General features: G+C 42.5%; 1 protein-coding gene across 1 annotated transcript; it reads right to left on the reverse strand.

The window, feature by feature from the left end:
- Nucleotides 1-7857: 7857 nt before the first annotated feature.
- Ctr9 (CTR9 homolog, Paf1/RNA polymerase II complex component) lies at nt 7858-35817 on the reverse strand. The gene is made up of 25 exons (XM_057778825.1): nt 35613-35817; nt 34505-34603; nt 30257-30496; nt 29705-29822; nt 28314-28403; nt 25185-25333; nt 22843-22950; nt 20622-20729; nt 20276-20512; nt 20066-20155; nt 19850-19978; nt 19565-19748; nt 18137-18225; nt 17149-17334; nt 16983-17070; nt 16695-16843; nt 14221-14337; nt 13963-14108; nt 13191-13262; nt 12594-12729; nt 12346-12492; nt 11486-11643; nt 10453-10549; nt 10097-10209; nt 7858-8838 (listed from the first exon to the last, which is right to left on the reverse strand). The coding sequence occupies exons 1-25, from the start codon at nt 35655-35657 to the stop codon at nt 8418-8420; spliced, it is 3516 nt and encodes a 1171-aa protein (XP_057634808.1). The 5' UTR covers nt 35658-35817; the 3' UTR covers nt 7858-8417.
- Nucleotides 35818-72089: the final 36272 nt, after the last annotated feature.

A 72089-nucleotide genomic window follows, 5' to 3' on the forward strand; every position in this document is an offset into this window, starting at 1 on the left:
TGGAGCCTATCCTGGAAACTAGCTCTTGTAGACCAGGCTGGCCTCAAACTCACAGACTCACGGAGATCCACCTGCCTCTGCCTTCCGAGTGCTGGGATTAAAGGCATGGGCCACCACCACCTGGCAGAAGTTACATATTTTAAGATTGCAGTTCAGCACTAGTTTCAATGTAAAAGCTGATTACAGGGGAAATCCAAGGCAAGGAAGGTCGTTCCAGTGTTCTCTTGAAAGCAGGCTAAACAAGCTCGCTGAAATTCACAGTTGAATGGCGTTCTTATATACCTTCAGGTGCATTAGTAACTCTGGATGTGAGGTCTTCAAAAGTTTCAGTCTCTCTTTTTTTTTTTTTGGTTTTTTGGGGACAGGGTTTCTCTGTGGCTTTGGAGCCTGTCCTGGAACTAGCTCTTGTAGACCAGGCTGGTCTCGAACTCACAGAGATCCGCCTGCCTCTGCCTCCCAAGTGCTGGGATTAAAGGCGTGCGCCACCACCGCCCGGCTAAAAGTTTCAGTCTCTTAAAACGTAGAGATATTTTCAGAATCACCCAAGGCATGAGGTATGAGCGCACAGCCATCCAGGATAAGGGGCTGCCATGGGTACTTTTTGCACATACTGTCTTCACCTGCAGGTCATCCCTTGGTCAACACTTGGACCAGGGGAATGTCTTGGCATTCCCATGGCTCTGAAGCACTGTGCTCTTGACACGGCAGGTCATGAATGTTCATACACACAGGGGTACACCCACTCCCCACAGGTCTTGAATTCTCTGTCTGGTGGGGATTTTCCAGAAGACCATTTCAATTAGCAGAGTGAGAATCTCTAGGGTCACACCAGAGAGGTCCACACACCACAGTTTCTTCAGCAGCACGTGACAATGACCAGTGTCCAAGCTATAACCCATGCTGGCCAAAGAGGGTCCGTTTAGGTTTATATCCTGCACACGGAAGTCTGCTGGGGAGGTGAGTGAGATGTCTCAGCAGGTAAAGATGCTTGCCATCAAGATGCCTAAGCCTCATCTCGGACTCAGGGAAGAAGGAGAGGACCAATTCCTGCAGGATGTCCTCTGACGCACCACACATATATCCTCTATCTCCAATTCTGTGAGAAATGAGAGTGGTGCATTTAAGAGATCATCTCTGTGTGTGCACACACGTGTGAGATAGTTGTTCAAAAAATGCCTACTAGCTGGGCGGTGGTGGCGCACGCCTTTAATCCCAGCACTCAGGAGGCAGAGGCAGGCGGATCTCTGTGAGTTCGAGACCAGCCTGGTCTACAGAGCTAGTTCCAGGACAGGCTCCAAAACCACAGAGAAACCCTGTCTCGAAAAACCAAAAAAAAAAAAAAAAAAAAAAAAAAAAATGCCTACTGTCAAGTCTGATGACAGGAATTCGATTTCCAGGCCCCATATGGTAGATGAAAAGAACCAACTCGCCGGGCGGTGGTGGCGCACGCCTTTAATCCCAGCACTCGGGAGGCAGAGGCAGGCGGATCTCTGTGAGTTCAAGGCCAGCCTGGTCTACAAAGGGAGTTCCAGGATAGGCTCCAAAGCTACAGAGAAACCCTGCCTCGAAAAACCAAAAAAAAAAAAAAGAAAGAAAAAAGAAAAGAACCAACTCCCACAAGTTTTCCCCTGACCACGTAAAAAAGTGTTTTAAGATGTGGTTCACACTCGGGAGGCAGAGGCAGGTGGATCTCTGGGAGTTCGAGGCCAGCCTGGTCTACAAGAGCTAGTTCCGGGACTGGCACCAAAGCTACAGACAAACCCTGTCTCGAAAAACCAAAAAAAAAAAAAAAAAAAAAGATGTGGTTCAGTGGCCGGGCGGTGGTGGCACACACCTTTAATCCCAGCACTCAGGAGCCACAGGCTGGCGGATCTCTGTGAGTTGGAGACCAGTCTGGTCCACAGAGGAGTACCAGGACAGTTAGGGCTGTTACACAGAGAAACCCTGTCTCAAAAAACAAAACAAAACAAAAACAAGACCTGGTTCAGTGATCAAGAGCAATTGCTGCTTTCCCAGAGGACCTGAGCTTGGTTCCAGCACGCGCCTGAAGCTCAGCTCCAGGGAAGCGATGTCTCTGGCCTCTGCAGGGGCTTGCACTCACGTGCATCACAGCCCTCAGAGACCCAGACACAAGATCAGAATCAAATGAGTCTGAAGAACAATGAGGGCCTGGGAGCGGGGCAGGGGCAGCTTTGCTGTGTGGCACCCATCTGACCTGGGATAGAAAGCTGAAGCTGGGTCTCATGACACTGGGTCTCCTTGCCTAAGGGGAGGTTGCTTTTGTTTTATCTTTTCTTTTCTTTTTCTTTTTTTTTTTTGAGTCAGGCCTCACTATGTGTCCCAGGCTCATCTGGACCTCACTATGTAGCCCAAGCTGGTATCAAACTGACAGAGATCCTTCCCCCTCGGCCTCTGGAGCATGGGGGATACCGGCCTATGCCACGAAACCTGGCTATGCTGAGTCTTGTGAGTCACACTTTCCTGTCACCAATCAATCTCCCACAAGTGCAGCTCTGCTCCAGGTTCAATGGGTCCAAGCTCCTGCTAAACTAGTTTAAAGCAGAGTGTCTGTGATTGACACCGAGAGCTTTGGGAGTTGTCACAGGGCTGTAGAGTACGGTGTTTTCAACAGGTCCGAAAACAGGGTTTCCTTGCATAGCCCTGGTTGTCCTAGAACTTACTCTGTAGACCAGAGGCCAGGCTGGGCTCAAATTTTGAGAGATCCGCCTGCCTCTGCCTCCTGAGTGCTGGGATTAAAGGTGTGTGTCACCACTTCTTGGCATAGTCCGTGGACTTCTTAAAGGAGACTTTATGTGTACTGGAAGACTCTTTGGCATAAAGATCTATTTGAAAGACAAGGTGGATGAAAACGTGAGCTCAAATCCAGCATTAAAACATCTGAAAATCTGGTCTCTGGAAGCGTCACACCTACTCAGTTCAGTAGTAATTAGTTTATTACTAATTAGTCACTAGTTCACTGTAGCTTTCATGACCAAATACCGGTTAGACCCTGGCGAAATGACAGTGGCGAAGCTGGATCGGCTACACATGCACACAAAATAAATACGTAATTAACAAAATATTTCTGATTAACTCAAAGTTGTAGTCTTTTCCAAGAATTAATATTAAGAAATGGAAAATATTACCAGAATCATTTCTTCTACAAAGCAGAGGAAAAGTGAGAAATTAGAGCCAAATACACAGATTTATAGGCAAAACCATAGTTTATATCTATGAAATTTTAGGTCTGAAATAGTAAATATCATTTTTAATTATTTAGAAGCTCCTCAGGCACTTAAACTGCATTAGATGAAAAATATTTTTCTGGCCAGGCAGTGGTGGCACACACCTTTAATCCCAGCACTCAGGAGGCAGAGGCAGATGGATCTCAGTGAGTTCGAGGCCAGCCTGGTCTACAAAGGAGTTCCAGGATAGTCAGGACTGTTACAAAGAGAAACTCTGCTTCAAAATAAAAAAATAAATAAATAAAGTCGTCTCCCCCCACCCCCGCAAAAAAAACCAACCTGGCTTTCTGAGAATTTCTTCCCTGAAGAGTAGTCAACCTTCTCCTGGGGTTCTAAGAACAAAGACCAACCCGGGAAACCAATGAGTTCACTGGAGCATGCGGGGAGGAAAGACTTCACCCAGCATGGATTGATGGCTTCCTCATAGCATGGTGTCCCCTCCGGCTTTCCACAACCTGTTTACTCCAGCAGTGCCCCAGCCCCTGAGGCCAGATGCAATTAGGGCAGAACTGCCTCCAGAGGGCTGAGAGGGGTGGCGGGAATCTCAGATGAGGGTCCAGTGACCCTCTTTTCTGCATCTGTCTATGGGGGAAGTAAAAGGACTGCTGCAAGCAGGTGCAGCTGATCTGAAAGCGGCTGTTTTGCTCCGAGGACTGTGTGGTACCAAGAGTAGGAGGAAGAAAAATGTAAAAGGATATACCTATGAAGGAATATCCGACCTCGCCCCATTGGTCCAGACAAGTTGGGCATGAAGACCAGGACCATGCGTCCACAGGGTGATTTTCCTGGGGGTTTACCTCCTCACCATTTCCTCTGTTTAAATCTCCCTAAGCATCCCGAGAGCTCAGTGCACTCTTCCGTTACAGACGAGCTGTCAGTACTGCATCTGACAACAGTAACTCGGGCTTTGGGTTTAGGATAAAATGGGTTTTCTTGCATAAATGGCAACAAAACTGACTTTTTAGCCCAGCAGTTCTGGGTTTATGGTTGTGCCTGGTCTACTTCTGACTGATCAATAAGGAATGAAAATCATTTTCTCCAACAAGGTTTTCAGCCCTGACTGTCAGGAGAAATGGTCTGAATCAGAGGGGCCAAGAAGCCAGCTGGGGAGACCAACATGCCCAAGGCCACACAGCTTCTCAGCACTGGGGGGTGAGATCCTGACCCAAGATTGCTGGATTCCAGGGTCTCATGTAGCCTAGGCAAACATCAAACTTGACCTTCATGCATGACAGACATACAACCAACCAACCAAGTTACATCCTCAGTCCCAGGGTCTGGGCTCTTCACCAACGGGTTCTCCACAGCCTGCTGTTGGCAACAGCCCCATCAGGAGAACAGAGCTGATGCCACCGAGACACAGAATCCCAGGCACAGGACAATGGAGGCCAGTTTCTGTGCGTCTCAGGGGGCAGCAGCCAAGCAGGGCCTGTTAAGTCACTCATGGGTCAGAGGGCTTTCCCACTCTGGACCATTCCTGTAGTGACTGTCCAGAATCCAAGATGGAGGCTCAGAAGGAAGCTGTGCCTGAGGGAACCTCACATTGCTTTTCTGGTAATCTGGGGACACAGAAACAGGCTGATTCAACAGAAGCAAATGGGGTGTTACTCAGAGGCACCTCTGAGGCCAAATCACCACATAAATGTGAATGCACTATGCTAGACACAGGAGCAAATGTCAGGACTTATTAGTGACAATAAATTCACAAGGGTTCATGCTTTCAGTGATAGCAACTTGTCATATAATTGTCTGCCTTGACAGACTGGCTGAGGCAAATGCAGGGTTTTTTGTTTTGTTTTTAATTTTCCTCTCATATATTACATCCTGACCGGTTTCCCCTCCTTCCCTTCCTCCTTCTCTCCTCTCTTCCTTTCCCTCCCTTACCACATTCTCTCTCCTCCAATCTAATTATTATTAATGCTCATATCACACATAACACATATGTATCTACATATTTGTATATTGTCTTGGTTACTTTTCTATTGCTGTGATAAGACATCATAACCTAGGCAACTTATAGAAGAAAGCACTTAATTTGGGGGCTCATAGTCCTAGAAGATGAGTCCATGACCACCATGGTGGGGAGCATGGCAGCAGGCAGGCAAGAATGGTGATGGAGTAACTGCTGAGAGGAGAGAGAGAGAGAGAGAGAGAGAGAGAGAGAGAGAGAGAGAGAGAGAACTGGGCTTTCAAATCTCAAAGCCCATGTCCAATGACACACCTCCCCCAACAATGCCATACCTTCTAATTCTTCCTAAACAGTGCTACAAATTATGAACCAAGCATTCAAACACAGCCTATGGAGGCCATTCGCATTCAAACCCGCATATGTATATAAGCGTTACAGAATGAACACAAGTTAAAGAGCCTGTAGCAGTTTCAGAGGAAGGACTGAGTCTGTAGTGACAAAGACACCAGACACCAGAGTGCGGAGGGGGGGACATGGACAGACGGACGGGACACCAGAATGCCTGGTGGGGTGGGGGGTGGAGACCAGAGAGTGCCTGGGAGGAGGGGGGGAGCCCAGAGAGTGCCTGGTGGGGGTGGAGACCAGAAGGGGGGAGGAGACCAAAGACACCAGAGAGTGCCTGGGGGAACGGAGCTGCTGGATCTGAGAGCAAAGCAGCAGAGTCCAGCTGCTAGGTGAAAGACAAAGCTGTCTGAAGCAGGAGATGGGTCATGGCAGGAGACAGGTGACGGGACCAGGTCAAGGCGGGCAGCAGTCAGGTAGGCCTTGCAGAAAGCTAGGGCCTGAACCTAGGCGAAGCTCTAGGGAAGCAGAGGTCCTCTGTCCCTGACGCACACAGACACTAGGTTGGTGGATTTGAGGCTGCTAGCTCAGTGTCATGGGGGCCAGGGGAGAGTTACACCCTTTCTTTGGTTGCTGTGTCAATGAAGTGTGTTCCTGGTTCCCCTGGTTTCCTTCCTTTTGAGGGGGACTTTACTAGGGAGCTCTGCTGGAGCTGCTATCTAAGGACTTGTACACCATGCTGGCCTTGAACTTACAGAGATTCACCTGCCTCTGCCTCCTGATGTGATTTTAACACTTCCATGTGCCCCCCCCCAGTCTTAATTCACCTCAGTCAGCTTATAGAGTGGCACTCTTTCTATTCCTAGGAATAAGGAGGTCACTAATTAAGCTCAGCTGCATGGGTCATATGTCTGGCAGATGTTATTTCTAGGTCCACCCAGAGACCATGGCCATCTTTCTGCCTCAAAAAACTATTGATTTCAGGAGATCTGATCTTCTGGCCTTCAAGAACATCTGGTACATATATACATATACACTTAAAAAAATCGCTTATAAAATGAAGTCTCCTGGAATACCAGTGTTCTACCTTATGGCATGACCTCAACAGTAACCACACTCTACACACTATCTTTGGCTTTCCTAAGGCCTGCCTTGCTATTTACCACCTGTAGTAATGGGAACTTCCAAGTAGGAAATGGTCTTTTGGATGGATTCTTGTCCCTTTGGGGACAGATTTGAGGGGTACTGGTGTTCTGGGAAGTGCGAAAGAAGCGACAGAAGGCACACATCTCCCATCTGTACATTATAGGATGAGCTGTGTGACCTGCACCCATCCAGCAAACCCCAACCTTCAGCTTCCTAGGAGCTATTTGCCACTCTCTGTCACCACACTTGCAGACACCCACAGGTCCTCCATGAAGTGGGGCTGCCCAGTGTCTTCCGGTCTCCTGTCTTTCAGGAAATCAGGCCTGGTCTGCTTTCTCCTTGGTTCCTCCACTCTGTGCAGACACTTGTACTCTACTTCACACCATAGGGCACACTTGTAGTCACGGGGCTTTTTGCCTCTGCATTCTCAGTTCATTGACCTTAGACACATTCCATGTACTCATTAAAGCTTCCTTACAATGTTTACAAACTGTGTTACTACTTATTAAAAATAGAACTTCAGCCTGGGCCGGGCGGTGGTGGCGCACGCCTTTAATCCCAGCACTCGGGAGGCAGAGGCAGGCGGATCTCTGTGAGTTCGAGACCAGCCTGGTCTACAGAGCTAGTTCCAGGACAGGCTCCAAAGCCACAGAGAAACCCTGTAAAAAAAAAAGAACTTCAGCCTGGTGTGATAGACGGTACACATCTTTAATCCCGGATTCAGCCTCGTGTGGCATGCACACCTTTAATCCCCAATTCAGCCTGGTGTGGTGTGTACATCCTTAATCCCCAATTCAGCCTGGTGTGGTGTGCACACCTTTAATCCTGGATTCAGTCTGGTGTGGTGTTACAAATCTTTAATCCCGGGTTCAGCCTGGTGTGATGTGCACAACTTTAATCCCAGATTCGACCTGGTGTGATGTGCACACCTTTATTCCAAGCACGGGCGAGGCAGAGGGGTGGATCTCTGTGAGTTGGAGGCCAGCCTGGTCTACATACTGGATTCTAGGACAGAAAGAGCTATGTAGAGACCTTACCTCAAAATTAAATAAAAATTCAGTTTTCTTGTGCATTTAAAAAAGCTTCCAGGAATCTGCCATGAATTACAAAAGTCTTGAGAAAACTGGCTTTGATTCGGACAGTTTTCCAAATTTTTGCTTAATATATTTGTATTAAATATGTTACTGAGCAAAAAAAGGACACACGGCTACCCACTACGGTTGGTAAAGGATTTATTATGTGGCTGGGGGAGGTCTTCCCATTCTAAAAACAGAAAAGCACTTTTAACACCTTACTCACGCCAGTGTTTGCAACCCTGACCCATGGCTGAGCCTCACACTGTGAACACCTTCCTTTCAGAGTTCCACAAGGGATGTCTCTTCCTCCATCCTCCAGAAATAAAACTTTTATTTCAACTCACCAGGTAACAAAGGCATATATCCCGGTTTCTGCAACATTTGGTAAGCTTGCAACAAAAACCATACATAGCAGCATGCTGCCTGCCAGAGACCAGGCTAGCCTGGGCCAGCCTTGCAGGGACGCAGTTTTCACATATGACAGGTGGAGCTGCACCACAATGAAGGAATCTCACTGCTCCAGTTTCAGACACTGGATCTAGCACAGGAAATGTCTCTTGGAGTTTAGTAAATATACAAATAGAAAAAAAATTGCCTTAAGAAAACTTCACAAATGACTAAGCATCTGAAATGTTTTTATCACAGCTTTTATATATTATAAAGCTCCCCCACCCCCAGGAGTCTTGGATGAAACAAAACCTAGTCACTGTCGTCTGATCCGTGCTCTGAGCCTCGGTCTGAGGCCTCATTGTTTGAGCCCTCTGGTTCTGATTCATTTCCAGAGCCTTGGCCAGAGCCCTCGTTGTCAGACCCCTGCTCCGACTCACGGTCCGACTCTGCACTTGGAGAAGCTGGGCGAGAATCATTTTCTGAACCTCCAGAAGGGCTCCTCCCAGACTGCACAGACTCATTGTCCGATTGCTCGGAGCCCGAGCGCCTTCTCTTTCTGGACGGCTGGTCACTGTCGGAATCCTCATCCGACTCCTGTCTTCCCGACCTCGGAGGGCTGCCTGCTTCGCTGCCAGACTTGTTCTGGTTGTCATCCGACTCGCTCTCGGAGGAGGCCCGTCTATTGGGCCGCTCGTCATCGTCGGAATCGCTGTTGCTGTTCCTGGGATGTCTGGAGGGGAGAGGCGTGGGTGAGACACTAGAACACTCAGCAGCACTTTCTGCTCTGGGTCATGCCTGGTGCCGGACACGGGGGCTCCTGTGATACTTGTTTTTTGTGCTGTTCTGTAAATGTGAGCTTTTCAAAAGGGCAAAGGGTAGGAAGTCTTCAGCTGACCCTATCAACAAATCCTAGGCACAAAGGTGAAACACCGGCCCTCTGATGGTGGCTGAGGCTCAGGGGTCCTAAGACTGGGACAACAGGCCACTTCCTGTCCTAGAACATCCATGTCAACAGACACCCGGAGAGTGACCTCGCTGCTGTTCTAGGGTTTGTGAAGGCACCAGGTCTTCACGAGACTGGGGTTAAGGTTCATCAGCTTACTAGCTTCTGTCCCCATGTTCCACTGGGGGAACGTGAGGCACCAGGAGCCGGTGGACGGCCTCCCGGAGCTCCAATAGGTTAGAACCACATGGCCACTGAGAAGCTGCCTTAGACATCTTCCACAGCTCTGGCTTCCATGACACATTTCAACACGACTCAGACCAGGAAGGGTGAGGGAGATGAAATGCGCCACTCCCTTCAGAAGGGAGAACGTCCCTACAGGCTGCAGAGAGGAAAGAAGGACCATATGTGCACTGTCTAGGCCAGGCCACTCTGAGAATACGGAGACGTGACCAAGAGGACAGCACTGACATCCACTCTGAGATCCAGTCTGTATCAGTGTCCCAATACTCAGACCCTTTTCATGATGATTGGGACAAGTTTAATTGATGCAAACGGCACAGCAAACTTATTTATTTCTAGTCAGATGCCTTGACTGTGGGCACAAGCCTGGAGGCAGTTCAGCCTCACAGCCCCCTTCCTAGACAATTCTGCACCTCTTCCACTGGCCTTAGACCCTTCACCAACAGCCTTGGGGACACAGTGAGGACAAGGGCCAACAACAGAGACAAAGAAAAGGATGCAGAGGGCTGGTTATTAGTAGCCACTGTGGCTTCCTACTGTTAGAATTTACCCTGGGGAAATTCTTTTTTTTTTTTTTTTTTTTTGGTTTTTCGAGACAGGGTTTCTCTGTGGCTTTGGAGCCTGTCCTGGAACTAGCTCTGTAGACCAGGCTGGTCTCGAACTCACAGAGATCCGCCTGCCTCTGCCTCCCGAGTGCTGGGATTAAAGGCGTGCGCCACCATCGCCCAGCGGGAAATTCTTGCCCTTCATCAGATTGTGATTTACCCACCATTAGAATTTACGGGGGGGGGGGTGTTCTTACCCTTCATCAGCAATTTTCAGTTTATCCTCATCTGAAGAATCATCACTCGATGATATAATGGCTTTGGATTTTATTTTTCCCTTCATTGAAGGAGGCAGGCGTTCTGGCTTGGGCTAGAGAATGTTAAGCATGGCCCATTAGTTGAAATTCTCACGTTATTGGGACATCTTATTAGACCAGGTTTATTATAGCAACAGAATCAACAGTCACCAATGAAAACAAGCATTTATGTTGGGAGAAGTTGCAGAATAAGTATATGGTGGCACCCCATCAGTCTAACACACACACACAGACACACACACACACAGACACACACACGGGGGGGGGGGGTGCAGGAAGACAGCTCTAGAACTTACAGCTTTCTTCTTCTCTGCTCTTGGTGGACGGCGCTTCTTTGGCTTGGGGCCATTTTCTGTTTCATCATCGTCAGATCCCTCTTCTCCCTTCTGAGGTCTTAAACAGTGAACATCAAGACCTTGTTAGGAGGTTTGGACCTGCCAGGACTGAGGTTACCTTGCTACCACAGTAGAACCTTTCTATATGGATGCTGACCTCAGCTCTACTACAGCTCAAGGCACAGGGCACACAGTCTGCCGACCACTGGTTTGCATGGCATCTGCTACTAACTCGTCCCTGTGCAGCCCCCTCCTTCACCTCCTCTGCAACCTGTGCTCGGTGCAGTGAGTGAGTGAGAAATGCCCTGGGTTTGGGATCCACATCTTCCCTACTCTTCCTTCCCAGCTGCCAGCAAGATCCTCACCACAGCTATACCTGTGACCGTCTAATGGAGTCACAATTCTCTCTCAAGAATAACCGGCCAAGAGATATGGGCAGGCCTGGGTAAAAGAGCTGAAAGGAGATTCCTGGGCAGGAAAGCTTGGGGTACCTACCCTAGACCTCAAGAGAGATGGCAGCAGGCGGTGAAAAGACACTTTCCCAACCATTCACTCACAGCCCAGAGAGGAACGGGCTCAGTGGTGCCAGGACTGCACTGGCATAGCCGGTACAGCTGCCACCCAGGCTGATCACTTCACATCCGTGTCCAAAATACAAGAAAGGAAAACTGAGAATGGTGCTGCACACCCATAATCCCAGTACAGAGGCAGAGACAAGTAGATCTCTGCAAGTTCAAGGCCAACCTAGGCTACAGAGCAAATTCAAAGCCAGTTTGGGTACATGAGACCCTGCTTCAAGAAACAAAATGACAAGAAAGACAATGGTGACTGTCAGCTGTTTTCAGGGTACAAGTAGATATTCATGTAACTGAAGTCTGTGGGATATTGAAACAGGTTAAAGCAGGGAGTCGGTTTAGGAAGATGGAGATTTATATTACAGAAAAGAAAGGTCTCCTGACTTTCTAGACGCTTAGAACATTAATGAAGACATTACCTCCTTCTCCTCTTCTTCTTCCTCTCTCCACCTTCCTCCTCGTCGCCTTCCTGTTCACTGCCACTGCCCTTCCTTCTCTTCTTCTTTTTGGATACAGGGAGGTCCTCATCGGTGTCATCATTGACAAACTCATCAAACTCGCCTCCTTTCTTAGAACGCTATGATCCAAGGAGACCACAGTCAGCTACTTCTAGGTAGTGACAGCACTGCTAGGGTGCAGAGAACCGTACAGCGCCCTTGCAGGTCTCTGACAAGTGCAGGCCTTTACTAAGTCACACGGAAAACGGGCGTGGCCAGGCCCGGATTTCACGAGGAGTCCCACTATCTCAGATTTGGGAAATGTCATCAACTTCCTGAGGACTCAGCACAAGGCAAACACATCTTCAATCAGAAATGCATTCAACCCATTTAGCCCACAGAATGCAGAAAAGTATTGGTTGTTTACCCTCAAGATCACATGGCTGACTGGGAGCTGTGGGTCTTTGCAGCCACCCAACATCACAACAGAACTTCTTGCCAAATACCTCAACTTGGCAAAAGACCAAGATTCAAAGTACAGTTCTACCGAATGCTCGTTTTTACACGATGTGAAGTCAAAGAAGTGTAAGGCAACCCATCATGAAAGCAGGACCACCTGGCTTGGTGAGGTCAGCAGCAGAACTGCAAAGCACGTGTGTGTCAAGACCTGCGTTCACCCACAGCCCCACACGCACCAAGAAGGCAGGGCCACTGCCCACACTGGACACTGCAATCCTGTGCTGGTAGAGGAAGTCAAGACTAAGGAACTAAAAACAGCCAACTAACTATGCTCTTCATTTCAGAAAGCCCAAAGGCAGATTGGACGTCCAGTCTGGTCTTACCCGCCCTCCACCTCCGCCTCTTTTCTTCTCCTTTGTTGCTTCAGTCTCGCCAGTAAACATGAGGATATTTTTGGTCTTCTCCACATACTGGGCCCGCTGCTCCAAAAGTTTCTTTTGCTCTTCCTTTTCTCTGAGACGTTTCTCTTCCTAGAAAGGAGTATGGGGACTTATCAAAATGCTCTGAAAGTGACCAAACCACCAGAGAGAGTAGACAGAGGACTAGCTCTTAACATAGCGTGTGCACGCACCTGCTCTTTGAGAAGCTTCTGTCTTAAGAGCTCCTTCTCCTGCTCCTGTTTGGCCCGCAGCTCCCGTTCTTCCTCATCCTGCTTGCGTGCTCGGGCCACATGATACTGGGCCTGGCTCAGTAAGTCGGAGCACTGCCTAACATTTCAAATGCAGAGAAATAGCATGGCAGTTAGGACACCTGCTTACTTAAACCCATGCCCATGCTATCAACTGTGCTAAGTTCCCCAACTCAGGATTCCTGTCTTGACTCAATGACACAAGGTGTGTAAAGCAAACAAGTATTTCTCAGCTGGGGGTGGTGGCTTAGGCCTGTACTTCAGTCCTCGGAGGATCCTGAGTTCTAGCCTGGCTGCAGAGCAAGACTCTGCCTCAAAAGGACAACCGAAAGAAGAAAGAAAAAGGATTTTCCCACAACCTAAGTACTTACACTCCGTCAGTTTCCTCAAAGTCTGAAAAGTGCTGTGGGGAGGGGCTCCCCAAGCAGAGGGGACAAGTGACCCCAGAAGGTCAGGAACCACCATGTTATGGCAACACTCTCCTGATCCACACCAAAACAACCAATTCCCCCAAAGCCACTTGTGTAAAACAGGCATTACCTGGCTTCAGAGGCTGCAAGAGCCAAATCGAATCTCATTTTATCTCCTACTTTACTCAAGTAACTGAAGTATCTAAAAGGAAAAGAGAATATATTTCACTAATGCTATCATTAATACCCTCAAGGTTTAATAAACAGAAGTCCATCAAAAAAGACAAAACTATATTGAATACTATCAGTAAACAAACAGGTAGTAAACAGTAAATTTACTAAGTATCAGCACCGTGGGTGGGGCTTAGGTCAGGACAGCGCTCATACTTCAGATGAGGTAAGAAACATTAACAGAGATGAACATAAGCACAGCTGATCAATCATAGATGTGGGGTTTTCATTTTAGCACACACTGAATTGCTAAGTCCTATAAGGTTAAACACATTTGAACTGCGCTGAATAAATCTGGTAAGCAGTAAGTGATAAGATCTTAATCCTAGCTTATGAAAACCAATATTCCATAAAGGTACCAGCACAAGTGGAGACTAAATAGTTCACGTGTGTAAAATGCTGGCTCGTACTGCTGAGAGGTTAATGGAAATCTAGGGCAAGCCCGCAGCTAGCTAGTTTGGTCTAGGGATCAGGCTTCCAGAGCCCAGCGCGGCAGCACTCTGCGTGGAGTTGGGCGCCACCACATGGTAGCTGTGAGCTTTCCCTACACTAACCTGTGCTAGACCCCCAATGCTTGCTCTCCACCAATGGTTATTTTTTGAGGGAAGTCCATTTTTTTGTGTCTTTTGAGATAGTTTCACTTAAAAGCCTTTCTTCTTCGGAACTCTTACCGGTGTGCAAGCTCCAGCTCTTTCACAGCATTAAGGACTTCCTTCAGATTACTTTTTTCATCTTTTAGTACAGAGGTAGCTAATCTTTGCAAGACCAAGGCCACATTAAACATTAGAACTGTATCACTGGGTGCCACATGTCTGGCCTGTAAGCAGAAAGCAAAGCAATAACTTCTTATGACTGAACAGCACAACAGGGATGTTAACATGCAGGAAGCAGGCAGCAGGCAGGGGTGTGGGCGGGCAGAGTCCTGTCACCTTCAGCAGAGTTTGCTTGCACTCCTGTAACTTGCCGCACTTGAAGAGGGCCCGGGCCAGGTAGAGCACGACTTCAGTGTTCTGGTGCTTATAGAACTTGCGGAGGCAGTTCTCATACTACAGAATGGGAATGGTAGTTAGAGACAGCCGGGGAGAAGTCTATTTTCATGCTATGTCAGATTTCAAAGCAGTTTTAAGATTCTTAAAGACACTCCACTCTGGTTAATTTCAGAGAATAATCTGGACTTGACTACTGACATTTGCCAGTATACATTTTTTTTTTAAATTTTTTTATTTTTTTTATTTTTCGAGACAGGGTTTCTCCGTAGCTTTGGAGCCTGTCCTGGAACTAGCTCTTGTAGACCAGGCTGGCCTCGAACTCACAGAGATCCACCTGCCTCTGCCTCCCGAGTGCTGGGATTAAAGGCGTGTGCCACCACCGCCCGGCCAGTATACATTTTTACAACATAAAAATTTGACCACAGAAAAACTAGATTCAAAGTAGTTTTTTCACTTGAAATTTGTACCAATGGAGAATGGAAGGGTAAAAAGAGACTAAGTCTGCTGTCTGTCTGCCTCGCCTTCATCACCCTTCTTCCATCTTTAGGACAATATCTAGAATCCAGCTGCCCAGCACTATGACAAGTTACATCCTGGCTCCTGTGCGTGACATCCTTTAACATCGTCCTCTTGAGATCTGGACAAACTAGTGGTAATGAGCAGAGGAAGTTATTTTGTTAACTTCAGTTCATTTGCTGCTCAGACTAACAAATAAATATCTGAGTTAATTTTTTTTTTCATTTTTTTACTCTGTGTGGCATGTACCTCAAATGTATGGCAGAGATGGCTCCAGAGGCCAGAAGAGGATGTCAGGTATTCTGACCTATCACTTGATGCCTTACCTCGTTGAGCTGGGACTTCTCATGGAACCGAGAGCTTGCCACACACACACTGCCCCAGTAACCCTCCCGTCTAGCTCCGACAACAGTGAGATTACAAACAGGCATGGTCAGATTTTACATGGGTATCTGAACTTTTAGGTCCTCACGAATATGCAACAAGTGCTCGCACCGAGTCATCTCCCGAGCCCCCAGAGCTAATTTTTATTTAAACGTGACACTTTTTAACCACAAGCATACAACCTGTTACAGGCAACTGACAAAGTAATTTCTTTTTCTTTTTCTTTCTTTTTTTTTTTTTTGGTTTTTCGAGACAGGGTTTCTCTGTGGTTTTGGAGCCTGTCCTGGAACTAGCTCTTGTAGACCAGGCTGGTCTCGGACTCACAGAGATCCGCCTGCCTCTGCCTCCCAAGTGCTGGGATTAAAGGCGTGCGCCACCACCGCCCGGCCATGACAAAGTAATTTCATGGGAAATGGTAAGACAGTTTTCCCTGATGACTAAGTTGCATTTCTAGAAGGCAGTGTTGTTATTCTGCAGATTGGGATGGTTTACCACCCAGCACCCATAGTCACGTGGGTCATAACAGCTTGTAGCTCCAGGAGATCAATGCCTTTTCTCTGGCCTCTTCAGGCGCACACACACACACACACACACACACACACACACACACGGCATACTTTCATACAACACACACACAAGTAAAAGTAAATCTTAAAAGGTAAATCATTTAAACTGGGTGGTTGTGTGTACAACTTTAATCCCAGTACTCTCAGAGAGGCAAGTGGATCTGACTTCAAGGACAGTCTGGTCTACAGAGTGATCCAGGATAGCCAAGGAGACACAGAGAAACACTATCTCAAAAAACAAACCAAACCAAACAAACAAACAAACAAAAAAGATAAACCATTTAAATTGAGGGCAGTTGTATGAGGCTATAATCCCATGTACTTGGGAGGCTGAAGTGGGAGGACTCTTAAATAAAGGCACTTAAAAGATCAGCTAGGGCCGGGCGGTGGTGGCGCACGCCTTTAATCCCAGCACTTGGGAGGCAGATGCAGGCGGATCTCTGTGAGTTCGAGACCAGCCTGGTCTACAAGAGCTAGTTCCAGGACAGGCTCCAAAACCACAGAGAAACCTTGTCTCGAAAAACCAAAAAAAAAAAAAAAAGATCAGCTAGGGCAATACAGAGAGACTGTTAACAATAAAACAACAAACAAAACAAAACATTAACAATAAAATCACTTAACATTTCTGAAACTGGACTCACTTCAGGAACTGAGAGAATAAACACTAAACCCTGCTGTTTAGTGCACACTTGTTCTTCACATTAGAGCCTTGTTCTTTTCATATTAGATCCTCACAAAATCCCGAGGTTAAAAGACCCTCACACTTTACAGAGAGGGAAGCGGTCAAAGAGGACATTTTCTGGCGTGCACTCCTGGCACCGGGACTCACATCTACCTGCTTTTGTCATTGCATGGTTACAACTCTGAACAGACAGTATCAGAGGAGATCTCAGAAGTCCATGACTGGCCCGAATGACATGCAAACATCTGGAGAGGCAAAGACTTTACCATCTGAACGGCGCTGATGTACTGCTTCTGCTCCACGTAGATGTGTGCTAAGTTCAGCCACACATCACTGATATCTGCTGTTGCTTCTCTCACTTGGGCAAACACATCACGAGCTTCACGGAAGTATCCCTTGTGAGCCAAAACTGCTCCTAAAGTTATACAAAGGCTGACATTGAGAATGTCCTAACCTCTGCCAAAACAACTAAAAGTCCAATAGTAAAACAGCTGTACTGATAACCCCCAAAGCACTAATTTTACCAATCACTATGAACCAAGGCTTCTAGTTACCTATGCCATTGGCAGCATACAGGTTCTTGGCATCATTTCTGAGGACTTGTTTGTAGATGGCCAGAGCACGGTCTTGATGACGCTTTTCCTATAAGAAAGAAGAATTAATGGAAAATTCAACAAGGACACAGATAAAAATCTTGCTGAAGGAGACAAAGGGGATTACCTTTTCTCGGTCTCGGGTTGGCTGGTGCAAAGTCTGGAGCCACACATTGCCAAGGGCCAGCATAGAGTAAGTGTCACTCTGTGTGGCTGGCTGCTTTAATATCCTCTCAAACTTCTTCTGGCCTGGGCCCCACTCTTGTTTTGCCAGATGGAGGTTACCAATCAAAGACCAGGCATCCGGGTGATCCTATGTAAACACAAAGAAGTAAACGTTCCACCTGGGATCTGAGAAATCAGTCATCTTACAATAGCTAATAGTTGAAGACGTTTACAGCTACACTACAATGGTGGTTTTCACTGTGAATTCAGACAGATTAGTGAGTTTCAAGATCAATTTAGTGTCCTATCGGCATACAAAGGGCAACAGAATGGAAAGAAGTAAAAACAACAGTGGACTGCCAGGCAGTAGGAGCAGATAACAACTTGTAAACCTGTCTTTCAGGCTCCAGGCTGCAGTGTGCAGTCTCCTCTCCTGGGAGCCACAATCAGAACTGAAATCACCTACGGAATCACTGACTCTGGAAACATTCTCGGCAGGCCACTGGGCTGAGTGCACGTTAAAGGTCAGACACACACAAGGAAGGGAAAAATAGGAGAGAAATAGTTCTATGTATTAAAAAAATGGTGCTGATTATAACATGATTAATTATACAAACTATTATACTCTTTTTTAAAAAAATATTTATTTATTTTGTAGAGTGTTAGTTTCCATGTCTGCCTACATTCCAGAAGAGGGCATCAGACCTCATTATAGATGGCTGTAAGTCACCATGTGGTTGCTGGGAATTGAACTCAGGACCTCTGGAAGAACAGTCAGTGTTCTTAACCTCTGAGCCATCTCTCCAGCCCTATTATACTCTTTAAAGTCTTTAACAAGTGAAACAAACAAAACCAAAACAAGCCATTAAACACAGATGCCATGGATTAGAAACGTCACAGCCATTACACAGACAGACTGATTTTACAGGTAAACAGTGAACACCACCAACCTGATTGATCTGAAGGGCTTCCTTAAACCAATCTGAAGCTTCATAGAAGTTTCCTTTATCTCTGGCCATGGCTCCTAAGCGCAGATAGCCTGAAAGTGCACATTTAATTCATCTTCACTATCTCAGGTCTAAAGGGGTCCTAACAGAAAAGTCTTCCTTTCGAAACAGTCATGCTTTGTGATTACTTTCAGACAGAGGAGAGAAAAGTCTCATATATGAAGACACATGACACCTCACTGTAGCTAGGCAAAAGAGAAACTGCAACACTAGATCAATCTTTCTTTTTTTCCTTTTTCTCTTTTGAGACAGAGTCCTACTATGCACCTCTGGATAGCCCTCTGGAGTGCTGGGAGTAAAGATGTGTGTACCACACCTGGCCAGGGCCACTGTGCACACAAACACTGATGCCCTGTCAAGCTGCTCTCTGAAACGGCTGCTTGGTCACCACCAGTATGGGCATCAAGTAGTGGATGATCCACACCCTGGGCTGGGTGGAGCAGATCAGCCTAAGGTTTCACCACCCAGAATGGTGCACAATTTGAACTCAGGAGTTATTTATGGAATTTTTCATATAGTATTTTGAGAGCAGACTTGAGTGTAGGCAAATGAAACTATGGAGAGTAGAACCTTGGGAAAGAAGGAATCGCTACAAAGCATATATAGGTTAACTTGAAATGTCAATAATTTACAGTGCCCGCTGTAAAAACTCAAATTAGGCCATTTTAGTAATAACTGTTTCAAGAAAAAAAACTACTGTCTTATTATCACACAATGTAAAAATGTTGGTGCAAAGTTAAAGAAAGTAACTTACAAACTATGCCCATTATAAAACACTCCAGGGGCTGCAGCTGGCTCACCGGGCAGAGGTACAACCTGCCACTCAACGCAGCTCAAGAGGCTGTTGCTGATCCTTTTATTTTCCAGTAAATGAAACTGCACCTTGTTTTATTCTACTTTTTGAGACAAGGCCTCATACACGGCCATAGCAGGTCTCAAACCTGCTAGGTAGGGGAGCTGGCCTTAAATCCCTGATGCTCCTGCCTCTGCCTCCTGAGCACCAGTACTACAGGTGAGAACTACCCCCTCAAGCTGCATCTTTTTTTAAGGAGACAAATTTGCCTTAGAGAAAAAAGAGTATTAGACCTCTTAAAAAAAAAAGTTATTGCCGGGCGGTGGTGGCGCACACCTTTAATCCCAGCACTTGGGAGGCAGAGGCAGGCGGATCTCTGTGAGTTCGAGTCCAGCCTGGTCTACAAGAGCTAGCTCCAGGACAGGAACCAAAAGCTACAGAGAAACCTGTCTCGAAAAAATCCAAAAAAAAAAAAAAGTTATTATTGATTTTAACAAAGACTTTTTTTTCTAAATAAGTTTTCTGTTACTAAGAGAATTTAGGAATTTTATCACACAAAAGAAGCTTAAAATTCTTACAGTCAACGTAGTTAGGGTGCTCTCGTAAAATGTTTTTGTACAGTTTCTCTGCTTCGTGGAATTCACACATGGCCTCGTAGAGCCTGGCTAAATTGTAGGACGTGGTAACGGAGATGGCGTTGTAATAGTGTTCATCATGCTCAGCCTCTGCCTTTGCACGGTCCAGTGACGCCAGGAAGTATTTCTGTGAGGTAGAAATGCATTGTTATTGGATACGACTGAGCAACATCCAGTGCCTGCAGCCTGGTCAAGCATAGAGAAAAAGGAACGTTTCTGTTTTCCCACCTTTGCTTCTCCGAGGTTCCCAAGTCTAAAATGGAGGGCCCCAACATTATTCAGGATCTCAGGGGGGACATCGGCCTGCACCTTCTCCTGCAGGATGCGGGTGGCTGTTCCATAGGCTGAGAGGGCACCCTGCATTTTTACAGAGGACAGAGTAAGGTTTACTCACAGGACAAAGAGAAACACATCATTTAGGATATGAAAAGTCGATGCCAATACCTGTATATCAGTCTGTTCTAAGATCTGAGCCAGTTCAATCCAAGCTTCCACATCATCAGGATACTGTTCTGTGACCTTCTTCAAATGGCCCTAGGATAAATGAGATCATTAAAATGATGCTGTCAAAGTTTAAAACCAAGCAAACAAACCATGGCTACTATAATCTGCTCATACTTCTGAGGCTCAGGGTAGCTAAGGTTTACAGCATACCTTGGCTATGTCTCGTTTCTCCTGATCTTCTGAAGCAGCATAGAGAGAGCCAAGAATTTTCATGGTTTCATAATTGTTGGGGTAAGCTTTCAAAACTTTCTCAAAGCACTGAGATGCATTCTCTTTGTCACCTCGATAAATATACATTTGTCCCAAACCAAAAAATGGTAGTACAAAGGAGGATGACGCAAACTGAGTGGCTTGATAGTAGTACTGAAAGGCTTGGTCATAGTCTTCCTGATAAATGAGAATAAAACAAGACAAGTAACAGGTACAAAAGTGGTCAGAAAACCGAAATCCTGTAATTAAAAGGACTAAATATTTAGAAAGGTGTTAATGGTCTTACCTGAACATGGAATGATCGAGCCAGCTGGTAGCAGCTTTCTGCCTGCATAGCCTCCACCTCTGTGTTGTGGAATGCATGGAGAGCCAGGTGCTGCACTTTACTATAATCCTGAAGTTGATGGCCAGAAAAATCAATTGAGTGATGTCAGAAGATTGCTTGAATAGTAGTTTATTTTTAACTGGTAACATTTCATTAGCCATAAGGTATATTTTCATCTTCTCCCTAAATAGTTAAACTTTAGCACTGTAACAATTATAACCTAATGCTTAATGAATAATCAATATGCTTCCATAACTGCAAGAAGTAAAGCATCAAACAGGACTGATGCAGTATTAAGTCTGAGTTATTAGGTCACCCTCAATTTACTCATCAAGAAAACAGACACAGGATAGAGTCAGCTCAGTTGGTAAGAGTTATGCAGTCACGGGGACATGAGTGCAGGTCCATCTCAAAAAACGAGGTGCGAGGGGCTAAAGAAATGACTCAGTGGGGATGGAGGGATGGCTCAGCAGTTAAAGAGCACTGAGTTCAATGCCCAGCAAACAAGGTGGCTCACAACCATCCATAATGAGATCTGGTGCCCTCTTCTGGCCTGCAGGCATACCTGCAGGCAGATCACTATACACATAATAGATCTTTAAAAAAAAGAAAAGAAAAAGAAATGACTTAGCAATCAAGGGAACTTGCTGCTCTTGCAGAGGACCCAGGTTAGGTTTCCAGCCCCACATGGTGGCTTACAACCTTCTCTAACTTCAGTTATAGGGGATCCAATGCCCTCTTTTAATCTCCTTGGGCACTAGGCACCATGTGGTGCACATACATACATGCAGGCAAAACATTCATAAACACAAAAGATAAAAATAAATAAAATCTGCAAAAAAAGGGTAAAGGGTTATAGAGGAAAATATCTGACACCAAACTCTTGCCTCCACACAACTGTAACTGTGTACTCATATGCACATGTTCATGTGCACACACATGCACAAGGAAGGGAGGAAGGGAAAGAGAGAGGGAGGGAGGACAGATCAGACTACTTACCTCCTAGGGTAGATGTGACCATTACAGAATTAAGTACTGGGAATGCACTTTCAACAATGCTTGGGATTTAGTTAGCAGCGAGTACGTGAGTAACAACAGGAACAGTACAGTAGCTCATATTAATAAAGTTGATATATTTTGTCAACTTTTACCTAAATTGTTACACAAGTATTTTAAAGTTCATAGTACAGTTTAGTCCCTGATTCCAATAAGGCAGGTTAAACTTCCCTGTTCATTGTGAAAAGATTTTGTCATCGGTGAGTGAGACATTTTCTTCAGCAATATTCCTCTGGTAAGCTGCCCATAAGCTTGTAAACAACCCCTCACCCAGGTTGCTACGAGCAATACTAATTAGACTCATGGGTCATCAAATACAAGACAAAAAATCAGAGGGACTAATTGGAAAGAGGAAGGGATCAGCAGGAGGGGGATGAGAGGGAAATGGAAGTATATGATCAAGGCATATTATATACATATATGAAAATGTCAAGTGAAACCCATTATGTATGATTAATATATGCTAATAAAAACTTTAAAAATGAAAAACTTTTAGCAGTAGTATCTTGGATTTGGTATGCTAAGAAATCTAAAATACTGCTGCTTCCACAAAATTGTTGGAATTAATAGGCGGGATTAACAGGTAATAAAGAGACTCTGGTGCGCATACAACTATAGCCAAATTCTACGAAGCAAGCGTGCCCCTAACTGGGCCTAACGCAGCACTTGTTGTAGTCTACATGCTATGTCCTGACTTCTCCAAAGGCTAAGGGTCTCTTCAACCTCTGCCTTTCCTCTTTCAACTACCCACACCCAGTCTAACACAAGAGCTTCTGCACTGTGGTGAAATCCCCCCTTTGCCACTTGATCACGTCCTTATTTCTCAATGAGCAGAGGCCTTTATGTTCACATTTACATGAGCTTACATGCCTGTTTCTTTGAGTGCAGAAAGCAGTCTTACTTATCTTACATCTGATCACAGGTTGCACACAGCGCAAAGTGCCAATACATAATTAAGTCAGAGAATGAATAAATGTGTGCTCATCCCTGGCAACTAATACAAACTCTAATTTGGAAATAAAAAAACAAAATGACATTTTCAAATTTCTTCCCAAGTAAAACAAAACTCATGTACTCACTATACTCAAAAAATCAGATTTAAAAATCAAATAAGTGATTTTTTTACCTTCTTGAAGAAAAAGTGGTTTGCCAAGTGGTTCAGTACCATAGGGTTGCTAGGGTCGATAGTATAGGCTCTGGAAAGAAGCTGCACACCATTTTTGATAGAATCAGCCTAAAAGAAAACAGTGTGAGAGTGGAGTGAAAGCATCTCGTAACGAGCACTGTCCAGCTTGCTCTAGCTTCAACAAACAGGTCCCATGCTCGCAGCTCAACACCACAGGACAGTTTGCTATTCTTCATCAAGGATGTAAAGTTCCAAATAAGGAAGTCCCAAATTGTTACAATTTAGTTTTTCTTAACAATATATGTTTGGTGCCAGTCTTAACTTATGCTCACTCTGAGGCAAAGAACGGAAAACATATTTTAAAGACATTAATTTTTATTGGTATGTATGAACATTTTGCCTGCATATGTGAATAACTCGTGTCTACAGTAACTGTGGAGGTTGGATGAAGGAATCAGATTTTCTGGAGCTGTAGTTATAGACAGTTGTGAGCAACAATAAGGGTGCTGGGAACTAAACTCAGGTCTTCTGCAGGAACAGCATGAGCTATCTCTCCAGCCCCCTTTTATGATTTTTTAAACGTTCATTTGTGATGAAATCCCCATTTGAATCTCAGTATTTGATTCTGTGTGTGAGCATGGGTGTGTGTGCACCACTTCTCTTTCTCACGCAGTTCTGGCTTGAGGTTGTCTGATTACTAGTCCAGCCCCGCTGTCTTCTTTATATGGTGCCATTTTACCTTGCTAAAGGAGCACAGCTTCCTTCCTTTATGACACAGGGTCTCACCATTTATCTCTGGCTGGCCTGGAACCTTCTCTGTATACCAAACTGGCCCGAGACTCACAGGTCTGCCTACCTCTGTGTCCTGAGTGCCAGGACTGAAAGTATGACTCACCATGTCTGGTCCAGAACAGGTTTTGTAGTCTGTGAGACCTTTTGTTTTTGGAAGAAAAGCTTGCTTCCCCTTTTACAATCCCAGGAGATAGATCATGATTGAGCTAAACTAGTCAAGATAGTCTATTCTCTTTCTCTAGAGATTAGCTAAGGCAGAAATTCTTACCACGAACAGTGTCTGTTTTTGCCATCACTACCGTGGGGAGGTACTAACATTTAGCAGGTCAAGGAGCAGAAGTTGGTAAACATTCCACAACAGAGGGGATGCTTACTCACATAAAGAATCCTGCAGCTCAACTGTCAACAGTGCTTACACCGAGAAACACTGGCAACCACTTGGACAATCAAATAAAGAGGTGGGACAGGAACCACTCTCATATATCAGTCAGAACTTCTGAGAGAAAGCTTAGAGGAAAGCCTCTTGCTTCCTTCCCTCCTGCGAGACTAAAGGAACAACCTGGGGCTGCAACAACCATCTTACAACTACTAAGTGACAGACACAGGGAAAAGTCACACATTAAGGCGGGGCTGACATAAAGTTATTGAAAATAGCCAGAACCTGGAAACAACCAAAATGCCCCTTGACCGAAGAATGGATAAGGAAAATGTGGTACATTTACAAAATGAATTACTAAACAGCAGTAAAAAATAACATCTTGAATTTTTCAGGAAAATGGATGGAGCTAGAAAACATCTCATTTTGAGTGTGGCAACCCAGACACAGAAAGACAATTATCACATGTACTCACTCATAGGTGCTTTTAAAACATAAAGCAAAGAAAACCAGCCCACAAATCACAATCCCAGAGAACTTAGACAACAATGAGGACACTAAGAGAGGCATACATAGATCTAATCTACAGGAAAGCAGAAAAAGACAAGATCTCCTGAGTAAATTGGGAACATGGGAACTTGGGGGGGGGGTTGAAGGGAAGGAGAGAGGCAGGAAGGGGAACAGAGAAAAATGTAGAGCTCAATAAAAACAAAGAAAATCTCTGAGTCTGATGACATTGTAATATCAAATTTGAGACATTAGACACTGGTTTAGTAAAATATAAAAATGTTAATGTTTAAGTTGAGTGCAGGTTTCTTACTTTGTCAGATGCATTCCAGACAGATTTATGGGCCTGCAATCGTTCATCTGAAATTCTAAACTTCAAAGATCTAAATCTATTTTTGAGGGGTGTAGATGTGTGTGTCACATGTACACGCGTGCTGGTCATATAGCAAACTCACATGGCAGGGACATCTTACCTAAGCTGTGAGGCTATCTTCATATGGCTGTGATGTAGAAATGCGCTTACTTTGGGGATGGTGCCTGCAGCAAGGCACATTTCCTTATCTATAACCTGAAATCTTGATTTCGAAAGCATAGCTTGTTCTAGCAGTCCTAGATAAAGGACAGCAGGCCCAACAAGCATGGAGCAGAGACCATCTTCCCCCCATACCTCTTTATTGTTGAGTTCTAGGACAGCCAGTCCAACCAGCGCTCCCACGCACTTAGAGCTGAGTTCCAGCGCTCTGCTGAATGCTAGTCGGGCTTTCTCCAGTTTGTTAAGTTTGACAAAGCAATGGCCCATTCCTAAACGAACTTCAGCTAAAAAATAAGTAAAATCAAGTCATTTGTCTTGTCAAACTAGAACACTTTAAGTTCAATTTCCAGTATCTGGACTCCTTCTTAAGAACTGTTGGGCTACCACACATTTGATTTCACTAGTAGTTAGACCATACCATTCCAATCCTTCTCTCCTCTTATGGGAACCACTCTTACCATACAGCAGGATAATTGTAATACTGGCATTCTTCCAATCACGTAGCACCCATTGCAGTAAACCAACACCACCGGCTCCATTTCTATTTAAAAATTATTATGTATACGTATGTGCACACATACACACAGTGAACACACATACACACTGGTGCATTCACGAATAACCCCAGTATTTAAATAGAGAATAAAAAACCCATCAAGACCTTCAAGCTGTGTGAGTACATACAGCTGCCGTCATTCACTTCTGAGCTATGCTGATACATCTACCTTATTTCAAGATCATAACGGAACACACATATGTCTCTCCCTAAGGCAACACTACACTGGGCATGGGATCCAGTCTCACCTATTTGAAGACATCAAATAGTTCTGCCTGTCATTTTTCCTGCATTATAATATTTTTCCTTTCTGGACTATTCTCAGCCATATTCAAACATTCTACCATCTTACAGAAATATTTCTTGCTTTCATTCCAGCTAACTCTTGTTCTTCCTGACAACAGACTCCTCAACTGATGAAACACTTGCTGCCTCTAGTTCTTTTCTGACATTTCCTCTGACATCCACTCTAGTGAGGTGCATGCCTACCATTCCAGTAAAACTTTTGATCAAGATCACTAGTGATTTGTACTCTGCTAAATCCACCATCAATTCCGCCTGTTTCAGTGGCCTAACCATAGAATGCAACACAGTCCATCACCTTCCCCTTGGGAAATGTTTCACATTCAAGGACATTACTGAGTTGTTTCTTGTCTCTGGCCACTCCTTAGTCTGCTTTTCTGGGTCTTCCACTTTCCTCACCTCTATGCTTTAGAGCAGCTGTTCTCAACTCCTTTGGGAGTCAAAGGACCCTTTCACAGGTGTCGCCACGGTCAGCAGACAGCACACAGACATTTACATTATATAACTCATAACAGTAGCAAAATCACAGCTATGAGTAGCAAAGAAAATAATTTTATGGTTGGGGCCACCACAACATGAGGAACTGTATTAAAGGTTCGCAGCATTAGGAAGGTTGAGAACCACTGCTTGAGTGTGCCAGGGCCCTCTTTCCTGTCTACACTTACTCCCTTTGTGTCTTCATGCACTCTCCAGGCTTTTGCACCATCAACATATTGGTGACTTCCAAGTCAATCTGTTCAGTACAGACTTCTTTCATGAACTATGAGACAAAAGCCTGTCTTCTTGTGACTCAGATATTTCAACCTTTCAAGTCTAAAACTAGTTTCTCTTGGACTGTTTGCCAAATGTACTAAAATGTAACTCTACTCTTAAAACTGATTCTTGTTTTTTGTTTCAATCAGCTCTCCTTTCTTTTTTTTATGATTTTTTTAAAAAAAGGATTTATTTATTAATTATGTATACAGGGTTTCTTCCTGCATGTATCCCTGAAGGTCAGAAGAGAGCACCAGATCTCATTACAGATGGTTGTGAGCCACCGCGTGATTGTTGGGAATTGAACTCAGAAACTCTGGAAAAGCAGTCAATGCTCTTAACCTCTGAGCCATCTCTCCAGCCCAGCTCTCTTTTCAAAATACTAGAATGTAACACCACATGTACCACCCACCGTTACCACCCCAGCTGTGATCTTTAATAGTCTGTAATGTGCACAACTGTGCACAGGAGCCTTCTCCCAAGTCCACAATACCTCTGGTCCTTGCCTGGCCGCCCCACATCCTACTCGAGTCTGCATCTAGTTTAACAGTACTCTTAAACATAAGTCAGATCACACCATTCTTCTGCCCACAGCCCTCCAAGGCTTCTCATCTCTGTCAAAAGCTTGAAGCCTCCAATATAATCTCTGATGCTAACATGAAAAGCACTGGGCAGCAAATGTGAGCTCATTCCTTACTACTTTCCATCCATCTCCACTCTGGATACACTGGCATCCACAGTATTTCTCACAACCTGCTCTGCTCTTTCCGGGATGATACTCTTCCCATCTATCTGTATTGTCTCATAGCCTTATTTTGATTCCAGTTCTCAAGTCTCACCAATTTCAAAGTACCTATGTCTCTCATTTAATTCACTGGAATGTAAATTAAATGAGAGGGCAGGAACTTTTTTTGTCTTTGGGTTTACTGTTGCATTTTCTGCATAAAACAGTTCCTGGCACATAGCTGATATACAACAAAAATATACTAAATGGAAAATATTTGGGAAGAAAGTAGCATAGGTCAAAACTATGATACAATCTGCCATACAAGTTTTTTTGGTTGCTTGTTTTGATTTTGAGACAGGGTGTCTCTGTGTAACAGCCGTAGCTGTCCTGGAACTCACTTCATAGACCAGGCTGGCCTCAAACTCACAGAGATCTGTTTCCTCTGCCTCTTCAGTGCTGGGATTAAAGGCGTACGTCACCACTGCCCAGCCAGGTTTTAAATCAAATAAAACATCAAGAAAAGAAAGAATCTTGTGTGTTGGGGGTGGAGCATAAGGTTGATAATGGTTGGTGTCTTCCTCAATCCTTCTCTATTTGTCTATGCAGTCTCTCAATGAAACCAGAGATCACCAATTCTGGTGAATGTAGCTAGTAGCTGGCTTGTGCCGGCATCCCATTTCTGCCTCCTGAGTGTTGGCATTACAGATGGCTACCACACCTGCCTGGCTTTTCCACGGGAGCAGGAGATACAAATTTCAGGCCTTACTCTTAGGTAACAAGTACTTTTTTCACTGAGCCATTTCCCCAACCCCAGAACAAATAACCTTGATTCTGTCACTACATTACTCATAAAATATCTTTTTATATTAATTTTCAACATTTTAAGTTGGATCACTAACAGCTTAGAATTAAAATTTTCCCTTACCTGGACATCCCGGGTTAGTACGCAATGCTTTTTTATAGTAAGCAAGAGCTCCTCTATAATCCTTCTTGTTAAATGAAATGCAAGCTTTCCCTGTGGTGATTTAAACACACACACACAAAAACATTATCAATTAATGAACACAAATCTGTTTTACACCTATTTATAACTCAGTAAGAAATACTTGAAAGTAGTGAACTAACATATTAAAATGTGTTTTCCATAGGTTGTGCATTAATTTAGTTCTAAAACTCTTTATGTAAAATATCAATATAAATAGCTAGCTTGCAGTTACCTATGAAAAGATTATTTGTTGACTCTCTGGAAACAAACAATAACTTAGTCTACTTTGCTTTTGATTGCTGTGATAAACACCAGGACCAAAACAACTGGGGGAGGAAAGGGCTTATTTTAGCTTATAGTTTAGTCTATTATGAAGGGAAGTTAGGGCAGGAACTCCATGTGATGTGGGAGTCCCCTCTGTGTGCTGTAATTACAATTAATGAATAAAGAAACTGCTTTGGACCTATAGCAAGGCAGAACTTAGGTAGGTAGGGAAAGCTAGGCTGAATGCTGGGAGAAAGAAGGGCGGAGTCAGAGAGAAGTCATGGAGCCACTGCCAGAGTCAGACATGCCGAAACTTTAGCCAATAAGTCACTGTCATGTGGCAATATACAGATTAATAAAAATGGGTTAAATTAATATAAGAATTATCCAATAAGAAGCTAGAGCTAATGGGCCAAGCAGTGATTTAATTAATACAGTTTCTGTGTGATTATTTCAGGTCTAAGCTAGCTGGGTGGCCAGAAACAACAAGCAGCCCTTCTTGCAATATCCAAGGAGAAGTCTGGAGGCAGAAACTAAAGTACGGGCCATGCCATGGAGGAATGCGGCTTATTGGCTTGTTTCTCCCAACTTGCTCTGCCAGCTTTCTTTTTACCATGTAAAACTACCCACCCAGGGGTGGCACGGCTCCAGTGGGCTGGGAGCTCCTTTGTCAATCATCAATCAAGAAAATGCCCTACAGTCTTGTCTATAGGCAATCTGATAGAGGTTCCTTTTCCCATTTGACTCTATCTTGTGTCAAATTGATAAAACACTAACTAGGACTCAATATAGACATAAGCACACATACACTAACTTATTATATTCACATAATATATATATGCGTATATGTAACATACATATATATTACAATACATAAAAACACATACATATTTTATAATATATAATTTATAAACAAAAGCTCTGACAAATTCTGACCAACTAGATTCCTACTATATATCTATAACATACACATACATTATAATTTAATGTATATAAAACACACACACAAGCTCTGGCAAACGCTAACAAACTAGAGATTCCTCAGGTCCCTGCTGAAGAGCACTCACCAAGAAGGGCTGGAATATTGTTTGGAGACTGGTTAAGTACGAAATGAAACTGTGCATCAGCTTGATCCATTTTGTCACCTTCGAGTAGACAGAAGCAGGCTCTTCCCAACAAATGGTTCTGTAACATACAGAATTTACTAAGACCAGAGACCGTTTACCAAATGCCAAGCAAGCACAGAAGGCAGAAGCACAGCATTCCTCTCTTAGTGGCCAGCGTAGCTACCATAAAGACTCTCTAAGCACAAATGAGAAGCTTACCCTGAGATGCAAATCTGTGCTGGTAACAATGACAAAACAAAGGTCACAATTCTTAAAATCTGCTTGAAACTCACCTAAGAACACTGGGATTATGGATTCAACATGTACATATATACTAAATCTGTCCAGATTTAACAGTATAAGGACTAATACAATTCTGATTTTAATAAAACCTTCTTGACTATATCAATAGTTATTTTAGTAAAAATTCTTTTTACAAAGAATTTGCTACACTCATATTTTGCTTTCATGTGGTATTTTGGGCTCTCATAAATTCAGACAAATTTGACTTACCTGATCATACATAATAATTTTATCAGCCATTGTATATAACAAGGTTGCCTGTGTAATAAGGTCCTTCTTATTGTCTTTGTTCTTTTCTTTCCGAGCTTGTTGCACATAGTAGGCTGCCAATGTATCCAAGCAAGTCATCTGGTCTTTCTCATGGTCTCGATAGTCCAAGTTGCCATCTATTCGTGCTGCTTCCAGCAACTTTACGAACTCTTCTGTTTTCCCTTGCTTGTAGTACTCCAGCTAAAGGCAAAGGATGAGATTAATATCACTAAACATGTGTCCACATACAAACACTACACAAATATTTACAGAACCTTTATTTGTAATAGCAAAAATTGGAAGCCAACTATTGATTAACAAGTCAATAAACCAGCTGTTGTATATCTCTGTGATGAAAAGGAGTAAGCCACTAACAGCTACCACAACATAGATAAATCTCAAAATAATTATGCTCAACGAAGCCTGTCCACCAAAGGAATAATTACCACTTCCTTAAGACTCTAAAAAATACTTAGCAACAAACATGCAACTAGTAGGGGTTTAAGAGCCTGGCTGCTCCTCCAGAGGTCCTGAGTGGAGACTAGAAACAGAAGGGCTGGGGAAGAACGGTGGAAAGAACTCTGGGGGCGATGGTCACATTCACTGCCGTCACAGGTCCACCCAGACTTAATACCAAATAGTACAGTTCACACATAGTTTAACACAGGCCAACTAGACTTGAATAATGCTATTAAAATTGAAACCACAAAAGATATTTCTGCTTCTCATCTAGTAACAGTTTAACCCCAGCACCGAGGAAACAGAGACGGTGGGTCCTGGGAGCTTTTTGGCTAGTCACTCTAACTGAAATGGGGAGTTCCACAGTTAGTGAGACCTATCTAAAAAATAATGTGGAGCCAGATGTGGTGGCTCACACATTTAATCCCAGCATCTGAGAGGTAGGGCCAGATGGATCTCTATTAGTTTGACGCCAGCCTGGTGGTCTATATAAGCTCTGGGCCAGTCAGGGCTATGTGAAACCTGTCTCCAAAACAAAAAAAGAAACAAACAAAAAATGTAGACAGCCAATGTTGACCTCTGGTCTCCACATGTATACATCCACCTCCACATACAAGCACATGCATACACCATACATACTACCCTCATCCCCATAGTAAAGAATAAATAGAATCCTAGCTAGGGATACAAATTGCCTAGCACGCTACAAGAGACTTCTCTAAAACCAACTTGAGCTCTGGTTTTAGTTCTAACAAAAATTACCAGTAACTTTGGGACAGATGAGTAACCTCCCTAGGCATCTATTTCATGGAGCTACATGCCGCTAATAACAAATTCTACCAATTAATAACAAGATTAATGGCTTAATCTCTAGGTGACAGAAAAACTTAACTCTTCTAGCCAAAAAGGCAATGTCTGTCAGTAATGCTACTTCTTTGGTATCCACATGAGAATGGAAGACACTTTTTATTGTTTTTTATTTGGAAACAGTCTCAATATGTAGCCTAGAATAGCTTCAAATATGTAATCCTCCTGCTTCAGACCCGGAAACACCTGCTTTTAGAAGTATGCCACTGCACCCCACTGGGAAGAAACTTTTTGTGCAGATGTCTCAGGAAACAAAAGCACAGACAGACAGAAAGAACTATGATAAATTATGGTCTGCACAGCAAAGGAGTCGACAGAGTGAAGGAGATGGCTTACACAAAATCTTTGCCAGTCTAACAACAGAGAATTCATCTCGAGAATACATAAAGAACTCAGACAACCACAAACACAAGAATAAGTAAGCCACTCAATAAACAGGCTAATACTGTGACAGATACTTTCCAAAAGGGTTAGTACAAACTATTAAGTACATAGAAAATGTTCAGCATCTTTAGCCACCAGGAAAGTGTATATGAAAAGAACACTGTGAGCTGGGCACGGTGGCATAAACCTACAATCCCAACACTCGGGAGGTGAAGGAAGAAAAATCATGAGTTCAAAGCCAGCCAAATAGCAGGTTTGAGGCCAGCCTGGCCTATATGAGATTCTGTCTCAAATAACAACAGCATTACCCTAAACAACAACAGCAAACAAACCAGAGGATGGAAAGATGTTAAGAGCACTTGCTGCTCTTATAGGGGACCTGGGTTTGGTTACCAGCAAACTAACAACTGTCCATACCTCCAGTTCTACAGGGTCCAATACCCTCTTCGGCCTCTGAAGGCATCAGGCATACATGTGGTACACAAGCATACATGCAGGCAAAGCACTCATACATATACAATATGAATAAATCTTTAAAAACAAAACCTCCAAAAATAAAAAATTAAAATTTAAAATTATATATGGAGATACTATCTCACCCTAGTTAAAATTATTCAATAACAACAATGTTGGCAAGAACCATCTATACCACTTCTAGTCTTATCCCAAAGGTAATAAAGTAGCATATATAAACACTACCTGCACATCCAAAAAAAAAGTAATTTATTTATTTTTATTTCATGTGGATTGGTGTTTTGCCTGCATGTACATTTGTGTGAGGATACCAGCTCTCCTGGAACTGGAGTTACAGACAGTTGTAAGCTGCCATGTGGGTGCTAGAAATTGAACTCAGATCCTCTGGAAGAGCAGCCAGTGCTCTTAACTGCTGAGCGATCTCTCCGGTTCCCAGTACATCCATTTTGTTTTTTTTTGGTTTTTCGAGACAGGGTTTCTCTGTGATTTTGGAGCCTGTCCTGGAACTAGCTCTTGTAGACCAGGCTGGTCTCGAACTCACAGAGATCCGCCTGCCTCTGCCTCCCGACAGTGCATCCATTTTTAGTGTGGCACTAACACAACAGCCAAGCTATGGAGTCAGCCTAGGTGTCTATGAGTAGATGAATGGTGAATCATGTCATATCCAGGAAAATGAATGGAACTAGAGGCTGTATAAAAGGCTAAGCACTGTACAGATTTTTTTGTATGTGAAGCTGGAATTGAGAAGAGAAAAAGAAAAGAAAGAGGATAACCTCAAAGTAGATGGATTACTAGAAGGGCAAGGGAAGTGAGAGGGTTGTTAGGAAGGTAGATATGACCAACATACAACATATTCATACATGGAAATGTCTCAGAGAAATCCATCAACATGCATACGATGCACTAAAATGAATACGTGAAAGACTGAGCAGGAAGACTAAAAGTTCAAGGCCAGTCTGGTCAACTTAGTGAGGCTCTGTCTCAAAATAAAAGGTAAAAACAAGGTGGGGATATAGCTTAGTAGATGAGTGTTTGCCTAGCATTTGCAAGGACCTAGGTTCAATTCCCAAGATACTTAAAAAAAATGCCCAGTTCCAAACCTATTTTTCTGACCATCAAGGTAATATTAGGAACTTCTTACGTATCATTATATGAAAGCCACTGTAGCTTCTCAGTTTAGGAATGGTGAGTACAGAGTTTATCTCACCACTTTTCATAAAAAGGAAACATGGTGCTAGGGAGCAGAGTCTAAAGTTTTGAAAAGCTTTTCACCTTGGATTTCGTTGAGAATTTCCAGTCACATTCATATTATGGAGGCAGCAACAGATGTGATCAAAAAAACAAGCGAACATAAGACTGAGATAAACTTCACTGGTATGCATTAGTTTGGAGCCTAATCACCTTCGAGGTGTTTTAGAAGAAAAGCTTCGGAAAGCAATGCTTACACAGTCTATCTATACAGAAGCTAAGCTTCCCCGAATCACCACTAAGTAACTAAAACCTTGATGTAGACAACTATTTACCTTAAATGAATCTTGTCTTTATCACAGATATTAATTTACCAGTGGAGTCGGGCAGCGGTGGTGCAGCCTTTAATCCCAGCACTCGGGAGGCAGATAGGTGGATCTCCGAGAGTTCAAGGCCAGCCTGGTCTACAGAGCAAGTTCCAGGAGGCCCAAAGTTACAGAGAAACCCTGTCTTGAAAAACAACAACAACAACCCCCCCCCAATAAAAAACCAAAAAACAAAACAAAAAACTATTTACCAATGGAGCTGTTCTTAGGCTGTATAACTTTCATCGTTTTCTGTAGACCAGGTTGGCCTCAAACTCAGAGGCTAACATGCCTCTGCTTCCCCAGTGCTGGGATTAGGGCTGTACGCCACCATGCCTGGTAACACTGATTTTCAGACAGATCATTTCATCATGTACAACTGATCTGATTTAATCATGTGGGCTATTACTGTACATGAAAACCAAAACCACATATTCCCAATCAACAAATAATATGCTATATTAATACTAACCGCCAAAGCAATCCATATGTGCAGTTGTGTGTGTTCCTGTTTCAAAATACTGATAACTTCATCTCCCTCCGGTAACTGATCGAAGTCAAGTTCAATGACCTAAAACACAAAATAAATGTTTTATCTCCTTTCTTAAAATTCACGATTTTTTGAATGTTCATCAATACGCACTTTACAAAAGGTGTATATTCATTTTCAGTGCGGTGAACTAATACATGTTCATATTTAGGGACCACATGGCAAATAGGTTGTAGTCTGATTTGGTGAGAGCACAGAGAAGCAGACAAACCCTGTTAGTTGTCCTCCCATCACTGAACTATAAATTCCCAACTATGTGCTTACTCAAAAACAAAATGAAACTTTGTATAACCTATAATCCAATAAAGTGCTGATGCCATAGGTCTGGGATCTCGAGAAACACGACCCCAGAGGCCAGGCAAAGTTGAATGCCAATACAAATCATGGGGGCAGCGTTGTGTGTCGTATACATGCCTGAAATGTGGGCACCAAAAACAAGAAGAAAAGTGTTCTGGATATATATATATATATCCCAAGACTACCGGATTTTAGAAATAAATTCTACGTCGATCAAAAATTAAAGTGTGAAATATCCAGTGAAGCTTTATTCAGACAAACTGCACATCACCCACGGTGTAGAGTGGGTCATGGCCACCCAGCACTCGGAGCGGCTAAATCTCGGGCCCCTTATCTCGCAGAGCGAGCTGTGTAGCAGTGTGCCTAGACAGTCTCTTCTTCGAAGGCTCTAAAAGCGACCTCTGAGATCCCCAGGGAGGTTAAAAAAAAAAAAAAAAAAGATTGCGAGTTTGAGCAGCAGGTAGACCCGGGGAGCATCGAGCGCCCTCTGCAATCGGTGAGGTTTACCCGGCGCTCACACCCCTGCCCCCGGAATTAGGAAGACAGCCGAGTCGAGGACTGTCAACAAGGAGAAGCTGCAGGCGAACTTTCCCGAAGTCCTTGCAGCCAGAAAGGCGAACAGGTGAACGGAGCCTCGGTCGGGGAGCTCTCCGCTCAGAAGCCAAGCGGACCAAAGTCGGCGCTGGGATCGTCCAAGTTCACAGCCCTCCCCCGCTCAACACTCGGCACCCACCTCGTCAGTATCCCGGAGGGGAATCTCGATGGACCCCCGCGACATGGCGAGCTCGGGAAGAGGGCGCTCCTCACTCCGCCGCTCGGCAGCTCGCTGTCCTGGCTTCCAGCCGTGTAGCGGTGACCGCACCTCACAGCGCACCGAGCCGCCTCGCTCCGGCTTCTCTCTCTCTGTCGGCCGCTGAAACAACGAGCCTCTGACTGCGAGCGGCCACTTCCGGAGGCCCCGCCCCCTGTCCCGGAAGCACTATCTGGAGGGCGTGTCCCGCGCGAGCTCCGCCCCGCGGCTCTGGCGGGTTCCCCTCTGGAAAGACTGATCTTTCTGAGGTTGGGGTGTCGGCCGCAGGTGACCCGAACGCGTTCGGGAGCCCGGCGTCAGCCCGAGAGTGGCCCGAACGGAGGTCGGCACAGGCCCGAGCCAAGGGAGAAGAGCGTGGAAGGCAAAGCCACGCCCCGCGGCGGGGAAGGGCCTCTGATGACGAACTAGCACATGGGCGGGCCCTCGCCGGGACCCCCTAAGTTTCTCGGGGACAGCTCAATCGCATATCAGTGCTGCAGTCGTTTCATCGTCCTGCAGCCCGTTTGTGCAAGATATCAATCTTTGTGACTAATTTAAACAGACATGCTCGGTGAATTCCGAAGTTATGGTGATAAAGCACGAACTATTTTTATTTGTTGCATTATTTATTTTTATATGGGGACACGCGACCGAATGTCAGGCGGATGGTGGCTAGGAGACACTGTGTCTCTTCCTACTCTGCCAGTCCTGGGGATCGAACTCAGGTCGTCAGGGTTGGTGCCAGGCAGCTTTACCTGCTGAACCATATTGCTGGCCCTGTTTTATTTTTTGAGACAGGGTCTCTCTCTGAACCCCAGGTTGCCCTGAAACCCCTGACCTGAGCCTTCTGATTGCTGCGGTTATAGACATGAATTTGGGTACCTGGCTTTTATATATTTCTTTATGTACTTATATTTCTTTGGAAGCACAATTAAAAGGAACCACTAGATTTGACTTAAATAAAATCAGAAGAATTTGACTAAACCTAAATAATGAAATTATAGAACTTGAAAACATTTTAACTAATGATTTCATGATAGAAGAGTATTAAATTAGTTTTCTGTGTTTGGGGTAATAAAGTAAATAAGGGAAGAATCTCAAGTAAAAAAGCGAGTAAAAAGTGCCAGTTTAGCTGGGCACGGTGATGACCGCCTTTAATCCCAGCTCTCAAGAGGCAGAGGCAGGTAGATCTTGTGAGTTGATTCTGTGAGTTTGAGGCCACCCTGCTCTATATATCGAGTTCCAGGCTAGTCTGAGACTTCATGGAAGAGAGACCCTGTCTCAAAACAAGCAAACCAAAGAACAGAGCTACTCCCACTCCCAACTGCAAGTATTTTTCAGGAATAGCCCCTGCTCTTCCTTCTCATTTCTTCTGCTGAGCCAAAGCCACTACTATCCCTCGGCCATCTTTACTTGACTCTTCATCTACTTTGCTTCCAAGCTCCATCCCCGTTTTTGCCATATTATACACTAGGTTAAAAAAAAAAAAAAAAAAACTGAGCTGGATGGTGGTGGTGCACGTCTTTAATCCCAGCACTTGGGAGGCAGAGGCAGGCGGATCTCTGTGAGTTTGAGGCCAGCCTGGTCTACAAGAGCTAGTTCCAGGACAGGCTGCAAAAGCTACAGAGAAACCCTGTCTTGAAAAACAAAACAAAACAAACAAACAACAAAAAAACCAATTCATTTATGGTTTTCCTCTCAATTCTCTTAAAACCCTTGGGGAGAAATTGTATTAAATTTACATTTTGACTTAATGGTCGTGTAACTATTTAAATGTGTTGGTGTACAAAAGAATTCCAAAAGAGCCCATAATGGAGTATAGGGTGGCTGGGAACAAGAGAACAGTTTCCGTTTTCATAAATGTTTGGATTAGTGCTTACCAATATAAATATAGTGCTAACTACATATGTAATTTAAAAAAAAGTTTTTTAGGCAAGGTCTCACTGGGTAGCCTTGAATGGCTTGTAGCTTGTAGATCAGGTTGGTCTCAAACTCACAGAGATTCATCTGGCTCTGACTTCCCAATGCTTGGATTAAAGGTGTGTACCACCATACCTATCAAAACTTAAAATTTTTAACTGCCACATTAAAACATAAAAGCCAGATGAAATTAATTTTAGTAATACATTTGTTTGTTTTGTTGAGACAGGGTTTCTCTGTAGCTTTGGAACCTGTCCTGGAACTAGCTCTTATAGACCAGGCTGGCCTTGAACTCACAGAGAGCTGCCTGCCTCTGCCTTGAGTGCTGGGATTAAAGACGTGCACCACTGCTATAGAGATGGATAATTTGCATTGGTATGGATCTTGGTTTATTGATACAAATTTAAGGTCAATTTTGTTATATGTGTATTTCTGATCTTGATTAAGGTATCGTGTTTGTGTAGCTCATTTAAGAATGTAATGTATAATTAAAAATATAGGGTAATAGATAATTATCTATAATAGTCAGGCTTATAGTCATGTTAGTTAGATTTTCTAGATGTATAGACATATATTTCAGTTAGATAGGTATTCTTCAACTCTTTCAGAGACTTTCAGAATATGACATTTAAAATGTTTAAGAACTTAGGACTTTTCATGACAGTGACATGTCTGCTCCTGGCAACACCAGTTACTTCAAGAGAAAGATGGGCATTGAAGAGGCTCCTTATGGAGTTGGTTAGCCATTTGGGCAAAAAACTGCTCTTTCCTGGACTGCTTAATGAACCAGACATGTAGGACCTTCAGAGAAATGACTGAAGGGTGGGACGATCCTTTGGAGTTCCTACTTCATGAAAGAGTCTGCCAGACATTCTGCAGGACACAGAAAAAAAGTGACTGACAAACTGCCAATATAGGTGGAACTGTCTTTGAAATGTCCTGCTTTGTGGGAAAATCTGCTGGATACTATGGGCCTCTAGGCTGAAGATGGATGCTCCAATGATACAGAAGAACACTGGGTGACTGTCCAAACAGCGAGATGTCTATGTCAGTTCTAGAGTTATGGAAGTAGCTTACAGTGTATTTCCTGTTTACTTAGGTAATATTATATCCTCTGGAGTCTTTGATGGAGTTGAAGAATAGATAGGAAGTAGGTATGAAATACTGTAACTGTAATTCTTGCTTAATAACTGTTTTGTTATATGTAATTTTACTATGCTAAAGTTAAAGCCTTCCTTCTGTTTAAATAGAAAAGGGGAAATGGTGTGGGAGGTCCTTCTGTCTATGTGTTGCTTTAATTGGTTAATGAATAAAGAAACTGCTTTTGCTGGGCGATGGTGGCACATGCCTTTAATCCCAGCACTCGGGAGGCAGAGGCAGGCGGATCTCTGTGAGTTTGAGACCAGCCTGGTCTACAGAGCTAGTTCCAGGACAGGCTCCAAAGCCACAGAGAAACCCTGTCTCGAAAAACCAAAACCAAAAAAAAAAAAAAAAAAAAAAAGGAAAGAAACTGCTTTGGACCTATAGCAGGGCAGTTAGGTAGGTGGGGAAAACTAAGCTGAATGCTGGGAGGAAGAAGGGCAGAGTCAGAGAGATACCAGGGAGCCTCTGCCAGAGTCAGACACGCTGAAACATTAACTGGTAAGCCACAGCCATGTGGTGATACACAGATTAATAGAAATGGGTTAAATTAATATGTAAGAGTTAGCCAGTAAGAAGCTAGAGCTAATGGGCCAAGCAGTGATTTAATTAATACAGTATCTGTATGGTTTTTTTTTTTTTTTTTTTTTAGGTTTAAACATCTTCTTTATTAACCAGTGGTCATAAAACATACAGAGGGGAATCCCATATAACCTCCCCTTTTCTGACTAAATAAAAAGGAAGGTTTTAACTTTAACATAGTAAAATTACATATAGCAAAACAGGTGTCAAGAATTACAGTTACAATATTTATATCTACTTTATCTTTCATCATAACTAAGAAAAACTTTAATTGTAACTTTCTATTCTTCAACTCCAACAAAGTCCCTGGAAGGATATAATATTACCTGAGTTAACAGGAAGAACATTGTAAGCAACGTCTAAAACTCTAGGATTGACAGAGACATCTCACTCCTGAACAGTCACCCAAAGTTCTGTAACATTGGGGCATCCATCTTCAGCATGCAGGCCCATAGCATCTGGCAGACTTTTCCATGAAGCGGGAAATTTCAAAGACAATTTTGCCTATATTGACATTTGTCAGTCACTTTCTTCTGTGGCCTGCAGGATGTCTGGCAGACTCTTTCATGAAGCAGAAACCCTGAAGGACTACCTCACCTTTAGGCAAGTTCAGCAGTCATTTTTCTGTGGGTCCTGCATGTCCAGTTCATACACCATAACATCAAGCAGTCCAGGAAAGAGCAGTTTCTTGCCCAAATTGCTAGCCAACTCCATAAGGAGCCTCTTCGATGCTCATCATCCTCTTGAAGTAGATTGATGCTGCCAGGGGCAGATATGTCTCATTGTCATGAAAAGTCCTAAGTTCTTAAATATTTTAAATGCCATATTCTGTTAGTCTTTGCAAGGTTTGAAGAATAACTGTCCATCTGAAATATATCTCTGTACATTGAGAAAACCTAACTAATATGACTACAAGCTTGACTATTATAGATGACTATCTATTAACCTGTATTTCTTAATATATATTACATTTTTGAAATGAGTTGTAGAAACAAATACCTTAACCATGAGCAAAAATATACATATAACAAAATTGATTTTAAATTTGTATCAATAAATCAAGATCCATACCAATGCAAAATATTTATCTCTATGGCAGTGTCACCGTTTGGCAAGGATTCTGAGGTATAGTCTTGTTGAAAGAGGTGTGTCACAGGAGGCTGGCTTTGAGTTTTCAAAAGATTCATATCACTTTGAGTTAGTCTCAGTCTCTGTCACTCTAACTTCTGCTTTTCGCTGCTGCTCTAGCTTGTGAGCTGCTGCTATGCTTTCCTCCATGGTGGTAATGGACTCCTATCTCTTAGGAACCATACACCTCAAATAAATACTTCCTTTATAAGTTACCTTGGTTATGCTGTGTTACCGTTGCCTTGAGGGCCAGCCTTCAGCAGTTCAGTGATTGAGGGGGAATCTATGAAGTCAGCAAACTAACTATTCAACTTGACTTTTCTGTCTGAGGGAGTAACACTTAATTCTCTGCCGCCCGTGAAAGAGACAAAACTTAACTCTCTGGGGCTGGTGAAAAAGGGAAAAAACATAAACCTTTAGGGTGTCTTTATCATTTTTTCTTTGTTCATTTCTTACCTCTATCCAGATGTATCCCTTTGTCTATCTTGGCATCTTCCTTCTAACTAACTTTATCTTTTCCTTTACAGTTTATGTAATCTCATCAAAATCTACCAAGCACTATAAAAGTTATATGGTTATATTCTGTTTTTTAAGTGAATACAAGTAAAAAAAAATGTTTTCCATATGATTAAACTTTTTATATATGACAGGTAAAAGGCAAGTTGTCCAAAGAGCCTACATGCAGTCATACCCAAGCAACTTGTTATAGATTAACAGAGAATCAGCAAGCAAAGTATTCTTCTCAACCAGTTCTTTTGCTGGCAGACTGCAGTATCTGTATGGTTATTTCAGGGCTAAGTGACCTCCTCCTAAATACCACCACTGCCAGGCAGTAATGCATTTATTTAACTCCATAAATCCAGGATACTATTATTTCAACTGATGGTCAATATTAAAGTTGAATTATAAGTTACATTTTTCCTATTAGGTCTTGGAAATCCAGCATGTATTTTATTTTTTTATTTTTTTTAAATATTTATTTATTATGTGTACAGCATTCCTTCCATGTGTGCCCGCAAGCCAGAAGGGGGCGCCAGGTCTCATTATAGATGGCTGTGAGCCACCATGTGGTTGCTGGGAATTGAACTCAGGACCTCTGGAAGAGCAGTCAGTGCTCTTAACCACTGAGCCATCTCTCCAGCCCTCCAGCATGTATTTTAAACAAATATACTAAACTTAGTTGTTTTACTTTTTTTGGGTCAATATTTATACTTTATAACATTTACAGTTGGAAAAGGAGTCACATACCTCGTTTTTCCATACTTTCAATGAATTAGAATTAAAATTCAGCCCTCCACTTGGACAAGCTATATTTCAAGTGTCCTCACATACAGATGATGAGTACTGTTTTGGGCAGTACAATACATTCATTACATGACAAATCATATAAAAATACACACACTCCCAGGCAGTGGTGGCACTTGCCATTAATCCCAGCACTTGGAAGACTGAGGCAGGAGGATCTCTGTGAGTTTGAGGCCAGCCTGGTTTATAAGAGCTAGTTCCAAGACAAGCTGCAAAGTTACAGGGAAACACTGTATCAAAAAACCAAAACCAAACACACATACACACACACACACAGATACACACACACACAGAGTGGTGGATGGTGGCTGTTACTCTGCATGTCCCAAAACCTCCAGGATACAAAGGTCCCTGTTAGATGTTTGGTCTTTCTTTACTGGTAACCAGAGATATCCTAACTGATAGTGGAGAGCTCAGTGGTTCGCTAAGAGGGGAACTTTATTTAGATTGAGATTTGGAAGAAGTAATAATTAATAGGGAAGTTAGTGTGATTTGCGTGGGGTGGGTGTGTACTAGAAAGGGGAGCTCATGAATCCAGAAAGCCACGAGACTGGAACACAGAGCATGAGTAGCGAGTGGGTGAGCTTGCAGACTTCCGGCATGCTGGGCTTCAGCTGTGTAGAACAAAGGCTATGGCATCGGTCAGTGCTGATGTCCCACAGCAGGAAATGCAAAATACTCTGTGCTCTGAAATAAACCATACAGGACAATGTCTAATCAGCTAGCATCTCCAAAGGGGAGACTAGTTAGCAGTTCTCCTATGATACTGATTCTCAGACAGAACAATTTATTTGCTGACTTTAAGTGTGAAAGTTTGTAGATAGAAGACCATTTAGAACCATGTGAGAAAATGGCTCTTTTCCCACCATGAACTGACCAATTTTAAACCTGGAAACTCTGGTGAGTATACATTTGATGAAGCAGTCCTTTCCTGAACTCGCTTAAACACTCTTGCAAGATTTTTAATTTAGAAATTGTATTTAGTGTTACCGCTGTGTATAGAGGACGGCAGACACCTCTAGGAGTCTCTTCTTTCTTTCATCGTATGTTCTAGGGATCAACCTTAGGTGTCAGGTTGAGCTTCAAGGGCTTTTACCTCCTGAGCCATCTCACTAGCACACAGATGGTTTTGAATGGTTGTTTTTCTGTGTCTGAGAACAAAGACTCTGCTATGGGTGCCTCCTCCCACCCCCTCCAGATTTATTTAAGTGTACGTGTGAGTATATGGCACATGTATTCAAGTGCCTGTGGAGGACAGAAGAAGGTCGTGGATGCCCTGGAACTGGAGTTACAGGCAGTTGCAGCATGTGGATGCCAGGTTGCTCTTCTACAAGAGCAGTACACAGCTGTAACCTTGGAGCCACTTCTAGCCTCCACCCTCCCCACTCCCCACCCCCACCCCTCCCTTTGGGTTTTGTCTTAGATACAGTGTGACTGAAAAGTTTTGTTGTTGTTGCTAAGTATTCACTGTTCTGCCTGCATGCCTGCAGGCCAGAAAAAGGCACCAGACCTCATTACAGATGGTTGTGAGCCACCATGGGTTTGCTGGGAATTGAATGCAGGACCTTTGGAAGAGCAGGCAGCATTAACCACCGAGCCATCTCTTTGTTCCCTTTGCTTTATTTTTTCGAGACAGGGTTTCTCAGTGTAACAACACCGTCCGTCCTGGAACTCGCTTGGTAGACCAGCCTGTCCTCAGACTCATTGAAATCTGCCTGCTTCTGCCTCCCAAGTGCTGGGATTAAAGGTGTGTGCCACCATTGCTTGGTAAAAAGTTTTAAAAGATATGCATTTATCAGTGAGAGAAAAAGAATGAGAAATTTGACACTGTGGCTTTAGATTGTTCTGTGAATTTGAAAATGCATTGGAAAGTGAAGGAAGGCGGACTTAGATTGCTTAGGAATCACCCGTCCCAGTGGCACGACACATTGCTAATAGCTTAAGGTAGTGGAGAAGTGAGTGGGTTTAAGATGCATCTCAGTCTATCCACTGATCCAGTGGTTAGCATCTTTTCTTAAAAATATTTATTTATTTATTTATTTATTATAGATTTCTGCCTCCTCCCCACCACCGCCTCCCATTTCCCTCCCCCTCTCCCAATCAACTCCCCCTCCCTCAGCAGCCCAAAGAGCAGTCAGGGTTCCCTGTCTTGTGGGGAGTCCAAGGATCTCCCACCTCCTTCCAGGTGTAGTAAGGTGAGCATCCAAACAGCCTAGGCTCCCACAAAGCCAGTACGTGCAGTAGGATCAAAACCCAGTGCCATTGTTTTTGATTTCTCAGCAGCCCTCATTGTCCGCTATGTTCAGCGAGTCCGGTTTTATCCCATGCTTTTTTTTAGACCCAGTCCAGCTGGCCTTGGTGAGTTCCCGATAGAGCATCCCCATTGTCTCAGTGTATGGGTGCACCCCTCGCAGTCCTGAGTTCCTTGCTCGTGCTCTCTCTCCTTCTGCTCCTCATTTGGGCCTTGGGATTTCAGTCCGGTGCTCCAATGTGGGTCTCTGTCTCCTTTCATCGCCTGATGAAGGTTAATTATCTAGGAGGATGACTATATGTTTCTCTTTGGGTTCACCTTCTTATATAGTTTCTCTAGGATCACGAATTATAGGCTCAATGTCCTTTATTTATGGCTAGAAACTCATTATGAGTGAGTACATCCCATGTTCCTCTTTTTGGCAGCAGTTAGCATCTTGAGTATTAGAACTTCCCAGGGCACTGGATATAGGGGGTTACTGAAAAATTATCATGCCAAGAAGACATTCCGGTTTCTGCATGAGCGTTGGGTAAATGGGGTGTCTTTTCCTTATTTAGGATGACTCTGGGGCTAGGTACATAGATCATATATTAGTAGTGTCTTTCTCACTGTCTCTGAGACAGTCAAAGACACATAGCAGATAGGCATTTGGATATGAAGATCTGAACGGCTAAATACAAGTTCCTGACTTAGAAAAGTAAACCCGAGAGCTTCTGGCAGATAGATGGAGGCAGAGGCAGGTGATCTCTGAGTTCAAGATCAGCCTGGTCTACAGAGCAAGTACCAGGACATCCAGAGCTACACAGAGAAACACTGTCTTGAAAAACCCAAATCTGAACGAGACAGATACTACAATTGGCTGAGATAATCTAGAGAGAGAATGGAGCATGAGCAGAAGAGAAAAAGTCCAGAGGAACTTCACAAACAGACGGCATGAAGACAGGGTAGTCAGCAAGCAGCCGCGGAGAGTAGTGGTAGGCAGAGGACCAACTTCACAGTCCTGGCAAATGTGACCTAGGCACAGCTCCTGACAGTGCAGCCAGCTTCTTGTTCTTCCCTGACTGTGGCCGATACTGATTAGACCAGACGTGTTAGAGCTGTGGATCCAGTTTCTGAGTGATTTCAAAGATTTTGTTTCAGTTAGCTTGACTGAGCAATGTCTGTTCACAAAATGCTGAGCTCTAGTAGCTGTGCTGGCACATGCCTTCAATCCTGACTCTGAAGAGGCAGAGACAGGGGGATCTCTGTGAGCTGGCAGCTAGCCTGGTCTACATATAGAGTTCCGAATCAGCCAGGGCTAAACGGTGAGACCTCATCTACAACAAAACAAATAAACAATGAAAACAACAAAAATTCTGAGTTCCACGTTGGGCCTGTGTGTCCCAGGTCAGGGTAAAGCAACAAGCGTGCTTAGTAACCGTGAGCATATAAAGTGCGCATTGTGAGGGCTGTCTGTTGCCGGCATGTAGTCGGTGGCCATGTTAAACACACAATGAGCCAACCTGGAAAACAAGCTACTTCATATTTTGACACAATATCTAAATATTAAAAGTCATAAGGAATAGTTCATCTTAAACAATACTTCTTCAATTAGATATCTTTTAAGTACTAGTGCACAAAGGGAAAAATATTTTGGGCAGTTTGTACGCATTGTTAAGAAGGTTTGAAGAGTTGTACATAGTTTGTTATGGCTTAAAGTAATAACTAACACTGTACTTCAGGCTGGGGGACTTAACAGAAATTCATTTTCTCTCAGCTTCTGAGAGTTAAAGGCCAAGATGCTGGCAGGACAGGTTTTTCCCCCCTGAGGTGCTTTTCCTTGGCCTGCCTGCGCCTGTTTTCTGTCTGTGTGTTCATACTGTCATTCCCTCTGTGTGTCAAAGATCTTCCTCCATCTGCTCAGTAGGACATCACTCAAGGAGGACTAGGAGTCACCTTAATGACCTTATTTTAATATAATTACATTGTCAATGATTCTCTCTCTAAATATACTCTAAATACTGAAACTTGAGACTTTAACATGGGAATTTTGTTTCAGCAGGTTACAATAACCCAAAATTTTTTTCTGTAAGGAGTCTTTCTCTGTCCTGCCAGCCAGCTCCCAAATAATGACACGGAAATTTATTAATTATGAAAGCTGGGCCTTTGGCTTGTTTTTAACTAGCTCTTGCTATTAATCTATGCTCTGTCACATACCACCCATCCTGCTTCCTCCATGCCTTGTTCCTCCCCTTCTGCAGCCCCCCAACTAGATTTATTCCTCCTTCTATTTTCTCTCTGTGTCCAGAAGTCCTGCTTATACCTCCTATGACCATTTAACATTTTATTACACCAATCTTAACAATACATCTTCACCAAGTGTACAAATATCCCATATTTCTCCCTTTTGGTTTAAATGAAAAGGAAAGATATTAAGTCTAACATAGTAAAACTGAATGTAATAAGAACAATTATCAGGTAAAGATTACATTTACACAAGGTGGTGGTAGCATACGCCTTTAATCCCAGCACTCAGGAGGCAGAAGCAGGTGGATTTCTGTGAGTTTGAGGACAGCCTGAACTACAGAGCAAGTTCTAGGATGGGTTCCAAAGCTATACAGAGAAACTCTGTTTCAAAAAAGACTAACCCCCCTCGAAAAATTACATTTCCAATGTCTAGTCTATCTATATTTGAAAAATTTAGAGACAATATACCATTATCTATCCTATCTTGGTGAGTCCAAAGCTTTGTCCTAATTTGCTTTTTATCCTAACTTATATTGCCAACCACAAACTATCCGTTTAGACCTTAAAATATTTTCTTAGATAAACAACTTAAGCTTTTATGTGTCTCAACCCTATATACTTTGCACTGCTTCTGTGGGTTTCTTTTCTGAATTTGGTAAAAAGGAAAACTATACCTATAACTATGAGTCTTCAATCCCATCAAGGACTCAAAAAGGTTATAATATTACATGAGTAAATAAGAAGTGTAAAGTAAGCAACTCCCAAAACTAAAAGAAATGATAAAGACATGGCTACCTGGACAGTCACCCAAGTTCCTCTGAAACACTGGGACATCTTTGGCCTACAATCCTATAATATCTGACACACTTTTGTGAAGTAGGAATTTTGAAGGACTATTCTACCTTGTCTTGGCAAAGTTTGGCAGTCACTTTCTTTTGTGCCCTGCTTGTCCAGTTTGGAAAGCATATTGTCAGCAGTTGAGGCAAGGGCAGTTTCTTTCCCAGTAGTTAACTTTGCCACAATAAAACCAAAGTCCATATGGAGGTTCTTTGATGCCCATTATTCTTTTTTGAAGTAAATTGGTACTGCCAGGAGCAGACATGTCTTACTGTCATGAAAAGCCTTAGGTTATTAAAACATCTTAAATGCCATAGTCTATAGGTCTCTGAAGTGTTTGAAGACCACCTGTCTATCTAAAACATATATCCATTTGACCTTGAAAACATACCTAACATGGCCACAAATTTGATTGTTATACGATTAACTATTAACCTGTATTTCTTTTTTCTTTTTGGTTTTTCAAGACAGGGTTTCTCTGTGTAACAGTCCTGGATGTCCTGGAATTTACTTAGTAGGCAAGGTTAGCCTCAAACTCACAGAGATCTGCCTGCCTCTGCCTCTCAAGTGAGCCACCATTGCATGGCTAACCTGTATTTCTTAATTATCCTAAGTAGTTTGTAATAATAACTTTCAAGAACTAGGAATTTGCTTTACATTTTAAGATAAGCTGAAAAGATATAATACCTTAAACAAGAGTAGAAACATATATACAGTATAACAAAAAACCTTAAATTTGCATCAATATACACTAATTTATACCAATGTAAAATATTTGAGACTAGTGATTGTTCAAAAGTAGACTCAACAATCCACTCTTTTATCTCATAATTTCTATACTATATTCCCCCTTTTTCTTTCAGAAAGAGATCTCTGATTCTAACCTTTATTCAGCCTTTCTCTTGACTATTATCAATAACAACTTGTAATCCTGCCTCCTAAATGATAATAAATATCCATAACCCAATGAAAGACCGAAAATCACCCACTCCACCCACCTCTTGGAAATATGGGTTTTGTGTTCTCTAGACTGCTTCCTGTTGTCTGGGGGCACTGTCATCTTTAAGGAACCCTGAAAAACCTGAGATAACAGTCAAGTCTTAGGAGAACTAGCTGTTTCATTTGTTGCCCAGTCTCTGTGTAATGAGACAGTTAGGGCTTACCTGAAGACGCAACTAGAGTAGTGTGTGAAGCTGGACTATGTTTCAAATATAGATTTTTGAGAAAACTGCAACAGAGGCATTCTGAGAGACTGAATCACCTGGACTACTTGTCTTCTTAATGGTGTTTGGTCTTTTTTTCTTTCTGAAAATACACAAACTTTTATATATTTAAAGGCAACATATATATATATGTTGCCTTTAAATATATATATATCTGCATTAACACAAGTATGGAATATGCAGTTTATACAAGTCAGTTAAATATGATTTTCTGTTCTATGTTTGATCAGGTAAAAGGCATTTGCCAACTTTATGAGTCCATTTGGACTGTATAACCAAACCCCAATCCATGCCATATGAAGGGGTGACATATAATAATAAGTCATGAGGGCCCTATAGCAAACAGGATTTATTGTGTCTCATTCAGTCTCAGAGCTGTTCCGTTATAGAGGGAACAGCACACACATCACCTGTCTTGTAGTCTTTCTTGTTTTCTTTTTTATATCTGTAGACTCAGATTTTCAGGAGGTCTCCCCCAATCAAATCTGTCCTTCATTAATTTTTAAGAGAACCAAAACTTTTCATTTCTTGTAGAAACAAAGGAATAACCTCTCCCCCAATGCAACATATTTTCTGACTCCCATTTTGGAGTTAAGACATTTTAAAACTAATAGGTTGGTTTAATTTAGCACTTTCCATAATCCAATGTCTCTCAGCAGCTATTGTTTTTGTACATTAGCATTTAAAAATCTAAAAGTACCATATAGGATCCAGATACCCTATGTATTTTCCATCTTCATGCGTTTTTTTTAATATAACTTACTCTCTCTAGACTTTACTTAATTATTTTAAGCTGTTTTATTTTTCTATGACTGTCTATACTCCCTTTTAATTTTATGTTTAAAGAACAGTTTTACTATGAGCCTTCAGTGGTCTCTGACTACAAGACAAACCTTAAACAGTCAGGTCAGCCACTGTATAACTCTGAGAGGCAGGGACCAGGGGCCATATCTCTGTACACCGCTGAGCACCAGCTGCCCCGAGAGGCTGCAGGACTAGGAATCCACATCTGGCTTCTTGTTTGTGAGTTTGAAACTTTTTAAAAAAGCTTTCGCAGGACTTATGTGGAAATACATCGTATGTAACAAGTCTTTCTCCATCCTGCTAGCCAGCTCCCAAATAGCAACATGGAAACTTATTACTTACAAAAGCTTGGCCTTAGCTTAGGCTTGTTTATAAGTGCTTTTATGACTTAAATTAACCCATTCCTATCCATCTATGCTCTGTCATGTACCACCCATCCTGCTTCCTCTATGTCTTCTTGCCTCCCTCCCCCCCATGTCTAGACTCCTCCTTCTACTTCCTCTCTCTGTCAGGAAACCCCATCTATACTTCCTGCCTAGCTACTGACCATTCAGCTTTTTATTACACTGATCATGGCAATACACCTTCACACAGTGTATAAATATACCACAACATTTTCTTGCTAAGATTGCCTAGTTTTATGAATTAAAAAAAATGTATATCCTCAAAAATTCTTGGCCAAGTCATCTAATAATTTGATATTTTAAGTTTTTGCTAAGGCTCCCATAGAGTGACAGGTATTGTTCCCATATTTCAGGGACTTGTGTTTGATATTTGTAAGGACACAGACTTAGGGTCTCAGACCCATGCTACACTCATTAAAAGAATAAATAAAAGGTTCAGGAGACCTGCCCAGAGTGTCAGAGGCCTGAGTGACCTTCCCAGAGTGTCATAGAGGCCTGAGCGACCTGCCCAGGAGCAGTGAGTGACCATTGGGGGCAATGACAGCAGTGGCTTACAGAAGCTATCATAAGAATTCCTTTGGGAAAGAGCACCTGAGTACCAGCCATCATCCACTGCCATTCTCCATACAAGATACCCCACTGCTGCAGTGACCACCAGAACCTCAACCCCATCTACATCTAGAGGAGTGATCATGGGAACCATGACCTTGCTTCCACCTGGAGGAGGACCACTGGAGCTGTGGTCCTACCATCACCTTGAGGAGTGACCATTTGAGCTTTGGGCCCACTTGTCCCTGGAGGAGCGACCACCTGAGACTCTGTTCTGTCTGCACCAGAAGGAGCGTCAGTGAAGCCTTAGCCCCACTATACCAATTGGAGGAAGAGAGACCCCTCTGAAGCACGGGCTCCACCTGTACTGATTGGAGGAACAGGTAGGTAGACAACAAGGGAAGAAAACACTCAACAATATAAAGAGCAATACAGCACCATCAGAAACTAGTGGTTCTACAACAGCAAGACCTGAACTCCCCAGTACAGATGAAGCAGAAGAAAATCACCTTAAAATAACTTTGTGAAGATGATTGAGGCCCTTAAAGAAGAAATGAAAAATTCCATTAAAGAAGTGGAAGAAAAGACAAACAAAAAAATGGAAGAAATCAACAAATCCCTTAAAGAAAACCAAGAAAAAGCAATCAAAACAGGTGAAGGAAATGATTTAAGACTTGAAAACTGAAATAGAGGCAATAAAGAAAACATAAACCAAGGGAATTCTGAAAATGAGAAATTCAGGTAAACAATCAGGAACCACAAATGCAAGCATAAACAACAGGAATACAAAAGATAGAAGAGAGAATCTCAGGCATTGATACAATAGAGAAAATAGATTCATTGGTCAAAGAAAATGTTAAATCCAACAAATTCTTAACACAAAACATACAGGAAATCTGGGACACCATGAAAAGATCAAACATAAGAATAATACAGAGAGAAGAAGTCCAATTCAAAGACACAGAAAATATATTTAAAAAAAAAAAAAAAACAGAAGAAAACTTTCCCAACCTAAAGAAGAACATGCCTATGAAAGTACAAGAAGCAAATAGACTGGGCTAAAAAGAGTCTCCTCACTACATAATCAAAACACTAAACATATATAATAAAGAAAGAATAATAAGAACTGCAAAGGAAAAGGGCCAAGGAACATATAAAGGCAGACCTATCAAAAATATATCCCACTTCTCAAGGCAAACAATGAAAGTCAGAAGGTCCTGGATAGGCATTATGCAGACTCTAAGAGACTACAGATGCCAGCCCAGACTGCTATACCCAGCAAAACTTACAACCACCATAGACAGAGAAAACAAGATATTCCATGACAAAACCAGATTCAAACAATACCTATCCACAAATCCAGTCCTACAGAAAGACGGAAACTCCAACCCAAGGAAGTCAGCTATGTCCACAAAAACATAGGTAATAGATGATCTCACAGCAGCAAATCCCAAAGAAGGGAAATGCACACACAATGCCACCACCACCAATAAAAATAAAAATAACAGGAACCTAGCAATTGTTAGAAAACTAACAACCACTGGTCACTAATGTCCCTTAATATAAATGGACTCCATTTGCTTATAAAAAGACACAGGCTAACAGACTGGAAATGAAAACAGAATTCATCCTTCTTCTGCTTACAAGAAACACACCTCAACCTCAAAGACAGACATTACCTCAGAAAAGGGTTGGGAAAAAATTTTCCAATCAAATGGACTTAAGAAACAAGCTGATATAGCTATCCCAGTATCTAACAAAATAGACTTCAAACTAAAATCAATCAAAATAAATTAAGACGAACATTTCATATTTGTCATAGGACAAATCCATCAAGAGGAAATCTCAATTGTAAACATCTATACCCCAAATAAAAGGGCATCCACATTTGCAAAAGAAACATTACTAAAGCTTAAATCACACATTAAGCCCCACATGCTAATAGTGGGAGACTTCAACACCCTACTCCTATGGAGCCCCAGCCCCCGCCCCCCCAGCCGTTAGGGATGGAGAGGAGAGAGGCAAAATCTTGGAGAGCGTCCAAAAGGAACTGGGGGCAGAGAGGGTAGGGAGTACATGCCTGTGGCTTGGAATATTTTGGGGGCCACTACATTGGATGCATGGTGATCCCCTGGAGTTCCAGAAAACTGTTGTCTCTTTGTTTATTATGTTTAAGACTGGACTGCCGAGGACTAAAAATAGTAAGACAAAACTCAAATGTAAAATGCAGATGACTTGACAGTGGCCCATCTAGGATCTGTATCCCTAGCCCTGAGCCAGGTCTGATGGCAGAGAATACACTGCCTGGGTGCTGAGAGCTAACTAAGCCTTGAGACTGCGGGAAATGCAATGTGGCAGAGGATCTGGGTGGGGGCTGGGGACACCTGAGATGGAGCGGGTGACAAAATCATCCTGCACCCGGCTGAGGGCAGAGGGATGCCTCTTCAGAAGGCAGGCGGTGGAGCTAGTCACTGAGATAGAGCAGAACAGGGCAGCCCCCTCTCCCGCGGTCTCTCTCTGTATCCTGAGGGTCTTTGCCTTAGACAGGAGACAGGAGAGAGGGACCGGATGCAGGTGGCAGGCAATTGACCACTTGCAATTAAGAAACTGTACAAATGTAAAACCAAAAATTTGAGATCATGGTCAAAAAAAAATTTAACAAAAAACTTTTTTAAAAAAGCATTGACAGCCAAGGACACTCTGTGCCCACTGCTGCTGCCGCCTCTTTTCTTTTCTGAGCCAAGTTCTTCAGTATGGTAACACTCAAGGTCTCTTCTGCTGGCCAGCAGTTTCCCGTCTTAACCCTTTCCTGTCCTGATACTGCTTATAAGAAATTTTCAATTATACCAACCTGTAACTTTAAAAAAATATTGATTTTAAAGTAAATAATACATTAGAAAAATACATTAAAATAAAAACAAAAAAGATACATTATGAGTAAAAATGCTTTTGTTTCCACAGGGAAAAAAATATATTGGTTACAAATACTTATCACCTTTAATTAAGATACACATTTCTGCTTTTGTTTTATGCAGTGTTCTGCTAAATAAAATCAGAAAAAGACTTTAATACAAATTTACATATTGTCTAAAAAGGTTTTTAATAGAGGTTTTTATATTGTCCAAAAAAACAAACAAAAAAAGACAAAAGACTAAAATAATAATAATAAAAATGTTTGTTTAAAAATGTCTGGCTAAACCAATAAAAAAAATTTTAAAAAAACCAAACTTAAAATTATAAAAGGCCAAAAGATATTTGCTATAATTTCTTGTACCTAAATGTTTAACAGTTAATTCTGGTTTTAAAAAGCTTTATTTGTCTTGTTAAAGGGTCATGGTTATGTCTTTAAAAATTATATATGCTTATTTTGTTAAAAAGATTAGTCTTTGGTAATTATAAGTTTTGTACTTGTAATTTTTCTCTGAGCTCTGGTCATTAGATTCAGGTTCACAAAAATTTGGATGTCTTTTTGATATAAATAATTTTAAAACTGTTTTATGCTGTTCTTTATTGATATACAAGAATGTCAATTACCATCCAAAATAGCTGGGATTAAACTCCCAAAGGAAAAAAAATCTACAAAAAAAACCCCACCAATGCCAGGTAATAGTCACCGAAAGTGTCAACTATAATAAAGTAGGTTATAAAACATATATGCTTATAAAATGTTTCATATTGTTAATATTTAGATTTTTGCCTCATTGTCTTTGCTAAAATCATTAAAGGTGCAATCTGACAAAAATATGGTATATAATTCTAGACTGTTAAAAATAAAAATTAAGGCTGGGCGGTGGTGGTGCACGCCTTTAATCTCAGCATTCGGGAGGCAGAGGCAGGCCGATCTCTGGGAGTTCGAGGCCAGCCTGGTCTACAAGAGCTAGTTCCGGGACAGGCACCAAAAGCTACAGAGAAACCCTGTCTCGAAAAAAAAAATACAAATTAATAATCAGTCATCCTCAAAGTACTGATGTAAGTACAGGGATAAGCCTTATTTAGTCCCCTATATATGTTTTAAAACTTAAAACAAGTAATTTTTTAATAATAAAGTCTGTCTAATCAGAGATACCTGGACAGTCCTAAATACTTCAGAGATCTATAAAAAACAATGGCATTTAAAATAATGTTTAAAAAGCTTATATCAGACAGAGACTCTGAGATCCTAACAGTGACCCAAGGTCTCCAAAGAAGACTATAAGACACCACAATGTCTCCACCTGGATAACGACGATGCTCACCACTGGGCAAAATGCCCTGATGTTACAACCTGCTGCCAGGACCCAGCCCAGACTGTGGACAAACAGTAGGACCTTGGAGAATTGGTTGCACTACTTTTGCCTAGACAAAATAAAGTCAGTCTTTTCCATGTCCCTCTTCCACAAAAACCAATCACCTTATGGGTCTGGTAAAGCCTGCTGTTCTGATATTCTGCCTCCAGTGCTATGGAGACATGGGTATGACTATATATGGGCTGGTCTCTGTCATTTTTCTGTTTTGTCTGTACTTAAATATAATTTATTTATCCTTCTAAGATCTCTGATTGTATTAATGGCTAGGCCAGCTATAATATCAATTTAAGAGCAAAAAGGATATCCAAATCCTTACACAAAGCTTGTTAGCTCATTATATATAAAGATATGAGAGTATAAAAGTTCATAAACATTAAAGGTTTAAAAAAATAATTTAAGGTAATACTAATAAACAATAAAACAACGACTACATACTGTTTGGGTTACAAGTTCAGGATTTTTCTGTTTTTGCTGGAACTCAAAGGTATAAGTCTATTTTTCCTGTTTTATAAATATCTGTTATTTGCTATTTCTATAATATGGATTTTAATATGGGCCTAAAAGTTTCAAATGTATTAACTTCTGTTCCTAGTTTAAATTTGTCTCAACAGGTTTCCCCTTGGTTGGTGGACACAAACAAACATTAACGGCTGACTACAACCTGCTCCAAATGACTGTGGACCGTGGACTTGCTAAAAAACTGATGTGGACCTGTCTAGCTGATATAAATGCTCCCTGGCTTTTCAACAAAGTCCACAAACCAAATGTTCCTAAAATTTTCTCTTTTTGACCAGCATTTCACCTTTGTTAATCCTTGACAATGATGCCCCAAAGTCAGCTAAAAGCAGTTAAAAGAATATATCGTCCAATAATCCCTGGTTAAAATGTTAAGTCAAAAGAAACATAAAAAGACTCTAATTTTAAGAGAGAATTTGGCCAAAGTTAACAAAACCAGCTCATGATTAAGCTGATTCATAGGACCAAGAGGAGTGGGGAATGTGGGACCCTCACCCCTTATTCTCAAAGGGGCAAGAAGAAATTTCCTAGCAGAATGTTTTCCCAGGAAGATAGTGGCCTTCCCCTCTCCCACCCAGGAGATTCCAAGCACAAGGTCACTTAGCTCAGCCCAGCCAGCCAACTGGTACGGCTGATAAAGATGGCCTAATCAGAAACAGTGGCCTTGCTCTAAAAACAAGGAAAAAGCTGACTTAACAGAATGGGAGGGAGCAAAAGTCCTTGTATCCGTGCCAAAGCATCTTCAAAGATTCTCTTTTGGGCAAACGCGGCGGAGACCTGGTGCAGACGCCAAGGTCCAAGCATGAAACAGTGAAGCCCACACTGAGAGTAGATCATCCCACTACAATTAAATCAAGTAGGTTTTTTGGTGGCTGGCCTGCAGAGTGGTAAACCTTTTGTTGGCGAGGTCCCTGGCGAATGGGGAGCCTGGTCCTGGTCCTGACCCTGAAGACCCTTCTGAGTGGTGAGAGTGTTCTTGGCCCACGGCGGGACCCAGGAAATGAAGCTGGGGCATTCCCTGATCCCCTTGTCTCCCCGGTCATTCTGCAGGGGCTGCTCCCCTCTGTTGGGGCTGCTCCTCCTCTGCTGCGACCTCTCTCTCCCTGGCCCATCCCAGCTTGTGCCTAGGGGCTTCCTTCCTTCTCCCTCCCTTCCGTGGGGCCGCAGGATCACCCAGTTCAGCCTGTTTGGGTGCTAGGTTGGGTGCTTAGGGCAGAGGGGAGTCTCTTTGTTTTGGTGGCTGGCCTACAGAGTGGTAGGCCTTTTGTTGGTGAGGTCCCTGGCGAACGGGGAGCCTGTTCCTGTTCCTGAAGACTCTTCTGAGTGGTGAGAGGGATCTTGGCCCGCAGCGGGAGCCAGGAAATGGAGTGGGGGCATTTTGTAAGCGGGGCCCCTGGCCAGCAGGGAAACCTGATCCTGTTTTAGAAGACCCATTAGATAGCATTGGTAGGAAGAGATGGGCAGGCGCCAAGGCAAGAATTCACCCAACAATCTGAAAAACAACATGAAAACACCAGAACCCAATGATCTTACAACAGAAGGACTTGAACACCCTAACACAGAAGAAATGGAAAAAATTGACTTTATGAAAGCAATAGAGTCCCTTAAACATCATGTAAAAAATGCCCTTATAGAAATGGATGAGAAGTATAACAAAAAGTTTGAAGAAATGAGTAAATACGTAAATGATACCCTGGGAAACCAAGAAAAAACAATCAAACAGGTAATGGGAACAGTTCAAGAATTGAAAACCGAAATCGAAGCAAGGAAGAAAACACAAACTGAGGACCAGCTGGAAATGGAAAATCTAGGTCAATGAGCAGAGACTACAGAAACAAGCATAATCAATAGAATACAAGAGATACAAGAAAGAATCTCAGATTCTGAGGACACCATAGAGAAAATAAACGCACTGATCAAAGAAATCAGCAAAGCCAACAAACTCTCATCACAAAACATTCAGGAAATATGGGACACAATAAAAAGACCAAACCTAAGAATAATAGGGATAGAAGAAGGAGAAGAGTTACAGCTCAAAGGCCCAGAAAATATTTTCAACAAAATTATGGAAGAAAACTTTTCCAACATAAAGAAAGATATTCCTTTGAATATTCAAGAAGCATACAGAACACCAAATAGACTGGATCAAAAAAAAAAAAACCATCCCCTCGCCATATAATAATCAAAACACAAAACATACAGACTAAAGAAAGAATATTAAGAGCTGCAAAGGAAAAAGGTCAAGTAACTTATAAAGGTAAACTGATCAGACTTACACCTGACTTCTCTATGGAAACCATGAAAGCCAGAAGGTCCTGGATAGAGGTACTACAGAAACTAAGAGACCATGGATGCAAGCCCAAACTACTATACCCAGTCAAGCTATCGTTCACTATCAATGGAGAAAACAAGACATTCCAGGATAAGAACAAATTTAAACAATACGTAGTCACAAATCCAGCCTTACAGAAAGTAATAGAAGGAAAATCACAACCCAAGGAATCCAACATTGCCAACACTGCCCACAATAACTCAGGCATCTAGCGACCCTTCACCAGCACAACTCAAAGAAGAGAGACACACAAACTCTACTACCAAAAACAATAAGAATAACCGGAGTAAACAATCACTGGTCATTAATATCACTTAATATTAATGTACTCAATTCACCTATAAAAAGGCACAGGCTAAGAGATCAGATATGAAAACAGGATCCAACATTCTGCTGTTTACAAGAAACACATCTCAACCACAAAGACAGGCATCTATTCAGAGTAAAGGGTTGGGAAAAGGTTTTTCAAGCAAATGGTCCTAAGAAACAAGCAGGTGTGGCCATACTAATTTCTAACAAAACTGACTTCAAACTAAAATCAATCAGAAGAGATCGAGATGGACATTTTATACTCATAACAGGAACAATTGATCAGGATGAAGTCTCAATACTGAATATCTATGCCCCTAATATAAAGCACCCACTTATGTAAAAGAAATATTACTAGAACTCAAGGCAGACATCAAACCACACACACTAGTAGTAGGAGACTTCAACACACCTCTCTCACCAATGTACAGGTCAATCAGACAGAAACCTAATAGAGAATTAAGAGAATTATTGGAGGTAATGAAGCAAATGGACTTAACAGACATCTATAGAACACTCCACCCAAATAGGAAAGAATATACCTTCTTCTCTGCAGCTCATGGAACCTTCTCGAAAATTGACCACATACTCGGTAACAAAGGAAACCTCCACAGATACAAAAAATATCAGTGTCCACCTGTGTCTTATCAGATCACCACGGATTAAAGTTAGAAGGCAACAACAATGCTACCCACAGAAAGCCGACAAACTCATGGAAACTGAACAGTCAACTACTGAACTACACCTGGGTCAAGGAAGAAATTAAGAAAGAAATTAAAGTCTCCCTTGAACTTAATGAAAATAAAGAGACAATATACTCAAACCTATGGGACATGATGAAAGCAGTGCTAAGAGGAAAGTTCATACACTAAGTGCCCACTTAAAGTAAATGGAGAGAGCATACATTGGAGACTTAACAGCACACCTGAAAGCTCTAGAAAAAAAAAGAAGCAGACGCACCCAGGAGTAGAAGACTGGAAATAATCAAACTAAGGGCTGAAATCAACAAAATAGAAACATAGAAAACAATCCAAAGAATCAATGAAACAAAAAGTTGGTTCTTGGAGAAAATCAACAAGATCGACAAACCCCTATCCAAGCTAATTAAATGACAGAGAGAGAACACACAAATAAATAAGATCAGAAATGAAAAGGGGACATAACCACAGACACAGAGGAAATTCAGAGAATCATTAGATCTTACTACAAAAGCCTGTATGCCACAAAACTGGAAAATGCAAAAGAAATGGACATTTCTTCAAATAAGTACCATATACCAAAGTTAAACCAAGACCAGGTGAACAATCTAAATAGACCTGTTAGTTGCGAAGAATTAGAAGCTGTTATCAAAAACCTCCCTTCCAAAAAAAGCCCAGGTCCAGATGGTTTCAATGCAGAATTCTACCAGAACTTCCAAAAAGACCTAATACCTATACTCCTTAATGTATTTCACAATATAGAAACAGAAGAGTCATTGCCAAATTCCTTTTAAGAAGCTACAGTCACCCTGATACCAAAACCTCACAAAGACTTAACCAAGAAAGAGAATTACAGGCCAATCTCACTCATGAACATCGACGCAAAAATTCTCAATAAAATACTGGCAAACCGAATCCAAGAACACATTAGAAAAATTATCCATTATGATCAAGTAGGCTTCATCCCAGAGATGCAGGGTTGGTTCAACACACACAAATCTATCAATGTAATCCACCATATAAATAAACTGAAAGAAAACAACCATATGATCATTTCATTAGATGCTGAAAAAGCATTCGACAAAATTCAACACCCCTTTATGATAAAGGTCTTGGAAAGATTAGGGACACAAGAGTCATACCTAAATATAATAAAAGCTATTTACAGCAAGATGACAGCTAACATTAAATTAAATGGAGAAAAACTCAAAGCCATCCCACTAAAATCAGGAACACGACAAGGATGTCCACTCTCTCCATTCTGCTTCAATATAGTGCTTGAAGTTCTAGCAATAGCAATAAGACAACATAAGGGGATAAAGGGGATTCGTATTGGAAAGGAAGAAGTTAAGCTTTCGTTATTTGCAGATGATATGATAGTATACATAAGCGACCCCAAAAACTCTACCAAAGAACTCCTACAGCTGATAAACACCTTTAGTAATGTGGCAGGATACAAGATCAACTCCAAAAAATCAGTTGCCTTCCTATACACTAAGGATAAGGAAGCAGAGAGGGAAATCAGAGAAGCATCACCTTTCACGATAGCCAAATAGCATAAAATATCTTGGGGTAACTCTGACCAAGGAAGTGAAAGATCTATTTGACAAGAACTTTAAGTCTTTGAAGAAAGAAATTGAAGAGGACACCAGAAAATGGAAGATCTCCCTTGTTCTTGGATTGGGAGGATCAACATAGTAAAAATGGCAATTCTACCAAAAGCAATCTATAGATTCAATGCAATCCCCATCAAAATCCCATCAAAATTCTTCACAGACCTTGAGAAGACAATAATCAACTTTATATGGAAAAACAAAAAACCCAGGATAGCCAAAACAATCTTATACAATAAAGGATCGTCTGGAGGCATTACCATCCCTGACTTCAAACTCTATTACAGAGCTACAGTATTGAAAACAGCTTGGTATTGGCATAAAAACAGAGAAGTCGACCAATGGAATCGAATAGAAGACCCTGACTTTAACACACAAACCTATGAACACCTGATTTTCGATAAAGGAGCTAAAAGTATACAATGGAAGAAAGAGAGCATCTTCAACAAATGGTGCTGGCAGAACTGGTTGTCAACCTGTAGAAGAATGAAAATAGATCCATATCTATCACCATGTACAAAACTCAAGTCCAAATGGATTAAAGACCTCAATATCAGTCTGAACACACTGAAGCTGAGAGAAGAGAAAGTGGGAAGTCACTCTACAATATATGGGCACAGGAGACCACTTCCTACATATAACCCCAGCAGCACAGACATTAAGGACAACATTGAATAAATGGGACCTCCTGAAACTGAGAAGCTTCTGTAAAGCAAAGAACAAAGCACTGTAAAGCACTAAGACAAAAAGGCAACCCACTGACTGGGAGAAGATCTTCACCAACCCTGAAACTGACAAAGGTCTGATCTCCAAAATATATAAAGAACTCAAGAAACTAGACATTAAAATGCTAATTAACCCAATTAAAAAATGGGGCACTGAACTGTACAGAGAATTCTCAACAGAAGTTCAAATGGCCAAAAGACACTTAAGGTCATGCTCAACCTCCTTAGCGATCAGGGAAATGCAAATCAAGACAACTTTAAGATACCATCTTACATCTGTCAGAATGGCTAAAATCAAAAACACCAATGATAGCCTTTGCTGGAGAGGATGTGGAGTAAGGCGTACACTCATTCATTGCTGGTGGGAATGCAAACTTGTGCAACCACTATGGAAAGCAGTGTGGCGATTTCTCAGGAAATTTGGGATCAACCTACCCCAGGACCCAGCAATACCATTCTTGGGAATATACCCAAGAGATGCCCTATCATACAACAAAAGTATATGCTCAACTATGTTCATAGCAGCATTGTTTGTAATAACCAGAACCTGGAAACAACCTAGATGCCCTTCAATGGAAGAATGGATGAAGAAAGTATGGAATATATTCATATTAGAGTACTACTCAGCAGTAAAAAACAATGACTTCTTGAATTTTGCATGCAAATGGACAGAAATAGAAAACACTATCCTGAGTGAGGTAAGCCAGACCCAAAAAGAGGAACATGGGATGTACTCACTCATAATGGGTTTCTAGCCATAAATAAAGGACATTGAGCCTATAATTCGTGATCCTAGAGAAGCTAAATAAGAAGGTGAACCCAAAGAAAAACATATAGTTATCCTCCTGGATATTAACCTTCATCAGGCGATGAAAGGAGACAGAGACAGAGACCCACATTGGAGCGCTGGACTGAAATCCCAAGGCCCAAATGAGGAGCAGAAGGAGAGAGAGCACAAGCAAGGAACTCAGGACCGCGAGGGGTGCACCCACACACTGAGACAATGGGGATGCTCTATCGGGAACTCACCATGGCCAGCTGGACTGGGTCTAAAAAAAGCATGGGATAAAACTGGACTCGCTGAACATAGTGGACAATGAGGACTGCTGAGAAGTCAAGAACAATGGCACTGGGTTTTGATTCTAGTACACGTACTGGCTTTGTGGGAGCCTAGGCTGTTTGGATGCTCACCTTACTAGACCTGGAAGGAGGTGGGAGATCCTTGGACTCCCCACAAGACAGGGAACCCTGCCGGGCGATGGTGACGCACGCCTTTAATCCCAGCACTCGGGAGGCAAAGGCAGGCGGATCTCTGTGAGTTCAAGACCAGCCTGGTCTACAGAGCTAGTTCCAGGACAGGCTCCAAAGCCACAGGGAAACCCTGTCTCGAAAAACCAAAAAAAAAAAAAAAAAAAAAAAAAAAAAAAAAAAAAAGACAGGGAACCCTGACTGCTCTTCGGGCTGCTGAGGGAGGGAGTGTTGATTGGGGGAGAGGGAGGGAAATGGGAGGCGGTGGCGGGGAGGAGGCAGAAATCTTAAATAAATAAATACATACATAAATAAAAAAAGATTCTTTTTTGTAGTTATGCCTTTAAAATCTTACCCCAAAGAAGAGATACAACTCCTCTCTACCTTGTTGTAACGGGGATGGAAATGAGTTCCAAACATGTTTGTATTATGCTGATTAAACCTTGCTTATTACAGTCTGGGCCTCTCTGGTGGTCTCTCTCTGGGGGTTGTAATCTGGGCACAACACCTTTCTTAGCAGTCCCAGAATCAAATGTCTTTCTCCAGTCCAGAACACCAAAGACAACACAATCAACATAATAACACATCTGTACATATTCTATCATTTGAGACCCTCAATCCACCTTCCTGATTATTTTTATTACTTCCTTACTGGCCAATCTTCCAGAGAGCATCCCTTAGAGCATCTCTGGGAATGAAGACACACATACTCCTTTTAATCTGACTTGGCTTGTTCCCAGTCTGGAACATTTAACCCCCTTCTTGTACAAAATCTTTGACTGTCTTCCTTGTTACTTCTGTGCCTTGTTGCTTTAAGAGTTTCAGTTACTTTTTGAGGCCTTTCAGTTCATCCTTCCTCCTCTTTATACTTGCTTATCTTTTGGAGGATGTCCCTCAGAGTTATCTCTGGGGATGAAAAATAAAAACACTTTACTTTCCCCAATATGCTCCTCGATTTAGCCAGCGGCTGGAGTGACCCTCATTAACATATCCCTACTCTCCAGATCTCGGTGGGACCTTCACTTGCTACAGCCTGTGCAGCCTGGATAGCTGAGACTGGCGGGGTGTGCCAGAATTGATACATGGAGGCTTCTTTTCAGGTGGAAGAACAGCAACCTTTATTTTGCCCAGCAACTTTTATTTGTTTAGATTTATTTATTTATTATGTATACCGTGTTCTGTCTGTATGCTTGCTGGCTAGAAGAGGGCACCAGATCTGTGAGCCACCATGTGGTTGCCGGGAATTGAACTCAGGACCTCTGGAGGAGCACTCTTAACCTCTGAGTCATCTCTCCAGCCCGCCCAGCAACCTTTTATACCTCTACTGCTTCTGTGGAGACACACCGGCCAGAAAGAACACAAACATCCTTGTCAATTACAGACCACAAGGAAGTTCCACTGTCAGTCAGGGGGAGTGAGGGCAGCCGGATCACAACACTTCCCAAGGAGGAGAGGCCTGAGACATAGTTCTCAGCTGTTTGTCTCGGTGTTGCAGGCATAGCCTGCAGGTACCCTGAGCCCCTCAGCAAAGACTGGAAGATTTGGTTGTTGTTCTTGTTCCCAGGAATTTCAAGAAATCTTTGCCTAATTATTAACTGCCTCTGGGCAAATCAGTGTCTGTACACAACAACGGACACAGATGTTAGAGAATCGGTTGGGGAAAGTCATCCAAGAAGCTACCAGACTGTGACAAGCAGCAATAGTAGTCTTGGGAGATGGAAGACTAGCTTTCAAAAGCATTATTTAAAATATCTAGTTTTTAAAATGACAATACAGTATGATAAAATAGAACCCACAAAAGATAAAACAATCAACCAAAATGCTAATTGAAAAGGCCCAGATTTCAGCCCTATTTAAACAAAGATTTAATTCAGCCACTTTAAAATATGTTCAAAGAAAGCCATGTCTAATGAACTAAGAGAAAGTATAATGTTATTATAAAGAATATTAATAAAAAGGAAACTACCATGAGGAGGTGGGTAGAGATTACAGAGTTAGAAACTACAATAAACACAATGAAAATGTCATCAGCAGAGCTCCATTTCAAATGTGAACAGGCAGAAGAAAGAATCCACAGACTGGGAGATGGGCCAACTGAAGCTATCCCGAAAAAGGGAAGGGTGGGTAGAAAGGAAAGTAGGGCTTTAGGTCTTTCCTCCAAATGTATGAAGAATGTAAGTCATCACCATGCTCATAACAAGAAGCTGAACAAACTGAAAATCAACAGCTCTACAGAGGTTAATTAGAGAGTTGAAGTCAGGAGAGAGAGCCAGCCCACCCTCATAGACAGGTTAATAGAGAAGCCTGGCTCACCAGCAGCAGTAAGACCCTAAAATGGTCATTACCATATGTCCTGGAGTTTGGGGCGGGCTAGTTGCAGAGTTGTGACCTCCTGGATGCCTAGTCTGAAAGTGGGAAAGATATATTTTAAATATATTTTTAATTTTACAGGCTTGAAAATTAATAGGTTACCTTGAGTCTCAGACATGGTCTTGGAATTTTTAATATAATTTAAAAATTATATATACAAATATATTTCTTTTTTAAATATTTATTTATTTATTACGTATACAATATTCTGTGTGTATGCCTGCTGGCCAGAAGAGGGCACCAGACCTCATTACAGATGGTTGTGAGCCACCATTTCAAATATATTTCTTAAACTGCATATAATTTTTACTTCCAGTAGAGATGCATACTTGGATATCTATGATCCTAGGTGACAGGTGTAATGTTAGGCTCAAAAGGCAGGGACTTGGTTAACTTGATTCAGATGAAAACTGAACTTGCTCATCAGAGAATTACTTCTGTTCCTGGTAAGAAATCTGGCTTCTGAACAAAGCCTCAAACAAGAGTAATCTCAGTAGGAGAATGTATCTTTCTCTTGTTACTTTATATTTTCAACTATAAAAATATGGAGCCTGATAAAAAAACTGACAAGAAAAAATTCATACAATAGAAGTCTGACTAAAATAGGGATTCTCTTTAACTTTCTTATTTTGCAGCTATTTAACCATGAGGTGTGAGACACGGCCAGTGTGGCTGAGTGTGTGCTTGAATCCTAGTGAACAGTTTCACCCCATTTCACTGTACAACTGTACACAGTCAAACACCTGTAGCTTATAATGTCAAGGGTGTTTAAAACCTCAATCCATGATTCTGTTTAAATAATTGAAACAGTAGAACAGGTTCTGATTGGCAGACTCTCAACTGTTAGACTTTAAATGTTATAAAATAGTCTCTAGTTCTTGAAGCTAAAGTATGCCTAGAGGTGGGATAGAATTCGGCATTGTGATGAAGGGGGCTGTAAGCTGATGTCACAGAGGATGACTTGGAGCAGGTGGTAATTTCTAGCATCCCTGGCAGACCTTATCCTTCCCTTGGTAAAGTACGTTGGTCTGTCTCTGAACCGCTCTAAGAGAGTTGTTTAGATCCTTTTCTCAAATCACGGGTTTGAGAAACTGCAGGTTTCTGAAGCAGCCTATATCAGAAACCTTTTCCTTCTATTTGGAGGTGTGTGCGCACACGTGTGTGTGTGTGTGTGTGTGTGTGTGCTTTAAATAATTGTCGTTAATTCAGTGCTAGACATCTTGACTTTGGTAAGTATGCTTTGTAGTCATATTGTTTTCTGTTGTCTCTGGGCTTGCTGCTCCCCAGTTTCTGATGTTAGACTAAGTCCAGCAAAGGGGGACTTGGTGAGAGGGTTCAGTGTTTAGCAGGGAGCCACATAGCCTGCTAGGAGACAGAATGAGGCACAAAGAAACTCCTGAGAAAGCTGCCTCATGGTCTCAGCAGGTCTGTTTCAGGCTCAGCAAGAGCTTGGCTGGACACCTTCAGAATCCTTTTTTTTTTTAATTTATTTATTATGTGTACAATATTCTGTCTGTGTGTATGCCTGCAGGCCAGAAGAGGGCACCAGACCCCATTGCAGATGGTTGTGAGCCACCATGTGGTTGCTGGGAATTGAACTCAGGACCTTTGGAAGAGCAGGCAATGCGCTTAACCTCTGAGCCATCTCTCCAGCCCTCTTCAGAATCCTTTTAACCCTGAGATAGCATAACCTACTTTGTTTGTGGAGGTCTCCTACCCCTAAAAAAAAACCTGCTTTTAACATAATTTTTTTCTCAGCAGTTTAGGGCGATGACATTTTGAAGTGTCATTCCCTCAGTCCATGAGACAGGTCTGCCCAATGTACTTGGTGGAGGAAGTTCTGACTCAGGGAGCACAGTTGGGAAGGTGTGGGTGCTCCAGTGCAGGCTTTTCATTCGCTCAGGGTCCTTCGCTGCCTCTGAACAGTAATTACTTTCTACTGTCGTCCTCATTTCCTGGTATCTGGATTTTACTATCAAGTCTTTTCTGTTGTTATTGTTTTTGGTTTTTTGTTTTTGTTTGTTTTTTGTTTTTCGAGACAGAGTTTCCCAGCGTAGCTTTGAAGCCTGTCCTGGAAACTAGCTCTGTAGACCAGGCTGGCCTTAAACTCAGAGATCTGCCTGTTTCTGCCTCCCGAATGCTGGGAGTAAAATCATGGGCCACTACTGCCTGGCTCAAATCCCTTTTCAACCACAAATAAACTCTCTTACCCACCTGAGGTCAGCGTGGACCTCCCTGGACAGAGTTCCTTCTACTTACACACATGAAGATCCATGTTTGCGACCTTTCTTCTTCACTGGGGGATGGGACATGGGGCAGCAGTGGCCAAGTGGCTGCTGAATTTGGGAGTGAAGCCACCTCCTCTGCCTGATCTTCTCTTCCAGGTGTGAAAGATGTCAAAGCTGAAAATAAATATTCTTTTCGGCATTGTTGGCGGTCTGATGTTTATTATATATATGCTGTTAATTTTTGCTTATCGTCTTGTCTGTAAAGAAGTCAAGGAAGTCATGTAAGTCACATGAGTAGGGGTGGAATCACTTCTGCACCGGGACACTGGGCCCTCTGCAGGAGCAGGGCCATTTTTACTACAGTGGCTTCTGGTAGGGAAAGTCAAGGCCACTGTCAGGTTTGAGAGGATGTGGGCAGATGGGTACAGAAACTTGAGGGTTTTCCTTCTAGCTTGGAGCTCAGAACTTACAAGTCCACTGTTCTCAGCCTGGACTGTGTGTGTGTGTGTGTGTGTGTGTTTGCCTGCGTGCAAAAGCATGCATGTGCCAGCATTGATTTCTGTCACCAGGGAGTGTGCCTTCAGGTGTTTAACAGGACCCTGGCTGAGCACTCTTTCCCTCTCTGACACTGTAGACTGGGGAATCCACAGAGGATGCCTTGGGCATGAGCTGTCTCCTACTCACACAGAGTATGACTATAGCGACCTCTTCCCACTCACTGGGGAGCTCACTTGTTCCCTGATTCATCATCAGTGGCTGTGGGAAAAGTGAAATGGGTCAAGAGAATAGACTCCATGGAGGACAGCTGACAGGGATGGAAGTCAAATGAGAGATGTTTGAAGTTTGGGAGAGGCAGGCTGTCAGCAGTAATGGTGTCCCTTTCTTGGGACTTAGATGGTGGAGACCAGAGCTGAGCTCAGCCAACTCTAGCACCTTCTTTATCATTCCCACATCTCAGGGGCCTGTAGCAGCCACTGAGGTGCAAGTCACTCTCCCTTGCTTGAAGTGGCAACCTGGGTTCACATGCATAGCAACTATAGAAGAGGAAAAGATAGGGAAGGAGCAGAGAGCCTTACCCCAAGGCTGGTGTCACATGTGTGATGGGCTTCAGCCCCGGACTTTCCCATACAGCCCTCATGACTGTAGAAGCTCACTGGAAAGGACAATTCTAAGCTCATTTTGTGTGTGTCTTTTCTAAGATTCGCAAATCGTGGAGATGTTGAAAGCTGTATTGAACCAAGGAAGAACACTAAAGAAAAGATCATCCGGGCTAAACCCGTTACTGATGAGTCTTGTACCCTCCAGCACTGTGAGCAGTGTAGCACCCTGCCACCTTGTTTTTGTGGCACCAGCAAAGGACCCTGACATGGCTGAGGCAGAACCCAAAATTATCAAAATCAGTATTTCTTTGTCAGTAGAATATTTTATTTTTCAAATTAATTTCTGTTATGTTTATACTCTTATTTACTCTCTAATATGGTTTTATGTTCTTTGTATAAACGCACAATAATAAAAATGGTCTTATACCTTCACATGGTGGTGCTGATGGTTATGAACGTCATTTTTTTCCCTAACGTTTTAACTCATTTTGAGACTTGAACCTATATTACTATGTTGCAATATAAGCAGAGAATTAGAGTAGAAAATAAAAAAGGCCATGTAGGCAATTTTAAAGATGGGATATCATTTTATGAAATGCCTAAATTTTAGAAGTTTTTAAAATTATGTTTAAGACTGAAACTTCCTAAGCCCAAGAGAAAAATGATTCCTCTGAGATGACTTTTTCAGGGCTAAATTCTGACTGAATTTTTTTTACATGGGATTCCTTTTTCTTACATCCTATTTAAACCGTATTGTACTTAAAATTTAATTTTTAAATTGAAAATAGATTTTTCCATACAATCTATTCTGAGTATGCTTCCAAATGGCCCAACTCCTCCCAGATCCTCCTCACCTTTCCACCCACTGAAGTCCATACTCCTCGTTCTCCTTCATTAGAAAACCAGCAGGAATCTAAAGAAAAAAATAAGAACAAATGAAATCAAGTGGGTCAAAACAAACAAAAAAATAAAGAGCCAAGGAAAATGTACAAGAAACACATACAGACCTAGAGACACACACACTGGCACACACAGAAATAGAACCTCTATGGAAGTCTACCGACAGAACCTGGTACTTGTTCAGTCCATGAAGCTGGATGCCTCAGCTGGTCTTCAGTGTACACCAGAATCCTGCAAAACACAGGCTCTGATGCCAGTGAAGGAATGGACTTTCCAGAAACAGTGGGGAGCAGGGGTGGGGGTGGAGAACAAAGGTCAAAATTCCTTCCCCCATGTCCTTATGCAGGCTACCACCAGGTGGTGGGGCCCAGATTAAAAGTGAGTTTTTCTACTTCAAATGATTTAAGGAAAAAAAATCCCAAGAAGGTTATAATATTACCTGAGTAAATAAAAAGTGCAGAGTAAGCAACTTCCAAAACTAAAAGGAATGATAAAGACATGGCTACCTGGACAGTCACCCACCCAAGTTCCTCTGCAACATTGGAATATCCATATTCAGCCTACAATCCTTTAATATCTGACATACTTTTGTGAAGCAGGAATTTTGAAGGACTGTTCTACCTTCTCTTGGCAAAGTTTGGCAGTCACTTTCTTTTGTGCCCTGCTTGTCCAGTTTGGAAAGCATACTGTCAGCAGTTGAGGCAAGGGCAGTTTCTTTCCCAGTAGCTAACTTTGCCACAATAAAACCAAAGTCCATATGGAGGTTCTTTGATGCCCATAATCCTTTTTTGAAGTAAATTGGTACTGCCAGGAGCAGACATGTCTCACTGTCATGAAAAGCCTTAGGTTATTAAAACATCTTAAATGCCGTAGTCTATAAGTCTCTGAAGTGTTTGAAGACCATCTGTCTATCTAAAACATATCTCCATTTGACCTTGAAAACATACCTAACATGGCCACAAATTTGATTGTTATATGACTAACTACTAACCTGTATTTCTTTTTTCTTTTTGGTTTTTCAAGACAGGGTTTCTCTGTGTAACAGTTAGGGCTCAGTTAGGACATGGTCAACAAGAGAAAAATGGCTGTCTACAGAATGGAAAAAATCCTCACCAATCCCACATCTGACAGAGGCCTGAACTCCAAAATATACAAAGAACTCTAGAAACTAGTTTCCATCAAACTACCAAATAATCCAATTTAAAAATGGAGTACAGATCTAAACAGAAAATTCTCAACAGAAGAATTTCAAGTGGCTGAAAGACACATATGGAAATACTCAACATCCTTAGTTATCAGGGAAATGCAAATCCAAATAACTCTGAGATACCATCTTATACCAGTCAGAATGGCTAAGATCAAAAGCACTGATGAGTACTTATCCTGGAGAGGATGTGGAAGCATTGCTGGTGGGAGTGTAAACTTGTATAGCTTCTGTGAAAATGAGTATGGTGATTTCTCAGACAATTAGGAATCAGTCTACCTCAAGACCCAGCAATACCACTCTTGGGCATGTACCCAGAGGATGCTCAATCATACCACAAGGACATTTGCTCAACTATGTTCATAGCAGCATTGTATGTAATAGCCAGAATCTGGAAGCAATTTAGATGCCCCTCAACAAAGAATGGTACATACACACAAAGGAGTGCTACTCAGCAGTAAAAAACAATGGCATCTTTGCAGGCAAATGGATGGATCTAGAAAAAACATCCTGAGTTGTGGAAGCCCATGTGTGACCCAGTTCCCATCTGGAGTCCATTCTGACGTATAAGTCATTTGAGTTCAAGCTTGCCTGCTCTACTTTTTCCAATAGCATTGAAGGCTGCGAGAGACTTTTGATTTAGCCCGTGAGCAAAGAACACTCTCTAGTAGACTGCTGACAACAACCCTCAGGAACATCAAGATAGAAAGTAAGGCTGCTTCCAAGCAACACGCGTGTGTTGGAGAGGAGGTGACTCACTCAAGGACAGGAATGGTCTTGTGGTTAGATGCTGACTATCTGTCTGTGTTGTACATTGCTCTGCTTTTGTATATAAGCAAGTTCTGAAATAAACTCTGAGCTGTTTGGCTGCTTGGTTTGAGCAACCGGCTAGCAGACAGGCCTCCTAATTCTATCCTGTATCTTTTGTCTCAGTTTCTTTCATCTGACTTTCCTTTGGCCTGAATGACCCCACTCCAGGGACCCTAGCTGACTTTGAAGGAGTGGACTCCTACACCGAGTGAGGTAACCCAGACCCTGAAAGACAAATATAGTATGTACTCACTCATAAGTGAACACCAGACATAAAGCAAAGGATAACCAGCCTGCAGTCCACAACCCTTAGAAGCTAGAACCCTCATCCAGAAACAGATGCAAGCAGATGCAGAGATTCCCAACTAATCACTGGGCTGAGCGCCCAGAGTACAGTTGAAGAGAGGGAGGAGCTATAATATGAACAAAGGGGTCAAGATCATGATGGGGAAAGCCCCAGACTCAACTGACCTGAGCTAGCTCACTGACTCTGGACTGACAAGAGAAACCTGGATAGGACCTAACTAGGTCCCATGAATGCAGACGACAATGGTGTGGCTTGGGCAGTATGTGGAGGCACTGGCATTGGGACCAGGATCTAACTCTCAGGCATGAACTGACTTTGTGGAGAACATTCTCTATGGAGAGACACCTTGCTCAGCCTAGGCCCCGGGTGTGGGGAGTGCAGTGTGGGGAGCGTGGCTCTTCCTCAACAAGGTGATAGGACAGACTTAGTTGACTTCCCATGGGAGGCCTTACCCTGTGGAATGGATAGGTGGTGGGATGGGGGAAGGTGGGGCACCTGGAGGAGAGGAGGGAGGGGGAAACCAGTATTGATATGTAAAAAGTAAACAAATAAATAAATAAAATTAATTATATAGTCACCACTAATATAGCGGACAGTCTGATCTGTGGGTATAAAAATTACATATAGGGAAAGCATTTGCTGCTATTGCAGAGGACCTGAGTTTGGTTTTCAGTATCCACATGGTGGTTTAAAACTATCTTTGACTCCAGTTCCAGGGGATCGGATGCCCTTTTCTGGCTTCCAAAGGCACCCGGACACACACACACACACACACACACACACACACACCCCACACACGGGGGTGGGGGGAGGAAGAGAAAGAGAGAGAGGAAGAAAAATTGAAATTATAAAAATAAAATAAATCTTTTAAAAATAAGTATAGATGTTTGCACAGGTCTGTATTTCAGGTTGGCTTGCCTGGTCTGGGGCTCCCCAAGCCAATGGGTAAATGTAGAAATGGTCCTTAAGTGTGTGCTCTCCTCAGAATGTCTGGGCAGGTTACTTACCTCTTTGGTTGCTCCGTATTTCCTCTGGTAGTAATTGAATAAAAGCAACTGGCAGGCTATGGACGTTTACTTGTATCAGAATATTACATGCTGAAGGTCATTTATTTTTTCAGAGCAACCCCCTGACACGAGCAGTGTAGTCTGTCCAGGGTGCAAGCGATGGCAGGTAGGTAGCAGTCACATCTGTCTCCTGTGATGACGGGAAAATGACATGAAGTGATGTTTGATTGGTGCTGTTTCTACATCACTCACCATCTTTATGTCCTTTACGTTTTCTCTCACTTAAAGTGGGACAGAGTTTCTTTCTTTCTTTTCTTTGGTTTTTTGAGACAGGGTTTCTCTGTGTAGCTTTGGAGCCTGTCCTGGTACTCACTCTGTGGCCCAGGCTGGCCTTGAAT

The sequence above is a fragment of the Chionomys nivalis genome, chromosome 8, assembly GCF_950005125.1.
Source record: "Chionomys nivalis chromosome 8, mChiNiv1.1, whole genome shotgun sequence".
In the NCBI taxonomy this organism is placed as follows: Eukaryota; Metazoa; Chordata; class Mammalia; order Rodentia; family Cricetidae; genus Chionomys; species Chionomys nivalis.

Bases quoted from the DNA above. Each gene is read 5' to 3' on its own strand.
- Ctr9 (XM_057778825.1), bottom strand. From the start codon at position 35,657: ATGTCGCGGGGGTCCATCGAGATTCCCCTCCGGGATACTGACGAG. The intron at 12,730-13,190 runs GTAATGCCTGTT...TTGAAATGTTAG, and splicing joins CTTGCAGCCTCTGAAGCCAG to GCAGTGCTCCGACTTACTGA. The intron at 8,839-10,096 runs GTAAGAACACCC...TCTCCCCTCCAG, and splicing joins CTGAAAATTGCTGATGAAGG to ACATCCCAGGAACAGCAACA.